Source organism: Amblyomma americanum, chromosome 4 (assembly GCF_052857255.1).
Source record: "Amblyomma americanum isolate KBUSLIRL-KWMA chromosome 4, ASM5285725v1, whole genome shotgun sequence".
NCBI classification, from domain to species: domain Eukaryota; kingdom Metazoa; phylum Arthropoda; class Arachnida; order Ixodida; family Ixodidae; genus Amblyomma; species Amblyomma americanum.
The window spans coordinates 64,824,841-64,896,929 of NC_135500.1; the positions used below are offsets into that span (position 1 = coordinate 64,824,841).

At 46.5% G+C, this 72,089-nt stretch overlaps 2 protein-coding genes across 2 annotated transcripts; one reads left to right on the forward strand and one right to left on the reverse strand.

Moving 5' to 3' along the window:
• The first annotated feature begins 25,246 nt into the window (after nt 1-25,246).
• Nucleotides 25,247-29,482, forward strand: LOC144129538 (uncharacterized). Its single transcript, XM_077663688.1, has 2 exons — nt 25,247-25,537; nt 27,445-29,482. Exons 1-2 carry the CDS (start codon nt 25,349-25,351, stop codon nt 27,637-27,639), a joined length of 384 nt encoding a protein of 127 aa, XP_077519814.1. The 5' UTR covers nt 25,247-25,348; the 3' UTR covers nt 27,640-29,482.
• A 6,003-nt stretch (nt 29,483-35,485) lies between these two features.
• LOC144130145 (solute carrier family 22 member 4-like) lies at nt 35,486-58,643 on the reverse strand. The gene is made up of 11 exons (XM_077664156.1): nt 57,849-58,643; nt 57,538-57,641; nt 55,618-55,772; nt 53,500-53,668; nt 49,363-49,510; nt 48,066-48,151; nt 46,660-46,874; nt 44,427-44,608; nt 42,546-42,685; nt 38,164-38,278; nt 35,486-36,020 (listed from the first exon to the last, which is right to left on the reverse strand). Exons 1-10 carry the CDS (start codon nt 58,209-58,211, stop codon nt 38,206-38,208), a joined length of 1,635 nt encoding a protein of 544 aa, XP_077520282.1. The 5' UTR covers nt 58,212-58,643; the 3' UTR covers nt 35,486-36,020; nt 38,164-38,205.
• Between the last annotated feature and the right edge of the window lie 13,446 nt (nt 58,644-72,089).

Consider the following 72,089-nt stretch of genomic DNA (forward strand, 5'->3'; position numbering starts at 1 on the left):
AGCAGCAAGGCCGAAGCTACAATCCGGCAGGCCTACAAGGCGGCCCTTGGGCTCCAGCACAGTACGTCCACGGAAATGTTGCTGGCCCTTAGGGTTCACAACACACTCTCGGAGCTGTGCGAGGCGCACACCATTTCCCAGCTCGTACGTCTCACTCGCACGAGCGCGGGAAGGGCCATCCTATACAGACTGAAGATGTGCGAACAGCTCCCAGAGAGGGACGCTAAAACGCAGTTACCCACGCACATCAGGAACGCTCTTTTGATTAACCCCCCCCCCCCCCAAAGAACATGCACCCCGCGCACCACGCAAGCCGACGCACGGCGAGGGCTCGCACACACTAAATACGGCCGAAACGACAATGTGGCGTACGTAGACGCAGCGGAATACCGACAAACCCCGAGAAAAGCGTTTGCACTGGTCGCGGTGAACGGGAAAGGCGCCCCGTTGGCGGCCGCGTCGATAGAAACCACGTCGATAGAAGCGGCAATAGCCTTAGCTACAGCAAACACGCTTGCTGATATTATATTCAGCGACTCCAAAACAGCCATTCGCAATTTCGCTAGGGGTCGTATCACATCTACCTCACTTCGCATCCTTCAAAACACCCCTCCTCCGATTAGAGAAGTTGAACTGATCTGGATCCCGGCCCACTCGCCCAATCCAGGGAACGAGGCGGCTCACGCGCAAGCCCGGGGTTTCGTCGACCGGGCAGTGAGCGCGCCCTCCGACCTGAATTTCATGAGGGACAGGTTGATCTCATTTCATCACATCACCCATTACTTTAGGCTGGAGAGGCCCGCACATCCCCCTCCCACAAATCGTTAACAAAAGCGCAGGAAGTTACCTGGCGCCGACTGAAAACACGCTCCCTTCTGAATCCGGCAGCGCTTACCCTCATGTGATATGACCCATGTGACCCTGAATGTGACCCAAACTGCCGTAAATGTGATGAAAAGGCCACATACGACCACACTGTGTGGAACTGCGCAAATGATCCGCCTCCGGCGTAGTTGATACAGCTCCCTTCTCCCGAGCGGTGGGAGGCCGTGCTGGTCAGCTCGGACCTTAAGATTCAAGTATGGGGAAATCAAGCTGGCCAATGAGGTCACCGCCAGCCATAGGCTAGCGGCCATCCAGTATGTGTCTCCTGCAACCTGCTTTCGACGCAATAAATGTTTTACAATCCAATCCGTCGATGCCTCTCTGTCTGGCTATATTGCTTATAGCAGTCGCATAGAGCGCATTCGCATCGACTGCTCCTCGTCCAGAGCCACCTAGAATTCCTCAGACGCATGTCTCGCCGACTCTCATCCTCAAGGCCCCTCTTGTGCTGCACTTTTCATACGAAGAGACCTACAGCACTGCCTCATAGATACAGACTACATTCCCCACGGAAACAACGAGGGCGTCGTTGTGAAAGTCCGCATGTGCGCAGTACACACCTGTGCGTCTTTTATTTACATTCGGCTCATCGCCTCTTGACAGCCCGATATTCTAGCCAAACTGGTCAGCCCTATTGGGAAAAAACCTCCTACATTCTGGAGACATCAGTTCCTACCATACCACATGGGGATGTCGCAACATTTTTCCAAGGGGCAGAGGGCTTCTATAGACACAATCTCTACACATGATCTTCACCTTTTAAACACCTACGATGCGCTCACCCGCCAATGTAGCTCAGTGGTTACGGGGCTTGGCTACTGAGCCGGTATACCCGGGTTCGAACGCGACCGCGGTGGCCGCGTTTCGATGAAGGCGGAACGCAAAAATTAGGAGGACGATTAAGCATCGCCTTTCTTTCGCATTTCTCACCGTATACAAATCTACAATCACATTATGGATCACGGCCATCGATAACGACCACAATTAACGGCCACATTACCAGCTACTAACCACAGTTATCGATTACCAATCACCAGTCACTACTTAGGTTAGACTGCACAATATACTCTGCGCCACTACATACTCAACACGCCATGCATTTGTTTCGGTACATTGAAGCACCATAACACCGTTTTTCCATTCCGCCTTTCCAACTTCTGGCGCCTAATTAGCATAGTTTAGTTAGTTTAATTTCTTTAATTACTACAAGTTACTACACGTTACTAGGTCATACCCACCACCGCGCGTTCACTATAGGTTCCCTTCTAACATGCCAGAACCAACGACCAATCATGGCCTATGCGTTGCTTGCCCGCCTGGCATGCAGAGAGTCTGGGTTCGAACTCCAATGCTGGCTATTTTCTGATTTCAGGGGTTCTGTGATTTTTTCCAGCTCACTCCGGACGACGGAGACGCCGGGTTTTTCGGCACAACGAGCTCCTTGCGCTATCGCGTAATGACGCGCGGGTGCTGAGCGATGTAAGAGCACGTTTAAAGATCTCCATGCATGCGTTAAAGATCTGCAGGCATGGTAAGCATGTAGTATTTCTTAAATAAATAAATGACAGCTATGTTAAGAAACAAGCGAGCAGAGCGGTTGAGGGAATGAAGAGGGTGGTGCGGAGAACAGACCTCGGATGTTCCCTAAGGGTAATGGAGTGGATTACAAGACAGACAGACAGACAGACAGACAGACAGACAGACAGACAGACAGACAGACAGACAGACAGACAGACAGACAGACAGACAGACAGACAGACAGACAGATAGATAGATAGATAGATAGATAGATAGATAGACAGATAGACAGATAGATAGATAGATAGATAGATAGATAGATAGATAGATAGATAGATAGATAGATAGATAGATAGATAGATAGATAGATAGATAGATAGATAGATAGATAGATAGATAGATAGATAGATAGATAGATAGATAGATAGATAGATAGATAGATAGATAGATAGATAGATAGATAGATAGATAGATAGATAGATAGATAGATAGATAGATAGATAGATAGATAGATAGATAGATAGATAGATAGATAGATAGATAGATAGATAGATAGATAGATAGATAGATAGATAGATAGATAGATAGATAGATAGATAGATAGATAGATAGATAGATAGATAGATAGATAGATAGATAGATAGATAGATAGATAGATAGATAGATAGATAGATAGATAGATAGATAGATAGATAGATAGATAGATAGATAGATAGATAGATAGATAGATAGATAGATAGATAGATAGATAGATAGATAGATAGATAGATAGATAGATAGATAGATAGATAGATAGATAGATAGATAGATAGATAGATAGATAGATAGATAGATAGATAGATAGATAGATAGATAGATAGATAGATAGATAGATAGATAGATAGATAGATAGATAGATAGATAGATAGATAGATAGATAGATAGATAGATAGATAGATAGATACATAGATAGATAGATAGATAGATAGATAGATAGATAGATAGATAGATAGATAGATAGATAGATAGATAGATAGATAGATAGATAGATAGATAGATAGATAGATAGATAGATAGATAGATAGATAGATAGATAGATAGATAGATAGATAGATAGATAGATAGATAGATAGATAGATAGATAGATAGATAGATAGATAGATAGATAGATAGATAGATAGATAGATAGATAGATAGATAGATAGATAGATAGATAGATAGATAGATAGATAGATAGATAGATAGATAGATAGATAGATAGATAGATAGATAGATAGATAGATAGATAGATAGATAGATAGATAGATAGATAGATAGATAGATAGATAGATAGATAGATAGATAGATAGATAGATAGATAGATAGATAGATAGATAGATAGATAGATAGATAGATAGATAGATAGATAGATAGATAGATAGATAGATAGATAGATAGATAGATAGATAGATAGATAGATAGATAGATAGATAGATAGATAGATAGATAGATATGTTTATTTGAGTGTGCCTCAACAGCCAAGTGGCCTAAACGAGCGCACACTAGGTCAGATACATCAAAAACACCACTTGAAAAGATTTAAAAGCAGGCACGAAAACAACAATGAGGCAAATATGTCCATGTCATTAAACGTTTTGTTATATAAGATTTGTAAACGAGTCATTGGACAGATGGCGTGCAAATCGGGATAAAATGTGTCGAAACATTTTGCAGCTTTTGCATGCGGCGCACGAAAATTCAGCGACATCAGTAAGGTCCCACAGTTAATGTAACCGCGCACGACGTTTTGCAGAAACTGCATGTCACGTATGCGTCGCCTGTCGCCAAGGGTAGACATATTGAGGTCTGCCAAGAGAGAATCATAGTCGTAGAAACGACGGCGACCAATATATCTATCATAATAGATGCGTATGAACTTACGCTGGACATTTTCAATTTTCGTGCAATAGGCGACAGATACGCTATTCCAGGCTACTGACGCGAACTCAAAACGCGGTCTCACAAGGGCACAGTATAGAGTGCGTAGACATTCGTGCCGTCGAAATTTTTTTGTTAATCTAGAGATAAGACCAATATGCCTCAATGCGCGTAACACAATTGAATTTACATGCAGTCTAAAATCAAGCTTTGAATCAACAACAACACCAAGGTCTCGTACATGGGCCACGCGAGAAATCTCACCCGCCAAAAGTGTGTAATCAAACGTAACTGTGTCGCGTTTTCTAGTTAGAGACAGGACGGAAGTCTTCTTAATATTCAGTTTTAAGCGATTCATCAAACACCAATTCTCAACGTTGTTAATGTCAGCTTGCATTTGGCGGCAGTCCTCAATATCTCCAATATTACGGAATAATTTGAAATCATCTGCGAAGAGAAAAATTCTCGCGTTCTTGACAAGTAACGGCAAATCATTAATAAACACTAAAAACAACAGCGGTCCTAAGTTGGAGCCCTGAGGCACTCCCGAAGATGACAGAAATTCGTTGGACACACAGCCGGAAAAACGTACCATGTTACGGCGGCTGCCAAGGTAGCTTTTGAGCCACCTGCAGTATATGGGGCGAAGTCCGTATCTTTCCATCTTCATCAGAAGTACCTCATGGGAAACCATATCGAAAGCTTTGGTCATGTCAAAGTAGACTGCATCTACCTGACCACGATTAAATACATATGGCCCAGTATAATCAAGAAAGCTGCATAAATTCGTTTCCACAGAGCGACCTTTCAAAAAACCGTGCTGCAGAATCGAGATCTTCTGTTTGAAGTATGAGCCCATGCGTTCGCACATAATCATTTCAAAAACTTTCGCAAAAGAACAAATTAGCGACACAGGACGAAAGTTGTTTACATCACAAGCATCGCCAGACTTGAATACAGGAACAACTACTGACAACTTCCAATGACGAGGGAAAACACCAGTTCGCAACGATAAGTTGAACAAATGCGCCAAAACAGGGCCGAAAATGTCAGCGCATCCTTTGATTATGAAGCTGGGAATTTCATCAATTCCTGTTGAAAGTTTTGGCTTAAGTTTCTGAATCGCCGAAAGAACCTCATGCTCGGTGACAATATCATAAGCTAAACAGTCAGCGCTGTCTTCAAGAGTGATAACAGCAGTTGTGTTATCATGGCGCACAAAACAAGAGCTGAAGTGATCAGCAAAAGCTTGGCACACATCTTGATGTTTAAAACAGATGCCATCGCGCGTCTTTATCACAGCAGCACTAACCTTATCATTTCTTTGCTTGCGCACAAAATCCCAAAAACTGCTTGGTTCCTTTTTAAAGTTCTGTTCGAGAAGTCTGTGGTAGTCGGCTTCATCACGTGCAATCAGATTTTTCACAATTTTTCTGCACAATGAATATCTTTGGTACCAATATTCACTTTCTGATTTCACGTAGAGTTTGTGATACTTCTGTTTTTTCTTCAAGTAATGTCTCAAATCGTGCGAAAACCAGCATGGAAATCTACACTTCTTCGATTTACGGTGAGGTATACATTTTTTCATTATACCTTGTACAGTTGATGTAAGTAGCTCAACGCCTGTGTTTACATCCCCAGTCTCAAGCAATTCTGACCAGTCGTAGGCCAGAAGATCATTGTACAGCCTAAGGTAATTGCCATACGCGTATCTAAATTTTTCTGGCACCATCTCACGCACTGCACGAAACGACAAGAAGAACGACAAGGTAAACGGGCAATGATATTTGTCTACTAGAACAAGAGGATCGCGCACCGCTTGCACGCCAAAAAGAGGCACATTAGATAAAATTAGGTCTAAAATGTTTCCAGCACAATTCTTCATTGCATTAAACTGATATAAACCATGAAAATTACTAAAATCAATTAAACATTCGGCTTTTTCTCGAGTTGCTGTGCAGTCACTAGTGACCAAACTAGTGGACCAATCGACCTTAGGAAGATTAAAGTCCCCGTAGATGTGAACCTTGTACTTCAAAAAATCAATTTTTTCCCCAATATCCAAAAAATGATCGGTAAAAACGTTAGGAGCAGAATTTGGTGGAAAGTAGTAACAGCCGACTAGATAGTGCGATTTGTCACACGTTGGAATTTCCAACCACACACATTCTTCGTATGTCTCTAGGTCTGGTCTCCTAAATGCATTTAGCACAGAACGGCAGGCTATCAGAACTCCGCCCCTGTATTTAATCTTGTCAGAGTACACCCTATCGGCCCTGAAAACAGTGTATTCATCTGAGAAATAACACGCACTTGAACATGATGAGTTTAGCCACGTTTCCGTCAGGCACATAATGTAATACTCACATTCGTATGCATTCGCGAAGAGAGCTTCCCTTTTAGTTCGCAGCCCTCTCGTGTTTTGGTAATACAGCTTAATTTCCTGAGCCATTTTCGGATGTAGTTAGAGCACCATTAGGGTCATCAAAGTGCCGTGAAGACCACAGCTTTCCATAAAAAGGGCGAAATACGCAACCATCAGGCCACACTTCCGGTTTGCTCACAAGTTCAAATAAATGCTCATCCATAGAAACCTGAAAGGAGCAATATGTATCGTACTTAGTTTTCAGTTTTGTGCAAGTAACAACCTTGTCACCTACTGTGTCCGCCAAAAGTTCCTGTATGTCCGACGGCGTTGTTGTCGGGTCCAGACGAGAAACAAATAAGCTTTTCTTCGCCGGTAGTCTGGGCGCTACTTTAAGCATGGACTGCTTAGCTGTGCCAAACGTTGCTCGAGGCCGAGGTGGTTGGCTCACCGCTTTCGACGGGCGTTGCAGATGAGTACTCTGGTCCTGAGCAGGAGGCTTCGATGGAGGGGCCGACATTCCAGCAGGCGGATTTGCCGCCACGGCTGAAGCGTTGCTGGGAGATTCCGAGCAGTCAAAATGCGAGCACTCACTCTGGCTGACGGTACGAACAGACGCACTCAGGCCATTCAAAGCCTCACGCAGGAGCGCGTTTTCCGCACGGAGCTGTCGCACCTCATCAGTTAACGCATCCATTCGACTAGCCATTTCTTGTAGCATTAAAACAACACTCGGGGAAGCACTGATGGAATCTGAGTCTTGAAAATCCAGGGAAGAGCGCTGCACTTCGGGGGGCGTTTCCATGTCGCCGGCTCCGCCGATAAGCTCTGCCGCCGAAGGATCACGCCGCTTCACGCAATGAACACATTTGTACTTGCTGGCACCGGATTCCATGAGGATGTTGTATTCCTCGGCCTGTATGTTGATGCATTTGCAGTGAAAACGCTGACTGCAAGACGCGCACGGCAAAAACTGCTGCCTACCACGAATGGGCTCGGAGCAGCGCGCACATGCGTCCGCATCGGGCGCCATGGGGCGCATCGTTCAATGAAAATCGGATCAATAAAAAACGTCGAGTATATTTCAAGAACATTGCGATACCGGCTTGAACGCGATACAAGGGAGGGTATCCGGGTCCAGCAGGATGTCAGCTGTGCGAATTAGATTAGGAAACCGAGGGGATATAAGGTAGCCGCAGCTGGACAGGACAGGGCTGGTTGGAGGGAGGGAGGAGGCACTGTTGGCTGAGGCTGACGAAACTTTATTGACCACAGGGATAGGAAATTGAAGCAAGTTAGCGCGCCGCAGGCCATGGAGGCCTTTGGCGACGGCGGCACATTCGATGGCCTTCGACTAAACGTTCAGGTCATCGCTGAACCTTAGCTTACCCCAAACTTCTTTAGAGGGATCAGGCAAAAGTTATGGAGGAGGCTCATGGACTTCGCGTGCCAAGATCATATGGTCGCAGTTATCTTTTTGATCACAATAGCGGCCGAAGGGACTGATGCCCTCATTTATGAACTTAGATATGTAGTTTGGGCTGAGGAGGGGGGCAAGAACACTTCTATAACCCCATAGGACACTGACCAGAAAGAAACAGACACCGTTGGAGATATACGGGCGAATTACTTTTGTCCTGATGGTGCTGATGATGATGACACTGAAGCCGCGCTCTTAGACAGCTCAGCCAGCTCTCCCTCGTAACGGCTGGCGTGATGTGTTTCTGGTTGCTTGCTTGAGTCAACACGCGGCGTCATATTCACATTGAGATACCCGCACTATCGTACTAAATCCTTTAGGGGCAGGGTAGCAGAAATGATCCACTAATGACACAGTTAACGCATCAATCTCTCTCCATGTGCAATGGCCCTTTCCTGGCATAACCGCAGCTTTCTTTGGTTCAGCATGGTCTATTAGTTGTATTTTTTTCTTTACATCGTTTTATATTTTTCTGCTGCCCCCTAACTTTTTACTCCTTTCTCTTCCCGGCATGTCTCAGTATACACTGATCCCTCGCTACAAACGGGACGCTCCAAGGTTGTAAGGAATGCACAGCACATGGCTTGACCTGCGACACCAAAGCATTTCTATACATACATTCCTGTGAAGCGATGGCCATGGACCTCAAGCACGTCGAAAGCTCCTTCAAGACCATTCGAAGGCAATCTTCAAAGAGCGCATATACAACCGATAAACACCGTCCCTTCAGGCCAGGACGTACTTAAAAGTGCCTTACATGCTCAAACTTACTTCTCCTTCACCGACCGTTATCAGAACTACCTAGAATGCCACTGCCCACTGTTCAACAACGAGAACAATACTGACAACCACCCCCTCGTTGAAAATACACAGAGGGATATCCTCGATCTAGCTATGCCTACACAAACCATTATATATTCAACAAGGCCAACCCCCCCCCCCCTTTTTTTAGTGAACATACAGAGGATATCCGCCATAGAACTATACCTACACAAACCATTCACCGGGCCAAATGCCAGCTTGAAACCGCCCTACTTCGATGGCCGAGCTGGGTCATTCAATTTTCTCCGCACTTAATCTGAATTTATGGTTACGCACGTGTAACTTCTCCTTTATTCTTAGGACTTGGTGTTGCAACAAACACGTTATCTGTTTTTAATTCGGACAGTAACTACCGTGATTACAGGGATTAATTAAATTCCTGCGGTAATCTGCTTTCGAGAGCTCAAAAGCGGTAACAGAATTCACCGTCTTTCACTTCATAAGTAGGGAATAAAAGTGACCAGCGCTTGGCCTCCCAAGAAACACTCTCGGCTGTGGTCATGATGAGTCTTTTGCAGCGGAGCGATACTGTTTGTGGCAGAAAAGAAAAAAAAAGGGGGGGGGGAGGCTGAGGTGATAGAGGATAAGTGGTCGTAGCCTTCACTTTATTCGTACTGGCGTCCTCCAGCACACAACCCCGTGCTGTTCCGGCAGAAATAGGAGTACCGATTCTGAGTGCAATACTGAAATAGCGTGGCTCAAGAGGAGCATGCGACAGTACGCGACCGACCTTACTATACTCCAGCGTCCTTCCATTGGTCTCTGGTTGAGATATGGGCGGGAAAATAGTAACTCGGCCAGATGGGAAGCATAATAGTACTCACGTTTGAGCCAGTAGTCAAAATAGATAAGCGTGTACTGCCGCGCAAGATATGCACATGGGATTTGTCAGGATCAATACACGTGCGTTTCCAAATGTCACGGTTTTACATCCCGTGGCAGGACATATGCGCTCTGAGGTCGTCCCAGCTTGAGGCCACGAATGGACACTCAAAACAACGATAGCCCCCTTCCCTAATATGGCTCTGCCTGTGACGGCGTACTTTAAATCGGTTGGTAGCAGCATAAAAGCAAAAGTCGCACTTGAACGGTCTCTCGCCGGTGTGCGTAAACTTGTGTTCATTTAGAGGGCCGGACCGAGAAGACGCAAAAGAGCACAAGTCGCACTTATACGGTCGCTCTCCGGTGTGGCAGCGCGTATGCGTTATAAGGTGGGAGTTGGTCTTAAACGCCGCTGGGCAGTAGGCGCACGGGAAAGGCCTCTCTCCCGTGTGAGATCGGACATGCCTCGTAACTTTAGAGCACGTGTTCGAAGTGTACGAGCAGTAGGGGCAGCTGTAGCGTGGTCCTTGCTCCTGAAGTCCGCCCTGTTTGTCTTGAGAAGAGGAACAGAGGACTTCGCTGACGGCACTCGCTCCTCTTCCAGCCTCGTCATCGTCCAACTCGGAGCCGGAAGCCGAACTCATGAAGCTGACATCAGGATTGTACACTGCTCCTCCTGCGATTGCAGTCAAGAGTGGGAACGTTAAACAAATCACCGGCTCTTTCTTTGAGACTTAACAGAGCTTCTCCTCTTGCAAAATTTCAATGCAGTTGTTGAAGATTCCCAGATTCAGTTTGGAAGCATTGATCTAGAGCCCAGATCTAGATTGGCGTTGCTTTTAAACACTAGGAAAAGGCCAGTGCTCGAGCACACGTCAAGGTACTGCGCAATATATCAAGCCGTGTATTTAATGGAAAGTTATTCTTCATTGCGTGCGTTTACATCAACCTTTGTTTTCCCGGCAATCTATCCGTTTGTGTGTAAAAGAAGAGGCACTGAAAGGCGGACATTACCACGGTTGATCGTGACAACGTGCAGGAATCAAATATACATACTACAGACAACGAAGAATTCCGAAGTCCCTATACTTCGGTCATTACGTCATACGCCTGAAGGCTGCTGTCACAAAAACCGCTTTCGGAAGACAGTTTTCAGGGACTCCGTGTTGTAAGGTGGAACTGCCCATACGTTCCCAGCACTCAGTTCTTATTGTTGAAGCACATTTCGCGTTTTGGAAGAAACCTTCAAACTCAGAATTGAGGTAAATCGATCGCTGCACAATAACCTTTGTTATAACCTATGCAATTGTATTTGTTCAGGGCACAACACACAACTGCTCCGAAGGTAGCTACAATAATGCCCCAAATTAGTACAAAGTGAGACGAAAGTCAAACTTTGTACCATAACACTAAATGTAGGCAAACCGAAATACACAGTATACCGTAACGCTAAAAGTAGGCAAACCGAAATACACAGTATACCATAACACTAAAAGTAGGCAAACCGAAATACACAGTATACCATAACACTAAAAGTAGGCAAACCGAAATATACAGTATACCACAACACTAAAAGTAGGCAAACCGAAATACACAGTATACCAGAACACTAAAGGTAGGCAAACCGAAATACACAGTATACCATAACACTAAAAGTAGGCAAACCGAAATACACAGCATACCAACACAGGTAACAAGAAGAAGATACACTGACGGACAGTTATTGGGTAAAGATGAACGCAAAACTGTAACACAGACAAATAAAATGTAGTTCGTCAAGAACACAGCTTGATTAACCATAGCTCTAAAGATACAAGCAGTCCAATAAACTTTGAATCAGAAGCAGCAAATATACTGAAATGCTAAACGCAAGTTGGACTGGGTCTTTATTGCTACAGTTGCTTAAAAGGTAGTGAAGAGCATACAAGAAAAAAGCGTAGATTAGAATATTGCAGGTTTTTCTGTCAAGCTAAATTACAAATAAGTGGTGGTAAACAAAGGTTCGCAATAGCTTCAACTTAGCGGTGGGAATGTGCACTCCATGGGTCTTGATCTGAAAGGTTCACGTCATCAGGAGATGAAGCATTTCGCCGTGGCAGAACTCACGCGAGAAGTTACTACCGTCTGACACAACATATTATTTAGAATGCGGAAGACGCATCTAAGGAATGAAATTCGGCGGGACCAAAATCCGCTATATTCCGTCCCGTTCGGGTGGTGGATCAGGCATGAGGAAAGTCGTCGTAGAATCCTGAAAAAAAAAAGATGTTCCTTCATTTCACCTATGAGAGCATTAAATTCTAGAAAGTCTAGATATTCATAACAGTTGTGCTCGTTATTGGCTGCTCGCTTGGGCAAAAGTCATGCTTAACCCAATGTGCCAAAAGTGAAAGCACTGAATTAACAGAATGTCCCAACCGAAACGGGGCAATATTTTTTGTTAAATCCGCGTTCTTCTGCTCTGAAATCAAGTGAATTTTCTTAGGAGTTATGTAAAGTATCGGCTGCTATTTCTCTCCTTCCTCCTACTTTAGTAGGTAACTGAAATTAACCGATTAACATTATAATTATGGCTTTAAATGCTGAGCTGTGAATTCGGAGGTTGTTAGGCGCCATGAAAGTGGTCCGAAACAGGTGTTCCCGACGGAGTAGCCATAGCGTATAGCCCATTCCATTCGTCAAAATGAAAGCCCACGAAATTCACCGCTATTTCAGCGTTCTCATCAGCGGCTTGGTAAAGCGCTGCCAACGCTGCCTTTCTGCATTGCCCATGCACGACAGAGCTTATAGCGTTGGGCTGATTCCGAAATAAGCAGCTGCCGCTGCTGAAAGCGCGCGTTATCAGCTGCTGGCGAAATCTTCGAACCAGCAGCAACGCGAAGCTCTGTCGTGAGCAGTGCACAAGACGAGAAGTTGGCAGCGCTTTACCAAATCGTGGATGATGAGAGCTGTCACGTAGTATTTTCAGATTTCGCAGCCTCATTTATGCGGAATAAAAAGAGCTGCGCTAAGGCTAGCTTGTCGTAAGCACCTGGGCCGGACCATTTTCATAGCGCTTGAAACTTTCCGATTCACACCTGAGCGTTGAAAGCTATATTTAGGAAGTTAATTATTCAATGTAAATTAACGTTTAAAGAGCACGAAAGAGACATTGGCCGCTATTTTATATAACTCCCAACAACATTCGTTCGATTTCGGTTAGGAAGAACGCTTTGTTTTTGTTTTCAAATTTCTACCCTCTTAGCAGGGAAGACGTTATAGGGAACGAGACGGATAGTTGCATAGATTGCACAACATCTGCTATATATAAGTTTGGCTTACGGCGAGTCATATAGTAAGTTGTTTAACCAAAACGGCTTAAGCTGCCACTAGAACAGAGTTGCCAAACTACTTTCTAGAGGAGGCATATTGCATTTTTGCGGATCATGGCGACCTCTCACAGCAAAAAAAAAAAGGACATCACTCATCAAGATAAAAAACGAAGCAGCAACAATGAAACTCGGAAAAATTGTTAAATACATACTGTACATACTGCTGTACTCAACTGTATTACTACACAAAACAGTACTGTACTGTACTGCCGCACTTACTATTACTAACAGTAAACCCGCCGCGGCGGATCTGTCGCTTTAGTAATTCGGCTGCTTATCTTAAGGTCATCCGTTCGGTTCCGGCCGCGGCGGCCGTAATTTAATGGAGGTGAAATAAAAGCACCTGGGTGCTATGTTATGCTATATTAGTGCACGTTAAAGAACCCGAAGTGATTTAAATTAATGCGGAGCCTTCCATTAAATCGTCTCTTATAGCACACGTGTCGCTTAAGGACGTTAAACTCCGCGAATCACAATTAACAATTCATTGCGCATAACATACTAAAATACATACTACCCTGTACCTACTAATTATACTTGCTATACCTACACACCATAACAACTATACCACACATTCACCGTCATCTCTTTATTTTCCTAGAGGAATATCCTTATTACAAAAAAAAAACATTGCATGGCCGAAGAAGTACCACCGATAGTACTGCCGTTTCCTCACTAACAGAAAAACTCGCCGACTGCGAGCCTCAAGCACGTCGTTCTTACGTCAGCCGCAGAAACTCACGAATACCTTCCGTAGTGTGCCCATGTTTTGCCTTACGTGGGAGCTCATATTATCATAAAACAGGTAAGCGAGGTGTGAGCATGGCATGATCTTAAACCAAACTGTAATTCTCTATTCAATAATTACCCCGCATTGCCCGAAGGCGTTACAGCAGGGGGGTGACTAATTTGCAGGAAAAAAACATCTTCATTAACAGAGCACACTTGCACTTCCGATAACTGCTTCCATTGTTGCACAGTCTTGAAAAAAAAATTAATTGGCAAGCAAGTTTGTCCTGGCACGGTACTCTCGAATTTTGCAAGAATGATCATGTCGTTTTGAAACGTAAAAGGGCTGTTTAAAATAAATTTCCCGATTTATGCCGGTTCTATTGTGAAATATTGAGTAGAATAATTTTAGCCTTAACTTCCTTCTACGAGAAGCTAGGGATTCCCATTGCAAATAGTTTTTCATTTCCGTACAGCTATCTCTTCGCGCGTACCTTCCCAAGACAAACCTTGCTTCCCTGTTGTGGACCCTCTCCAGCTTGTCAATCAAGGATTGCTGTGCAGGGTCCCATACAACACAGGCATATTCCATTATAGGTCGCACACACGACATGAAAGCCGTTTTCTTGAGGTTTTGTTTCGAACACTTTAAATTACGTTGAAGGAAATCCAGCGCACTACCAGCTTTGCTAACCACATGATCCACATGCACACTCCATGAACAGTCATCCGATATTATAACTCCTAAGTATTTATATGTGCATTGCTGACTAACTATTGCATTATTTATGTGATACTGAGATAGAATTTTGTTTTTTTTTCTTGAAAAGCAAAGGTGGGCAGGAAATCCAGCTTTTCTAACCACATGATCGACATGTACACTCCATGAACAGTCATCCGATATTATAACTCCTAAGTATTTATATGTGCATTGCTGACTAACTTTTGCATTATTTATGTGATACTGGGAGAGAATTTTGTTCTTTTTTCTTGAAAAGCAAAGGTGGGAACAATTTGCTGTATTCAAATACATTTTCCATTTCAAACACCAAGCCTGCATTAGCGTTAAATCAGTTTGGAGTTGAAGAGCATCACTTGCAGTCTTAATTTTTCTATATAAAACACAGTCATCTGCAAACAGACGTACACTTGATGAAATATTAAGTGAGATATCATTTACGTGCATCAAGAACAGGAGCGGCCCAAAGACCGATACTTGAGGGACACCTGATATCACTTCAACACAATCTTAGGCCTTGCCATTCAGAACTACACGTTGGCGGCGGTTAGACAAATAATTTTCAATCCACGTTACTACAGCCGTGTTTAAGATTAACATTATTAATTTATATATAAGTAGTGGGTTTGACACAATGTCAAACGCCTTCCGAAAATTCAAAAATATACAGTTTATCTGCCCCCCGTCGTCAACTTCAGATGCAAGTTCATGATAAAATTCTACAAGTTGTGTAGTACCAGACAGACCTTTGCGGAACCCATGTTCTTTTATTAATAAGTCGTTTTTTACCAAGTGATTCATTACAGCTGTGTATAAGATATGTTCGAAGATTTTGCATGAAATTGATGCTAGAGAAATAGGTCTAATTCGAGACGTCCTTTCTTGATCCGCCTTTATGAAGTGGGACAACATGAGCTATCTTCCAGTCATCAGGTAAGATAGTCTGTATCCAAAGATTTTGAATAAATTAGATATAGATATTCTGAAATAGGATGCGCACAGCTCTTCAGTAAACGGGGTGATATGCCGTCCGGACCGCATGCCTTTGTTTCGTCTATATGTTGTAGGAGCGCTAATATTCCTCTTACACTTATTTCAACTGGTTGCATTAACGGTGCATAACTTGTGCACTGTCGCTGACTACTCTTATCCTTAGGCGAGAAAACAGATTGAAAGTAGTTATTAAAACAAGTTGCTTTTTCTGTGTCATCTGATATGATCTGATTATTAAAAGTGATTTCACATATTCCAGCTGAGTCTGACCCACACTCCCTTATGTGGTGCCAAAAAGTTTAGGATTTTTCTTCATTTTAAAATCTACGCGCGCCTAGGTTTTCTTATCATCCTGACAATACTGGACGTCACTCATGGCTTTTTACGCTTTTTCAGCCTAGATGAGTCTATACTTGGCACGTGTGCATCCCTAAGTTCGAAAAGTTTCATCACAAATAAACGCCATAATTCGTGCGCTTCACACTCATCAAAAAAGCCCTCGATAACGGGCAAGTGATCTAGTAGTTTGTCGGAAATTTTAGTGAAGTCACCTTTGTCGTAAAAGAAGACACGCCTAGATTCACATTTGTTTTCTCTTATATGCTCAGCTTTTATATATGCAATGACGGCATGATCACTGATGCCCGGAACAATATGGACAGCATTAACTCAATCCAGAGAGTTCGAAAAGAAAAGATCTAAAACATTTTTATCCCTAGTTGGTTCCTGAACATACTGTAACAAGCCAAAAGTATCTATGATGTTCTTCATTTCAGTATTGATGGCAGTACCTGTAGAGCTTACACAAATGCCAGCACACCAATGCAAATCCGGCAAATTGAAATCACCCGTGGGCAATATTGTTTAGAGACCTTGGAAATAATTTCATAAAGTGATTGCAACGTCCTCAGATCCGAAGTGGGTGGGCGGTAAAATGACCCCATAGCGTATGATGAGCTATCATCTAGCGTGAGTGTACACCATATTGATTCAGTATTGTCGGAATCGATGTCTAGTAACGATGATCTTAAAGAGCAGCAGCAGAAAGACAGTATCAGCAGAAAGACACCCCTGCCAAAGCGGGACCTGTCTTTGCGATAAGCAATGAATTCTTTGGGGAAGACCTCACTATCACGAATTGATGCATCTATCCATGATTCCGTACCAAAAACTATGTCTGCATTTACTGGCTCAAGTAGACTGGCAAACTCATCAACTTTATTTACTATGCTTCTGCAGTTAATCACTACGGTAACTAAGTCCAGTCGGAGGCTTTTATCACACTGGGTCGTCATCGTCCCACGGCGGGAACAACTACCTGTTCCCACCTGAAAGCCTTTCCGTCAATGGTAAGTTTATCGTAGTTTAATTTAATCTTACTTTTTTCTGCTCCTTAAAATTTTGCGTATTCCCACAATCGCTTCCGCAGATTTCGCGTCTCAGGTGAGTCATCTTAATCCACGCTATAGGACGAACCCTTAAACTTTTTCGCTCTGCCCAAAACTTCCTGCTTTTCTTTAAAGGAAGCGAAATTTACAGTTATAGGTCGCCTAGTTTCACCACTGTAACGACCGACACGGTGCGCCCTTTGCACAGTTGGCCGTTCAATTCCTAGCTCTGACTGACAGATGCTTTTGACTAGATTCTCAGATTCTTCAAGTGTTTCTAATTGTTCGTCGTCTTCAACACCATAAAACACAATATTTTGCCGGCGACTTCGATTTTAAACGTTAGTATTCCTGTTTTGCAAATGTTTAACTTGTTGTTTTAGGTGTTTAATTCCATTTCCCTGTTCTATGACCAATTTATCAAGCGCTTCAATCTGTCCACTAGCTTTATCCAGTTTACTGCTTATATCACCTGTAATGGCGTCATGCTTCCCGGTCCTTGTATAAATCGTATCCAACTTAGCCATGATAGCTGCCTGACCGCTTTGTAAACTCTTGAGCAGTTCCATCTCGCTTGTAGTGAGAGGACCAGGATTAAGCTCAATATCTCCGGAAAGTAGTAGTATCAATACCAGATACAGCACCCGATTCAATATCAAGCGAAAACGCTTGAGACGTACAGAGGCATGTACATGTTTACTACAACAAACAACAGCACTTGGCGTGGGTGGAGCCGGCAACACGTGCAAAGGTTTACGTATAATAATAGGATAGGCAGAACTAACCTGCATGTACAAGAGAAGCGTAAGGTACATGTCGGCCAGCGTGCCGGCTCCAAATCCCACGTAGCCAAAGCGCCGCGGGTTTAAGTAGATTTCCACGTGGTCACATGACTCCCGTTGCTCGAAGATTGGTGACCCACTGTCGATGAAATCAGTGTCCGGCTCAAGCTTGCAAACGTTGAATACAGGTGACCTACTTTTGTCGACGCTGATCGTCGCGTTCCATCCATGTGCGGCCGGTGAAAATGGCTCGACGAAGTAAGGGAACGCCGCCCCCTGACCGAGCACAGCCGATGTTCCGAGCGTAAAAAAAGACCTGCATGTGCAACAGAAGCGTAAGGTGCATGTCGGCCAGCGTGCCGGCTCCAATTCCCACGTAGCCAAACCGCCGCGGGTTTAGGTAGATTTCCACGTGGTCACATGACGCCCGTTGCTCGAAGATTGATGGCCCAATGTCGATGAAATCAGTGTCCGGCTCAAGCTTGCAAACGTTGATTACAGGTGATCCACTTTTGTCGACGCTGGTCGTCGCGTTCCATCCATGTGTGACCGGTGAAAATGGCTCGACGAAGTAAGGGAACGCCGCCCCCTGACCGAGCACAGCCGATGCTCCGAGCGTAAAAAAGACCTGCATGTGCAAGAGAAGCGTAAGGTGCATGTCGGCCAGCGTGCCGGCTCCAATTCCCACGTAGCCAAAGCGCCGCGGGTTTAAGTAGATTTCCACGTGGTCACATGACTCCCGTTGCTCGAAGATTGGTGGCCCACTGTCGATGAAATCAGTGTCCGGCTCAAGCTTGGAAACGTTGATTACAGGTGATCCACTTTTGTCGACGCTGGTCGTCGCGTTCCATCCATGTGCGGCCGGTGAAAATGGCTCGACGAAGTAAGGGAACGCCGCCCCTGATAGAGCACAGCCGACGTTCTGAGCGTAAAAAAAGACCTGCATGTGCAACAGAAGCGTAATGTGCATGTCGGCCAGCGTGCCGGCTCCAAATCCCAATGCATGGCATGTTGATCTCCAGATGTAACAATGGAAACCGTTATGGAGATGGGACATATGGAAGGTACGCAATCAAACAGAGCCGAGTACACGTGACTGCTCGAGCTCTGCTGACACATTGAAGCAAATTAGTCCCCAGCAGGAGATTTTCGGTGCTAAATAGGTACGTCCCGTGATGAAGGCATGAAAAAAAGAAGAAAAGTTATTAGAGACAAAAACACTCAAGCAAAAACACTCCCCCAGTATCAAGTTATTTCTGATTTCTTTTCCTTCTAAAATACACGCAAATATTCCCACTCGTAACAACCGCTGTCATAGAGTAAAGTGCCTTTTGTGCAAAAAATATCCAGGCACTAGCCCTCATTGAGCTTTACTTACGCTAAGTCTGTGCAGGAACTTCAGAACGGCAGCTCTGCCAGCGCAAAGCTTTCAGGCAGCAGCTATATCATAGCACGTTACTTACGTACCGCTTCTCCAAGAGCTTCAAAGTACGAGCTACCATAGCAAGTCATTTACAGGCCGCCTGTGCAAAACAATCCAGGTACCAGTTCTCGCAGCAAGTTGCTTGCGTACCTTCTCGGCAACAGATTCAAGGCATGGGTTCTCTCACCACCTTACACACGCCATGTCTGCGCAAAAGTACGGAGGCATCTGCTTTTAGAGCGAAAGCACTCATACGCTCGCCAACACCGACCAGGAATCTTACGCACGTACGAACGACCTTGTGCCGTTACCTAGAAACCCCAGTTACTACCTGAGCTACTAGGGTACTTATTTCTTTCCATAAACATCAACTGAACAGAATTTTCTAAACAATGGCCGTTATTCAAAATTATCGGGTCGACTTTCGTTTGCAGCATTGTTTAAAAATGTGCTGCTTATGCTTTTTACCATAGTGTTCAAGCTGCCTTAACCCGGTTCATTTTTGTGTTCCCTGCCTTTCTTTAACGTGGTGCTTACTTATGTTTATTGTACCCCAACCTGCTAAAATCCCCAGCACAGACTGCGCTATTCGTAAATAAACGTCCCGTACTTGACACATAGGGATGCCGTATAAGAGCGTAGTTGATGACTCCAGGTTAATTTAGACCATCTGGGGTTCTTTACTGTGCACTCGCACAGCGCACGGGGATTTCCGCATTCCGCCTGCGTCGAAATGCGGCCGCTGCAGTGGACAGCTCCGAATTAAGTTCGGCCTCTTGGCATTCTTTAAAGTGGAATGGCATCGCAGACTGCGTTGCCGGTGTGGCTTTGACCTATACCGAAATATGGCCGCTGCGACCGGCATTCGTTCGCGTATCCATGCAATGAGAAGCCGAACGATGTATACACTGAAGAACCGCGACGTGTCTTGTGCATGTTGGGCTTAGGCACCAGACTCCCAGCACCAGACGATAGCACAAGCTCCTCCTTCTGGTATCTTCTTCGCGAAAAGTAACCGAACATTCACGTTTGTCTTCAAGTCGTATTCTGCAGCCCTTAAGGCACTCTTACGGTCCAAAAGGTCCGGAACGAAGAGGAGAAGGCTTCCGTTTAACTTGCACAGATATAGATCTTAAGGGTTGCCATGAATGAACTGCTACAGGGCTAATAAGCAAAGCAAGTTGATCGGTTACTTTTGGCAAAGACCTTCGGTCGTGTATCACGCAGTTTCCGCTTATCCGGCATGCAGTACCAACTGTCAGGCAACATTCCTGTCTGAAGGATGTGTCCCTAATCAAAGCAACGTCGCGCAGTTAAAGACATCCCTAAAGGGGTCGAAAGGCTTAAGCCCCAACCGCCTCCAAGCGTCTCGAAATCATCTCATGCATGGGGATCATGCCGAAGCTCGGAGAGAGATGGAGGCAAGGTGAAAACTTCAACACGAGACGCTAAGGAGCCATTTGTGTCTATCATATGTGATGCAGTGAGTCTATATGGTAATTATAAGAACCTAAACTTAACCGGAGCCATTCGCTATCGTATCTATCACGGCTCATATGCAGCTTTGGACCGTTTAAACCCATTTACGATAGCCTAGTATGCCATGCCATTGACGCAACTCCGCTGAAATTTACTGTAGATTTGGATGGCCATAAATTGAAAGGAAGGCTTTTTCAACCGTTAGAAGCGAAGCTCTTTGTATCTCGAGGCTTGCTTGGTTGTCAGGATGAAAATTTGCCTGAAGAAATCTGTCGCAAAGACGAGACTTTCCTTTACGGAAGCTTGGGCACCCGTACAACTTATTCACTGTAAAGCCACCCGGAGTAGATATGTTAATGTCTATAAAGTTTGAAGTCTCACAAAAAAAAAAACGAAGATTCTTACTGTTTTATTTCAGAAAAATAAGAAACTGGGAAAAATCTAGAACGCACACTTTAATTGAGCAGGTTTATTACCTGAGAAATATGTAACGTATGATAAGGGGTGCTCCAACGAAGACTACACTATTTTCAAAAATAGACTGTCGGCGTTAAAAGAGTTCTTTTTTCAACACAGCATTGAAAGCGGTGTAGAACATCAGAATACAGCTAAGACGTGCTAACTAGCAACTTGATTAACTAATATTGAATAGTTAACTTTTTAACTGTTACTGTTAGGCTCCTGAATTACTGAGAGGCGTGTATAGCTCACCGTAAGTATTATCCGTATCTATTTATATAATTTCGAAAATGCGGCTACTCTTGGCGCTGTGGTCAAACAAATTTTCGCTATTTCTACGAGTTACGTGCACTCGAGAGGTTGCTTTGCCTGCAAGTTTCTCGAAAGCGCATGCGTTTTAGCGCAAGCCTAACATTTGTTAGGTTGGGGCAACCTAAAAGGAATGAAAAATAATAAGCCCCTGCCTGCACCACTAACGTACAACACTTGCATGTATTTGAAAACCTTTTCATGTTTTGACATACCTTTCGTGCCGGATTCCGTGGGTCCAGCTTGATGATATATAACCAGGCCAGCCTCCACTCAGGCATCGAAACTCACGGGCGCAGCTGGCCCTCACAGTCGTTTGGGAGTCGCTGCCACTCCCATGGGGTTTTGCATCCACAGAGGATGGGCCCTGGCCAACCCATCCCCACCGCTGGCGTTGCACCGGAACAAAGCCTGTACACATGCAAAGGTCACCTGATACATTGACATTCACAAGTAGACATGACGCTAAGCATGTAACGCGAGCCAATTAAAGAGGTACCGTAAGCACCTCTGTGCAACTAACAGGAAGTTCTCGTGGGCGATGTATAACGGGATAGCATACCTATTCACAGAAGAGTAAAACGGCAATAATTTCACACAGAAAAAAAAGGAAGACCTTAGCGCCAGTTTGGCCTAAGAGTCAGAACAAGACAATTGTTGCTAACAGAAATGAATGGGTTGTTGCAAAGACCTAGCCCACCACGTGGAAGGCTCTGGATAATAGAAAACACTCAAACGCCGCATGTAACGCAGCGGTGGCGAAGTGGTTGAGCATCCGCCTCGCATGCTGGAGGTGAGGGGTTCGATCCCCAGTGCAGTCGGGTACCCACCGGTGATACAATGGGTGCAAGCTTTCCCCTGGTCTGGTGCTCGGCTTCTTTAGGGTGAAATGCTTGGAAAATGGGCCTTTGACCCCACCTTGAGAAGTCGAAAAATACTTTGTGCCATGGCGCTCTTTGACCACAGATGGCGTTGCGCCATAAAAATGCATAATCATAATCAGACGGCCCATGTAGGCCACATTCTGCAGCGCGTAGGGAGGCGGTAGTTTGCAGAAAAATTGGTTTAAAAATTTGGATTTTTTTCTAATTGTGGACAACTAACAAAAACTAAAAAATTATTTTTGCGAATTAATTGTTTTAGGTGTTATTTTTTATGCACTCGTGTTTGTGGCGTAGACTTCAATACAGAAAACAACCAAAGATATTTATGATGCTGTTGAGTTTGAAGACATCCAGATTTCAGCCAATTTCAGGGATATGAAAAATAGGGCACTTTAGAGCATTTGCGAAAAGCAGCGGTGGAGCATATACAGTAGGCAAGAATAGTATAATAGGTACAGTGCAGGCGAAAATACTCAGCGCCATTAATTTAACGCGCTCGACTTCGACGGCATCAGCGCAATGTACGGCGCGCGAGAAACGTGGTCTTCTTGCCCCGAGAGTGACTCCCGGACGCCGGATGGAGCGCGCTGCGTGTACAGTTGCTCACATCAGGCAATCGCGTAACTTCCTGGGCGCGTCCATTATACTACGCAGAGGGGGGGGGGGGGGGGGGGCGCATCTGAGTGTGTGGGTCTTGCTCAGCTCTATGCGCTGCTTGGGGGGCTCTTGCCTGCGAAGTGGAGTAGGACGCCCGCTAACCATAACTGTGAGTCCTCAGACCCGTGCATTCTTGATTTTACTGCCTAGCTCTGCAATAAAAAAAACTCGCTCTCTGTTTTTATTCGCGCGTAAAATTTCTAGAGTCCATGTTAGTGCCTGCTTAAGTGTATCCAGAGGATTACGGACCAGGCCAGGCCGTGAACCTGTCACGAAGGTGTCGACCGCGCGTGCAACGGCGCACGCGCAAAACCGTACATCGGTTGTGCTGGCCGAGAACTGTGCTAGACGTGTTTCTTTTTTTGTCCGCTTCGTTTTATTATTTTTTAGAGTGAAAACACTTCTTCAGAAGACCTAACCGCCTCACCGAGTTTTTATGAAGCCTGACCTTGAAGCTGACCTTGGCAAAACCTGTCATAGCAACAGTCCGTGGGGAATAATATAAATATATCCGCGACTGGATTTCAAACTCGCGGAGGCGCGACCAGATCAGCTTCGCTGGCCTGCAGAGGTGTTGCGTTTCCTTTTAACTTGCTCGGCTACTGGCTGAATATTATGTAAATATTGTATATAGCTTTTTCCTGCATATAAACGAGTGTAATAAATACCGTGCTGGAAAAAAAGAGCACTAGGCTATCGCCGCATCCGATCACGCCTCGTGTCAAACTCCTAACCGCTCGCGTGCTGTGCATTGCACATCGTCGTCTTCATCAAATTCCATCTGCGGCGCGAACAGATCAAGTGAGCTCAACCTCGATCAGAGATTAAGCTCAGTCCGATACAGTCGCCAGACGTGCCGACGACGCAGCAAAGCAAAACCATATATGAGCTAACCAGGCTAAACACATGCTCTTATGCATGAAACATGAATGAGATCGGAAGCGGGCAGAATGGGTGAGGGAACAAACGCGGGTAATGACATCCTAGTGGAAATCAAGACGTAGAAATGGGCTTGGGCAGGGCATGTAATAAGAAGGCAAGATAACCGCTGGTCCTTAAGCGTGACGGAGTGGATTCGACGAGAAGGCAAGCGTAGCAGGAGGCAGAGTAAAGTTAGGTGGGCGGATGAGACTAAGAAGTTCGCTCGCAGGCATAGGGTGGGCACAGCTGGCAAAGGACGGGGTTAATTGGAGAGACATGGGAGAGGCCTTTGCCCTGAAGTGGGTGTAGTCAGGCTGATGATGATGATGATGATGATGTCTTTTTGAAAAACCGGGGCCATACATGCCGCTTACCATGCTGCTGCGATCGGCATGCGCGAGATGGAGGCTTCAGCGCCGCGGTGCAGCCCACTCGGGGGGCAGTGTTCATAGTCCCCATACATGGATGGCATCAGAGGCTGGACGACCCGGCAGGGCCCAGGCAGGTTCACCAAACGCGGCCTTTATGGCAGAGCTCGGAGCCTATGCCTCATACGTAGCTCTCGCCCGTTTCATGCACTAGAGATGTGGCGGTAGTTTATTATCTGGCGTTATAAACAGTAAAGGGTACTTTTCCGACTCGCATAACATGATAATAATAATAAAGTTAACACACTGAATTTGTATTGCCACGCCCCAAATGGAGATCAGTGTCCGGTCTTTTAACAGGCCCAGCTAACACCACGAAAGCAGCCCTTCACTGTTTCTCACCTTTTATCTTGAATATTCGTTCTAGTACCGAATGTGCGCAAAAATATTCGATTCGTATCCGACTCGCTTTTTAGCTTAATTATTCGCATTCGATTCGGTAGCGAAGCTGCAGTATTTGTTTTCGATGTGGTTCGGAAAAAAGTCTTATTCACCCACCAGTACTTGTGCGGCTTGTGGCGAATAAAAAAATATAGTTAAAAAGAAAATTAAGTAATAGACTAATTTAAAATAAAACGAAAAATAAAGTGATATGCAAAGAGGACAGCAGGCAGCTGAAGGGGAACATTAGCACAGTCTCTGGTTAACGCTAAAGGCGGAGCTTAAGTGCGCGTCCAATTTTTTTTCATTGAATTTATTTGAACGGCAAAGCTCTTTACAATAACGGCTCGCTTGACACCTAAGCCTACCGACCGCCTACTGATAGCGCAGCCGGTGTCGTTGACGAGAAGAACAACGATTATCTTTGAATTGTCTAGTATAGCCGACTGCGGAGGGACAGTAGCTCAAGCGCGGGAAACAGGCCCGTGATATCTTACCGTAACCGCAGCAACGGACGACGGCGCGGTGTTCGCCTGTAGGAGTTATGGTCGAGCAGCGGTAAGCGAACGCTATTGTTCTGCGAGAGTGCAGGAGTGGAGGCCGCGAGCACCGCCATGCCAGATCAGGGGCCCAGGGTGCTGTACCGACTGCGCGACCACATCGCTGGCGTCAACTGGCAGCCGACGCGGTTCGCCGAGACCGTGCCACACATCCGCATCTGCGGCCTCTGCCGCATGATTCCCATGAGGACGGTGGCTCTCCCCTGCGCGCATACCCTCTGCGAGTGCTGCCACAGAGCCTGCACATAAGATGGTGGTGGTGTTTGTCCGCTGGATGGCGATGCCTACGCTGATGATGAGTGCGGCTGGAATCCTCTTTCCGAGAGGAAAGCGAAGGACTTGAAGGTAAGTGTTTTGACACCTTAAGTTTAGCAATGTAGGCAGACAGTCCTGCAAGGCGTCAGAGAATAGATTTCTGCTTGATTTTCAGTCGAAATAGTTTATACTGTAATAAGTAGCACATATAAAACCGCGCTCTTTTTCCCCACGTGCATAAAAACATTGCTTATTGAAGAAAAGTGCTTTTGTTAATGAGCCTCTGTCACACGCCGTCGGCCAGGATGCCCAATAAGGGCACGTGATCTACCAGCGATTCGTAAATGCGCACTGGCGATGCACAGTACACGAGCATGTTGCGCAACGCCTCCTTCGAAGCGCGACCGACGGTCAATCCGCAGATCAAGTGGAGGCAGTGTCGTAGATAGGGGCGGGAGTTGAATCGCGTCGTGGTCGATTGGCGCCAAACGTTCACCGTTGACCGGAAAGCTTGACCACTGCCTCTTTTTAGTACAGCGCCTGCAGCGTCAGTGTAGCGCCTGTTTCCAAACTATTTTGATTGTCCGTCTTACTCAACCTCGTAATTTTATTATTTTGGCATTGGTATTAGGAGCCGTCATCAGAACAAGATTTGGCCACCCCGGTGTAGTACTTTGCCGTAACCTCCTATATGAACAAACCAATTAATCGTCGGACCCCAGTCCCCAGTGGCTGCGGAGCAACTGACCAATGCAGCATCCGGAAAAGGCGTCATAGGAAACTGAACCTGGCAGCGTTTAACGCTAGAACACTATCCAGTGGGGTTACTCTGGCAGTCCTGTTAGAGGAACTAGCCGGTATTAAATGTAATGCCATAGGGCTTAGTGATGTTAGGAGGACAGATGAAGTGTATACAGTGTTAAAGGGCGGGCACGTACTATGCTATCGTGGATTAACGGACAGACGAGAACTGGGTGTGATTACTCATCAGTCAGGATATAGTAGGCGACATAGAGCATTCTATACTAGTAACGAGAGGGTGGGAGATATTGTAATTAAGCTCAATAATAAACTGAAGGTGGTACAGGCCTACGCGCCTACATCCAGCCATGATGACCAAATCGTGAGAAAGCTTCCTTGAGGATGGGGGATCGGCAATGACTGAAGCGCGCAATACATTTTACTGATCGATAACCTCAGTGCCAAGGTAGGGAAGAAGCAGGCTAAGCAGTAGTCGACTATGGCATAGGCTCTAGGAATAGCAGGGGGAGCTTTTAGGGAGTTCGCCGAGACAAATAATTTAGGGATCATAAATACCTTCTTCCGAAAACATTAAAACAGGAAATCGACGCGGAAAAGACCCGGTGGTAAGACTACAAATGAAATAGACTATGTTATGCGCTCACCCTGGCATCGTGCAGAATGCCGCCGAGCCATAGGCGGGGTAGCAAAGTGGACTAAAAGAATACTTCGCTGGTTATATTTTCTCACTGATGCGTTTCACCAGAGCAGTTGTTAGTTTTTTCCTTATTTGTGCTTTTGCTATTTGCGATGAAACAAAGTTACTCCACCAACACCTTTGCGTAGCGCGCTAGGGCAGCTTTTCGCTGTCGGCGACGCCACCGTGACGTCACAACAATGGGCCGAGATCATGTCGGGGATTTCAGAGTTGCCAATGCCACGCGATGGTGAAGCCTTTGCCAAGTGACGTCACGGTCACGTGTTGTGGAATGCCAACGAAGGCGATGCCACTCACGCGGCAAGTGAGCTGCTAACAGCCTCGCTGCAAAGCTTGTGTGTTTCGTAAAATAATGCATGTTTTTGGTTTTGCTCCTATTCATCCTGTTATGTGGAAGTGATTTACCATTGACACGTTCTATTTTTTTTTTTGCAAGGCTCACTGCTGGAACGAAGCGCATGGCTGCGAGTTTGTGGGCACCATGGACATCATGCTCCGACACTATGAGACCGAATGCCAATTCCACACCGTGGAGTGTCCGCGGTGCGGAGACGCAGTGTTACACAATAACCTTGCGCTCACAACGTGGCTGGATGCAGAGGATGCGCTTCCTCAACCGCTGGAGATCTAGACAGCAGGCTTACTGTGCATGATGTCAAAGCAGCCGTGGACGAATTGAAAGCCATGGTGAGAAATCCGCTTCAAGACCATCTGCCCGCTCTCCAGAGTCAAATGAACACACTCATCGAGCAGTCGAGGAATGACACCGCGAATTTGCTGGAAATCATTCGTTCGCTCACTCACTCTGCAGACACCATAAAGGCCGAAGTGACGCAAATCGCCGGCAACCTGGCCACGACGCTGGCGGAGGTTCAGCGATATCGGGAAGGTTCAGAAGAAGCCACAGGCGGCATTTCTGGAGCTTCTGATTCTGGAGAGTTCATATCGTGGCACACAGAGCAGAAACTCATTCTTCGTAGGCTTGAAATGTTAGGAGAACATTCACTAATTGGTATTGAACAGCTACGTGAGAGCACTGCGGCGGACGCACGGCTGGTACTGAGAAGTGGAACCTTGTTCCAGCCTCCTACCACTACTCTGAGTGGCATTAAACAGCTCTCATCGGCTACTTCCTTAAGCGAGAAAGTGTACACACTGGGCTTCAAGACTGCTGGACGTGTATGGCGGATAACTTCGCCGCTAACTACCTTCGCGGATGGAGCCACAATGGTTATAAGATATTCTAGGGACAGGTCTATGACGGTTGCTGTTACTGTAGAAAAACATTTCCCTCTTTGTTATCTTAGTGTGCGTTTGGAGTCTTTCTGCCTTATTCCACACTGTCGCTTGCCGTCAGTTCGACATACTGTGAGAGTGCTGAATGAGGACCCCCAGAAGAATCGCGACTTGAATTTCTATACTACTGAAACTCGCCCCTCATATAGTTTTTACTCTTCCCCTTTGAATGTCTTTGGACATACCGAAATTGAAGGCTTCCTCCACGACGGTGAATTGCGCTTAGAATTGACGGTGTCTTAATCGACTGACGCGCACTATCGCCTAGTCTCGGGTCGTCAGAAATGTAGACCTCGCTTTGCTGGTTCATCCATATATATTTTATAAGTGAAATTTCTGTCCCATTATCACGTCAGCTTTTTTATCGATTATTGTTTTCAGCCAGCAAAACAACACTGTACGCACTCGTGCCCGGTTGCATCACCCTCGACTTTCTCGCACAGTGAATTCCCCCCCAAAGAAAGTTGGACAGTGCAATTGCGAAGAACGCATTCGGGCTGCCTCAGTGAGCTTTGTTTGTTCCTGCCCGCTGTTGATAAATGATTAGCGGAAGATTCTTGGGTGGTTGCTCATCTCAATTTAAGTTGAAATATGCACACGTTTTTTTTTATTAGCTCTCCTCGTTTAGATTTTAAAACTACTTTGTATTAGACCATTGCGGATAAAGGTAAAAAACTAATCTGTCTGTTTTCTCCTGAAATCAACCGGCCGCGTGTGATCGAGATTTTAAATTATGCGGAAAATGAGTATCTCGGAGATATTAACTATGAAAAACATAGGCCTTAACAGAACATTTCACAAAATTCGATATTTCAGTGATTTTCAGCAGTGGTCCCAGCAGACTGTTTTTTTTTTCATCATATGTAAAGAAGCATTTCCACAAGTTCAGCCCAAAATCCATCCGCTCATCACAACGCTTACAGTTTTGTAAGAATGGCACAGAAAACTTGGCTAATGCGCGATTTCTAACTACATTCAACCGCCTTCCCGGAAAACAGTAAAATCAGTTTGTAAATAATTGGTGGCAACGTGGTCGTGACCGTTGAACTAATTTTACTGTGATTTGAAACTCGACTATTTCTTGATCGCATTTCTATCAAACTCTTTTCATTCTGTTATTAAAAAACTATTCGAGTGCGATCTTGTTCTGATTCGCGAGTACTGAATTATGTGCTTGTTTTGTGGACAATAAAGGTTGAGTGTCATGATGTTCGTTTTACTGCTAGGAGTAATGAGTGCTCCGATAAAGCAAAACACGAATTTCATTTTTGGTTCGCCTTAAACAAGAAAGCGACAACTTTTACGGTATGTCGCGTAAGGCTCTAAATCCAGCAAGAACTGGACTGCACGCTTGCACTGTGGAGACCACTTTCTTTGTGACTTCGCGTGATATCTGCTGCAAGCACTCTGCACACGCACAACACCCACAAGAGAGCTCTCGAGCCCTACGCACCGTGGCGGCGTCCTGTATCGTTCTTTCGTTCATGCCCTGAGGTGAAAGAACTGCCTTATATGCCGGGTCGCTCCTACACCCGTGTCCTGCCATTATGCTACACATACTACACCCACACGCTTGCCGTTCACTGCTACAGGTGATCGCGATCCGAACGCCAAATCAGGTAAGGCTCCACAACCCCTCCCTCTCCTCTAAGCTTTCATTGTGTTTTTCCTCACCCTCTCCTTACTTGGAGAACTGCCATTGCAGAGCTGACAGAGTTGCCATCCTCTAAGCATCTGCGGTGGCGCTGTGGTTTTGGCGAGCAGCTGTTGAGTAAAGTGCGGACCGAACCCTTGCGTGAAGGCCGCATTCGGATGGAGGCGGATTGCAGAAAACGCCTGTGTGCTGTGCGTTGTCAGCTGCTTATGAAAGCCACGTGGTCTAAACTAATCACGACTCCTCCACTTCCGCGTCTCTCATTGGCCGCGTGCTGCTTTGGGCCATTGAATCCCACACGATACACCTCAGCAGGTCGCCTCATACCCCGGCTTCCGCGTTTACCCTCATCGCATGACAGAACTAGATTTTATCGGTGGCGTGAGGTTTCCCTTCCCGGCTATCGTTCTGTGAACTAACCAAGTGTTATCCATGGCATCTCGTATGGTTAATGATAGCGAGAGGTTAAGCAATCCACCCGCAATCGTCCTTTATTGCGGCCACGAAATTTCTGGTGGCTAAATATGCTCTCAGAAGGCTATTGCTCTTAGCGCTCAACGCGTTCTTCCAACGTGGTGACGCTGAAGAAACAATTCACGCCGTCTTCCGCAGGACCACTGTGGAGATTGGTGAAACGACACTGATTTTTCTGAGCGTTTATGTGTGCATATGTTTATTGTGCACGCCTGTTCGGCCTGAGCTGTGGATGTTTTGCAGTCGCTAAACCAGAGCGCGATGGTCCTGTACCGTGCGAGTGTAGGGTCCACACAAAAATGGAACCAAAGAACGTGCGCCCTTGCCATTCCATCCCCGCATCCTACCTGCAGCTCTTCTTAAGACTGGATGCGCGGACATTACTGCATGAAGGCGCACGTAGTTTGGGCAACGAGGCTGGGGATGGCACCTCAAAGACGAACGGTCTCTCCGCTCGCGATGGCGTGGAGAGCACTGCCTCATGGCTCCGTCCAACTGTGCGTCATCCACACCCTCTTGGTTCCGCTGGTAAAAATGTGCAGCCACATTCACTTAAATAATACCTTCAGCGCTAGGTAATGGTATTGAAAACGATAAAGCGGCATATTGATGTGTATGACACCAGTATCATGTATCATTTTAAGTGAACCGGGCTCGTAGTGCGTATTTTGTGCTTGCGAGAGCTTCAATAAAATACATGGGATGCTTTGTGGGTTGAAGCACTTTCCTAACACGGCCCTATGTCTTATGGGAAACTGCGTATGATGTCTGCCCAGTAGCCATTTTGCGCACGTGCTCGCAAGCTTTCAGCGTTGCGAGGAGGCGGTGTACCTATGAGCAAAAGAAACCCGCGTTAGTTGTCGCCCCAAGTGGTTAACTGCGCAAGCACTCGCTGTCTTACTAGCGAAAAAACACTCCTGCCAGCAGATGAAGCAAGCTGCGGCCAATAAGAGGACGCTCAGGTGAGCTCGGGTGGGAGTCGCGTCACCTGCAACAAACTGGATGAGGGCGAAAGATGCGAAAAGGATGAACAAGGTGGAGGCGAAGCGTGAAGTCGTCAGTGTTGTTGTTGTTTTACTCTGTTGGAGTGGCACATACCCACAGTGGGAGATTGGTCAGGGTGCCTTGTACAGTCAAACAATTGTGAAACATTGACTCATTTAAGGGGGTCGAAGTTGAACTTCGGGCTAAAAAAATAGTGAATTACAACTAAAAAAGGTGTCTCCCTGACGCAGAGATGAAAATATGGAGGTAATCGCACACTGTTTTTAGGGCATATCCGCTGGCTCTTGCCCCAAAGGAGAGAAGAACTAGACTAGAAAGAGGAGGCCCTAATCGAGCGAGGGGAATCAGCAGATAAGCTTTTCGTAGAGAAGTCAACCTCCGACAGGAGAGGAAAAAGTGATAAAGTGTTTCGATTTCACCACATGCTGCACAATGGTTAGGCAGAGAGGACCCCGATCGGAACAAATATAGATTTGGTCGTGGAATTCTGCACCGAAAGAGGGTCATGGCCATCTCGCATTGGGGAATGCGAAGTGTTGAAACTCCGCTGCAGCAAGGAGAGGCCCATGACTTAAGGAATGCGGTTACAGGAACCGTTGGAAGCGAGCTGTTGTAAATTGCACAGCGTTTGGAGTAACTGGTACTTCAGGCACGCAAAGGGTAGACTGTGGTAAAAAATCAGCCATCACATTAGCATCAATGACGAAATGTCCAGGTACCCAGAGAAAGCACTCTTCTTTAACATGTGGTGGAATAGAATATCTTAAGGGACGGCCCAGAAGTGCGTGCCTCGATCTTTCGAGTGAAGTCAGGACAGAAAGGCTGTCAGCAAGTATAATGACCTCACTAACGTTACAAGGAACCTTATGTAAGGCCAACTGAATCGCTAGATATTCAGCGGCGAATACAGACGTATAATTAGGAGCCCGAAAGGCATATCTTCAATCGAGAGCCCTGGAATAAATGCCAGTAGCTGCATTTTCCTTTTGCTGACAGGCATCTGTGAAAATTGCAGTAGGTGTTGGAAATCTTTCCAGATGCTTTTCTGTAAGCCCACTTAAAACATTTACAGACAAATTCTTTGTATTTCTTGCGAGGGTTATTGTCAAAGTGAATACCAGCATCTGTCCGCAGGTTGTGAATCTTTACTGCAGAACTGGTTGTGACTGAAATTTTTTATAACAGAGAATTGGCGAACAGAGGATGAAGTCGCTGCAGTTGTATGTGCAATGATGCAAACGGTAAACCAGGTCATAAGCCTCTAGCACGACTGACTCCGAAGCCGAAAGACATGCCCGGCAAGCTGAGTAGAAACGCCAAGAGAGCGACCGCCAGCCTGGGTCGAACGACCCAGAGGATCCAGATAGGCGGCTAGCCCAAGTGTACAACATTGCTAAACGGGATGCGGAAACAGATGAATAGCGACAGACGAGAGAAATACCGCAAAAGTAGAGGTGAATGGTGAAGTCGCCGAAGTAACGTGCAGTCAAGAGGTGTGTACAAGTGGCTTCAATTACTGCCCAACAGAGGAAATGAGGACTCGAATCGCCTCGAGCAGTTCTGGAAGCTTATCGCAAAAATAGAGCCGAGGAACGACTTCAAGAACATTTGTTGCGATTCGAAATTTCAAGCTTATGAATAGCCAAAAAAAGCTAAACAGAGGCAGATGTGCTAAAGTACTGAAGTGGAATTTAGCTTAATCAGGTAAACGGTGGTAATTTTATTTGTTTCTAGTTTGGCCGCCTGCACTCCGTTTGTGCCTCCATTGCAGTGAAGGTGGCTGCTTGAAGGACGGAGCTTTGGGCGCGAGACAACGCAGCCCGCGCAAGCCTCTGTCCCTCTTTTCTTTAAAAAAAAGCTTTATGAGGCACGTGATTGGTGAGCTAGTGTACGGCGATGCGATGGGATTGTCCTTCGGGCTCTCCTTAAACAGTCGAGTTGTAAAAAGGAGGTCCCAATAGCGCGAGGGACAGCGCTTCCACAAGACATAGGTGACCACACGGCAACGAAGGAATCGTTTGGTTTATGGTTTATGAAGGTCTAACGTCCCAAAGCGACTCATGTTATGAGGGACGCCGTAGTGGAGGGCGCCGGATATTTCGACCACCTGGGGTTCTTTGACGTGCACTGACACCGCGCAGTACACGGGCCTCCAGAATTTCGCCTCCATCGAAAATCGAACGCCGCGGCCGAGATTGAACCCGCGTCTTTCGGGTCAGCAGCCGAGCGCCACAACCATTCAGCCATCTCGGCGGCAACCAAGACAAAAATCGTCACGCTCCGTTCTCGTATGAGCGGCTAAGCCAACGAAGTGCAGAGATGACAGCGCATGCTTCTTTTCTGAAGATAACGAGTAGCCGGACGACTTGCATGCAGCGGCATACACTCTAGCGCTCCCTCTCATATTTGACCATACCATACTATACTTTCGCACCTTTTCTATTGGGCGTATTGCACTATCTTAGGCAAGAGAGGCTGTGCTTGTGCTGTCGTTTTTTAGAGGCATTGTCGAACGGTCGGTGGCGTGCTTATAATTGTGATACGAGGGCATGTAATGCGAAGGTAAGATAACCAATGGTCGTTAAAGGGACACTGAGGAGAAATTGAAGTTGGCTTGTATCGAGAGAATAGCAGCTCCTGATCCCAAAAACGCCACTCTTACTGAAAACAATCCTCTTGTAATGTAGAAAATAGCAAGAACCAAAATACAGGTGTCGCCGCCACAGGCCAATCTCGCAAGTACAAGCGTGATGACTTCCTAGGACAAGAGGCGCCACCTTGGAGGAATTTTCCTTACTTCATGGAAACCACGAATCTCTGAGGCTGGCAAAGGAAGGTTGCGCACCGCACCGCTAGCTGTCAGAAATCACGGAGTCTGCGTTTACGTCACGTATCACGTCACTCCGCTCTGAGACGTCATAAGAGTTGCCGTGGCGTCATAAGAGTTCCCTGAGTTTGAATCCGAGCGGCGGGAAAAACTTTTTCATCTTCGAATCTAAATTTCTTTGAAATAAATGCATCTTTCGCGCCCGTACAAGCGGCAACAAAGCCATGAAATGCCGAACTATTAGATTTTGCTAACAAAAAAAAAAATGATATAGTTCTCCTCAGTGTCCCTTTAAGGGTAACGAAGTGGATTACAAGCCAAGGCGGGCGTAGCAGGGGGCGGCATAAAGTGAGATGGGCAGATAAGATTAAGAATATTTGCGAGGCTAAGGTGGCCGCGGCACAGGACAGGGTTAACTGAAGATATCGAAAGGGTTGTTTTTCCTCCAGTAGGCGTAGTCGGGCTGATAGTGATGGCATTGTAAACAAGCACGAATATCACTTACACCTTAAATACACAAAAACGCAATAACTAATGTCAGTGCGACCGATGCACACCCAGATCATCTTCAAATTTATTTGGATCAAAAATTACTTTCAGGAGCCCTCAGTGGTTCCCGGAGAAAAGCTAGGCTTCAGCGCGTTAGTTGTTGAAGAGCCAGAATGAATTGCAGTGTTAATTGTCTTCTTATCTGCGAACATGAGCATCCGCTTGCGAGAACATTCTGTCTTTTTCGGTTCTGCATGAAAATATCCCTTATTTGAAAGTCAGCCCTCGACCATTTTATTTGCCTGTCTGTGCCTTTCACGCTTTTTACTGCAAATAGATTTTGGCGGCACGAATTGTGCTATTTAATCACTATATGTGAATCTTACAGTCGCCAGTTCGTGTTCAATCCACAGACAACGTTCTGATTCGATTGCGGCCTGATAGTGCATGCACTGAAGTCTCAGTTGTGGTAAATCAGAACGTGACTATAGTTCGTAAGGTAAAGGCTTAGAGTGATAGAGAGAGGACGAAATAAGTAGAGGGACATAGCCTTTGTCTTGTCTCTATCGCGCTGTGCCTTTGCCTGATGAAGATGTACCGACTAGCCCAAGAAATTGCCCATTTGTGATTACAGTGCGCGCCGTTACTGGTACATTTGACTGTTTTAATATCTCTGTGAGAAATAGCTTTATTGATCTCAGAGGAACCAGTGCAAAAAGGACAGCGGTTAAGAAAGGCGCTCGTTCTTCTGAGATCATGGCTTGCCAACTAGACCAACAACAAGTATAGCTTTATTGAGCATATTACCTCTTGCTGGCGGAGGAATGAGCACGAAATGGGTGAAATTTGTTGAGTGGAGGATACGAATTCTAAGACAGAGCTCCGAGCGAAACTTCTGTGGGTATTTGATAACAGTCTGTAGTTGGACTTGTTGATGAATAGCGATATAGAGGAAAAAGGCGCGTAGATGCAGCAAGAAAGAGAGGGCACACACACACACATAGCCACTTGCGCATTACAGTTGTCGTCCAATGCTTGCTGTTTATGTGGACCGGTTATTCTTGCGGTTAACCTCGAGGCATTTCCTCTTGCTCCTCCTCCTCCTCACCATCCCGTCCTACGCCTGTGGGTGCGCCTATAGACGCATCTTCACCCACTGACTTAAGTGTGCTTCAAACGTTGAACTCTGTCGTCCAGCGCTGGTGTTCGTGATAAGGTATATAGCGAAACCTGCCGCCTATCCATCAGAGCTTTCGGCGTGGTTCCCCTGCAAAAGAGTGCAAAAGCAGCATGAGACGCTAACCTGAGCGCTTATTTCGAGTGCATTCTTCGTGCCGTCCCCTTCTTTCTTTTAACTAAACTGGCTACCCTCTATCCTAAAAACGCATACTTCTTTGCTACAAAGAATAAGTGACCGTCTCGGTATCCCAACGAAACGCATTAGCCTCGAGCGAGAGTCACAGAAAGTGGGAGGAGGATAGTTTCATGTTCTGCGACCAATCCTCGGTGATCCATGCCCTGTGTCTACAGTTCTCTTACCCGCATGTTATGGACTTGCTGGATTAGGAGCTTTGAGAGAAAATAAACGCACTAAAGCGCAACCGTGGCGTCCTTTGACAGGCCTTGGCAAGCCAAGCCCTTTTAACGCCCTTTCCTCCATGCTCCCTCCAAGGCAGCCACATTCGTTTTTTTTTGTTATTTGAGGAAAGGAAACGGCGCAGTATCTATCTCAAATCTCCGTGGACACGTGAACCGCGCCTTAAGGGAAGGGATAAAGAAGGGAGCGAAAGAAGATGATGCCCATGCCACTCGATGCCGGTACAGTGGTCCTGTGCATCAGAACCTCCTCCCCCCTCGGTGCTCAAATAGAATCTTACCGCTCGGCCGCACTGCAACTGCACCCCCTTCCGCACTATAGACGCCACTCGACGTTCTCCAATTAAGGGACATTACACTAGCGCTAACGAAAACGAACAGAAGAAAGGTAAACGACGAGACAGAGCGCTTAAGTTGAAAGATTGAATTGCCTGTGTTTTACGCCTGCTCTGGTAAAGTTTATTTCTGCTAGGGGCCAAAGGAAAAAGTGCGCATGAATGTGTGTTGTGAGAGTAGGGGAGAAGGGCAAGAGAGACCAGGAAAGCGGTGAGCGCGTGATGTTATAGCTTGGTACTAGTGACACGCGTCGAATGCACTCCAGCGTCGTCTAGTCGGCACTCCTTTCCTGTGGCATGTCGTGCGGCTTCACGCGGCCTTCACGGACCTAGAAATTGGCGCTCTCATGAATGCATGTGATGAGGGCCAGGGGTGAGTAATACAGATATTACGCGACAGCGTATACAGACAGCTCGGTCGAAAAGCCGTCGGCGTAGTCGGCACCACGTGTCTGAAATAATCGGGGGCTGCGTAAAAAAAATCATATCATGCCAACCCTTTGCCGCAGAATGTTCCGAATGATGTCGTACGAGTCAGCGTTTCGCGAAGCATAGACTTACTAGTAAGTTAAAACCTAGCTTGTGGCAGGGATTCGAGCCGGTGACCTATAGTCGGGAGCTGCTTAATAGTACTCGGCACAGTGTGTCGGAAATAATCGAGGGCTGCGTAAAAAAAATCGTATCAAGGCAACCATTTGCAGAAGAATGTTCCCAATGCTGTCATATGATTCAGCGTTTTTCACAGCACAAATCTACTAGTTAAGTTAGAGCCTAGCTCACGGCAGGGATTTTGAGAAGCCTCCTAGAGACTCCAAGTGATTTGTCCAATGGGCAAGGCGTCACGCTGAACGGGCGATGGCGTTCCGTGGATTTCCTGGCAGAGCTGCAACACGCTCTCGCGTTCTACTCTTAAAGCCAAAGCTTAAGCATGCTCCAATTTTTTTCCTTGTCAACTGCCTGCCGTACAATACTCTGTCGTGAAGTGAGATGAAAAATAAACCATTCATTTTGCGACATTTTATAGTGCTCGTGACAATGCACACGGATTCGTTGATTATTGTGCATGTTTAGTTGCATGACAGGGAAATAAACACCCTCACGTTATTCACCTTATTTATTATACCGCATTACGGCAGATCTAGCACTCTGAATACTTATAAATGCACTCGGGGGAACAACGTTCAGAAGCCCCCATGTTCACCCCTCCTGCACATCACTGATTAGTCTTGTCTCATTGATGCTTGCATCGCAAGTCTTATGTATCCTGGAGATTCACGAATGCTTCCTCAGCGCTTTTTCTGCGCTGTTCGTGTGCAACTGGTGAGTTTCTTCCAAAGTACTGTAGTTTTTATAATACAGGTATGTGCACATTCTCTGTAAGAAGTAAAGCTAGCGATTTCCTAATCCTACTCGACAATTTTTCCGCAAATATATCGCACACAATAGTCGTTAGTTGATAAACATGTAGATTTTGCATACCTTCGAGCTTACCCTTTGCTTGACTGCTTTTGATGCCACCTGCTAGGATAGTTCTTTTGGTGACGTTCTTTGCGGTGTAGCTCCGTAGCTGCGGCGTGGAGACGCGAGGTGCCCACTGTAATGAAAGCGTGTGAAATTCCATGTAGCCTTCAAGAATTTTATTAAGGGCACAGGGTGAGGTAAAATTAGAAAAAAATCGTTTTTTTTCTTTTGGAATTTTAGAAGTTCAATTCTTTCTACACATGTTCCATGATCGCACTTTCCTCAGAAAGCCATATTTACGGCTGAAAAACGCTTTTTCCGAAACCAAGTAGTGAGCGGCCACGCCCCCTTTCAGGATTAACGTCAATTTTTTCAACCAAAAAGTCCACCACCTGATTTCAAAACTTGTCTAAAATCAGCTACATATAAAAAATTGTCTGGAAACTATTGTACAGCTCCTCTTTTTTAGCCAAGACAATCCTGAGACGCTTTGCACGTTTTTTCCACGTTTCTGCAACCTTCATGCAGCTGCGTCCGAGTGCTATCCCTTTCGATCAGTATTGTAAATTGTGCCGGTGTTGGTTGCTGCTGATAAGTTGAGATGCCCAGGGCAAAGAAGGCCTTCGTCAGGCGTGAATTTCACGGCAACCGCTACGCTCATCGTGAAAAAGCAAAAGGATGTCCACGACCGAATGAGATCCCGAACGCCGAACGCGCCAGCTCCTCGGCATCGAAGCTTTCAAGATTTTCTCTGTGCTTCCAGGAAGAGGATGTGCCACAGAGCAGCAGCCAATATGCCTTAATGGACATGGACGGCATTTGTGCCGCAATTACACAGATTTGTGTGTGCAGAGAGTGCGGTGGAAGTGTTGAGCTCATCGAAATTGTGACAAAACGGGTAGGGGTTGCAAGCGCTTACAGTTTGAACTGTGAAGTGTGTAGTGCCGCACAACGATTTGAGACGTCGAAGAAAACTACTCCTGGCCTCTATGAAGCCAACCTCAGGTTAGTGTATGCCTTGAGGTCCATTGGTAAGGGAATGGCTGCAGGAAATATACTCTGTGCTATGCTAAACCTTCCTAAGCCGCCGACAAAGTTTGCGAAATACAATCAAGAGCTTCTAGGTCACATCGAAGCTGCTGCTCAGGAGTCGATGAAAAGGGCAGCTGACGAAGCTGTGCAGCTGAATGAGGGGGATAAAGACATCGCAGTTGCTCTTGATGGAAGCTGGCAGAAGCGAGGCCATACTTCCAATAACGGCATAGTCTCTGCGACCAGTGTAGACTCTGGGAAAGTGCTGGATGTGGAGGTTTTGTCTAAACGTTGTCCAAAGTGCAGCATCAAGGGTACAAACAGTGACCCCCTTCATAGAGAGGTGTGCCAAAGCAACTACCAAGGCACCAGCGGTGGAATGGAAGTCGCAGGAGCACTGAAAATTTTCGGCAGGAGTGAGGAGCTTCACGGCGTTCGATACGTCAAATATCTTGGGGATGGTGACAGCAAGGCTTTTATGGCTGTGAAGGCACAAATTCCATATGGTGATTCCGTTGAAATATCCAAGGTTGAGTGCATAGGGCACGTGCAAAAAAGGATGGGCACAAGGTTACGAAGGCTAAAAAAAGAAAACAAAGCAGGAAAACTCTCTGATGGAAAGAGCCTCTCGGGCCGAGGCCGACTGACTGATGCAGTAATAGACAAGCTCCAGACGTACTATGGTTTGGCCATCAGAAGAAATGTAGGAAACCTGGATGAAATGCGAAAGGCCGTTTGGGCAACCTTCTTCCACTTATCGGCCACAGACGATGACCCATGCCATGGACTTTGCCCAAAGGGACCTGATACGTGGTGTGCCTTCAACAGAAGTCAGTCAGAGGGCAAGCCATTTTTCCACAAGGAGAGTTTGCCTGCATCTGTCTTGGAGGCTATCAAACCCATTTATAGGGAGCTATCGAAGGCTGAGCTCCTAGAGAAGTGCCTGCATGGGCGAACTCAAAATGCAAATGAGTCGTTCAACCATGCTGTTTGGGAACGCGCGCCAAAGAATGTGTTTGTTAGGCTTCGGACCCTACGGATGGCAACACTGGATGCTGTTCTTTCATTTAATGATGGTAGCATCGCACGGGCCAACGTTTTGAAGGCGTGTGGATTGAACCCAGGGAGCAACACCATCAAGTGGCTGAGGGAAGCTGACCATAAGCGCATGTACTTTGCGGACCGAGCAACACGACAGCTTACAAAAGAGGCCCGACAGTCAAAACGACAAGCCGAAAAGCGAAAAAATGACGGCGACAGTGACTACGAAGCAGGGGGCTATTAAACCAATTACTATGGAGGCGTTTCTGCGAATAAAAAATGGTTTTTCACATCTTTTTTCTCTTTACGCTCTATTATCTCAAAACAGTGTTTTTTTCTTACAAAGGTACCATTATTTCCAGTGCCTTTCAAGACAGACGGCTGATTTTTTTTTGCAATCATCTACATAAGTGTTGCCAACTACTGAACTAGAATTAAGCAATTTCACTGAGCAGTTATTCTGTTATGAATTTTGAAATGCGCAAAGAAAGGCCAGATTTGTGTACTACCGGAAAAATTTTTATTAAAAATCGAATTTTCAACACATTTCAAATATTCTAGTTCAGTAAAAAGAGCACAAAATTTGGCAAACAATGATATATGTATTATTAGGCGACTGTTATTAGTGAGAAACATGTACCTCAACATGGCCTAAAATGCATGGGGCTTACCCTGTGCCCTTAAATAGGTTTTGAACAGAAAGCTCAGTTAGTATAGCACAGTGCTCAAGGAGGACTCCTTCCGGCTCGTTTTCGAGACCTCAGAAATATCTCTCCTTTGTAGCAAAAATTACTGCTCTATGGCGGCATTGTCACCACTCATTAGTGCATTCTACGATCACATGCGAACGTGACCCTTTCGCGTAAGTCTTTCGGCCAGCCTACTCCAGGCCTGATCACCGCAGTCATTGCGCGAGCAATGGTTTTTACAGTTGAATGCAGCGCAGGAAAAATGCGGGACTGCAGCTGCGTCCGTAGAGAGTGCATGCGCACGGGTTTGATCCTAGAGGTGAACGCTGCACCTAGCTTCACCCCCGAGTCAGGGCAGTTCCGTCATAGCGATGGTGCTCTGCCTGTGCTGGAAATCTGGCCTGGGGGTTTCGCAACTAACTCGGGGAATGGCAGTGCGCTTCACGTTGACACACACTGCTTAAAGTAGCTCTTTTGTCCGAGAGTACGAAGCCGCCAGCGCTGCCAAGTTTCTTGAAAGCGGAATAAGTCCAAGAACTCTCACGAGTACGATGAAGTGCCTTTCCCATCTTAGGGTCAATTCTGGGAGATCATTGCCTGCCGTTCTGCCTGCACACCCTCACGATGCTTTAGAAAGGCGCTTTGTCATCGGAATTACATTCGCGTTTCTTGTACAAAGTGTCGTTTCGCGTGCCACAATGTTAGATAATACTATGCTTGTTTTCGTTTATATTTTACCCGTTAAACAGGTTGCAACAACTTAGCTGGCGGTTCGACTCCACTTGTTATTGTTACTATAGAATAACGCTATATATTGCTCCCAGCTCCACCATGTTTTGCTTACTTTGCTTAAATTGCTGAAAAATCGGGTTGTCAGATGCATTTACTCCCTTTTCGCCCTACGGTCATAAGGGCCTTAGGAAGGCTTTTACCCATTGGAAAAGCGGTGAAAGCCTGGCGGCCTTGGGGATAAAAGTCAGTGCCTTCCAGAACTGAGACAGATACTGAAATTACGATAGTCAGTTACAACTCAAGAGCTCAGTGGCTTTTCTCCGTCTATGAACCCCCTTCAAGCCAATGGCATCGGCCGATTCCCATAGCTCTGCTAGCGTGACAATGCAGGGAGTGGCGCCACAATGAAGAGATGGGTCTACCCCCGATTATACACTTACAGAAATGGTCTATAGAGAGCCTATAGACTTCTTATAGACTCTATTGCCTCCCTAGAGATGTTTGTTCCAGTCTATTCATGCTCTATAGACTATCTACAAAATTCTACTAAGACTGTGTGGCCATAAACTATAGATTCTCTATAGGATTTATATGGCCTATATATTGTTCTCTAGGGTTTGTCTATAGAGAGTCTATAGACTTTTAGACAGAAGTCAATCGACAGGCTATAGACTGTCTACAAATTTTTTTAAGGCCAGCGGGAATGGACCATCCCTTTCATCTACCACTCCTTGCTCCGTCACACTATCAGGTTCATAACAATCGGCCCACGCCATTATTGGCTGGAAGTGGGTCCTTTGACGGGAAAAACCGCTGCGTCCTTAAGTTGTATCCGACTATAGACAACCGCTGCAGTTTTCACAGCGAGCAGAAAGGGATGCAGGCTCACTCGCGAACCCTTCTCACTTTGTAGCGCCGCCCTGCGTAGCGAAGCTGTCATCGAGCTCCTTCTCGTAGCTCTCCGGTAGGAGCAGGGAGGATCCGGCGCCTGCCGCACAGAGCCCTGCCGCCATTGCATTCGGCACCCACGCCTGCGTCGCGTGGCCCTGCATTTATAGAAGACGCGGTATCACCCCAGTTATCGTCAAAGGCATTGCGGGAACAAGGCTGCAGTGTGGCGAGACATGGTGAGGTCACCGAAGCGCGCGACAAACAGTGATCTTGGTCTTGCGCTATGTGCGACATTTGCTTCTTGCAGAGCTATGTGTAGCTCTATAAGCCTATATACACCTCATGTTATGTCAGGTCAAAAGAAATTATTTTTGTGTTAAGGCCTAACTGATTGATTAATGAGGTAACACGCGTATTGTCTGACGTCGATTGGAGTGAGTGGTCAGTGGGCGTTGGAATGCCCTGCACATTGCAAATTAGATGGCTTGTAACTTCCCTCGTTTTATTTATCTCGGTCACGTTGTAAGTGCCTGTGCAGAACAGAATAAATATAGTACGTTATGATGGTTGCGAGTCCAAAAAATAAGCGAAATTATGTTAGCTTGCGTCGCGGTCTCGTTTCGACAGTTTTGTCTCACTCGCGCTAACTAATTCCAGTAGCAGCCATGGCCTATGGCACCGTTTGCCGCCGCACACATTTCACCTCTCTCTTGCCCGAATTATACCTTATCGGCTAAGTTATGAGCCTGGGTTAGCGTTCGTGCTTGACCGTGAATTTTCTCCCACCAGCAGAGGGTTAAGCTATATACATTACTGCGTCTTCATCCTATCAGGGGCCAAACTAGAAGTGTCTCAAGTCAAGTCATCGTACAGCACCTCGCTTTCCTTACGCAATTCTAATGGCATCTCCAGCGGCTTCGACATGCTCATCCTTAGACATACTTGTATGCACCTGCGCCTGTCCCCTATACCCAAGGCGCAAAGAAGCGCCAGTTTACGGAAGCACCAACATTGCCACACCAAAAACGAGCACAAGGAACGAGTGGTTTAACTTAAGCAGTAATGGTGACCATGGCACACATGACATCTTGCAACAATTGTCAGGATGCCTGTGTACTTATGTGCTCTTCATACTCTCCCTAATGTACGGCTTTTGTGAAAAGTATGCAGTCCGCACTTTTTTTCTCCTCGGCCCTGAGCCAATCTGAGCGGCTGAGTTTTTGTATATCGCCAGCTGTCTTCAAGTTGGAAGAAGGTATTGTCTTCACCTCTCCGACACTTAGGGCACCAAGATGTGTTAGTGAGATTGACTACATGACTTTTGCGCTAACTCTTGGGGCGAAACAATAGAGCACCCACTCTGTGACTGCCCTCGACTTGAGTGTGAGCTTGACCTCCTGGGTGCAACTCTCCGCCGCTTAAATCCTCGTCCACTTAGAGAAAAGAAGATTCTGGGTGCTTGGACTAAACCTAATCCATCGCGGAGGACAGCTGTGAGGGCACTTTTTAAGTTGCTGAAGGACACAGGACTGAGTTCAAGGTTATAAACTTTCAGTGTGTGCTCTGTGCGCCATGTTAGTATTGACCCAAGGACACATGGAAAAGTGATCTCCTTTCCTCTCTCCTTTTTCTTCTCTCCCTCTGTTCTCCTTCCCACGAGTAGGGTAGCATACTGGGCGTCGCCTAGTTAACCTCCCTGCTTTTCCGATCATCTCTGTCTGTCCCTTTCGCTCTCTTGGGATGTATATTTTCGACATAGTCCCTGCGAGCATCGATCCCCTCAGCAATCGAAAATGAATGTCTTCCTGGATTCAGTTGCAGCATACACGAAGATATACAGCCTCCAAGTCCTGCATGTAGTACTACGACGTCGCCGTATAGGAGTAAGAACCGTACCAGGTCGTCGAAGAAAGGTGCCACGACTGAGCCGAGCCATCCCACGGTGTTGCAGAAACCCATGGCGACGGAACGCACCACGGTCGGGTACAACTCGCTCTGCTGGACTCGCAGAACGGTGCCGCTCACCGACGTGCCCACCTTTCCCGCCATCAGCAGGCCCAGGCGCACCCACGAGTATTCTGCGAACCGAAAGTTTAGCCCTTCTTCGGTTTGGTTTGGTTTATGAGGGCTTAAGTTCCCAAAGCGACTCACGCTATGAGGGCCGCCGTAGTGAAGGGCTCCGGAAATTTCGGCCACCGGGGGTTCTTTAACCTGTACTGACATCGCACAGTACATGGCCTCTGGAATTTTGCCTTCATCAAAATGTGGTCGCCGCGGCTGGGATCGAACTCTCGCCTTTCGCGTCAGCAGCCGAGCGCCATAACCACTGAGCCACCGCGATCGGGCGGATTTCTTTCGGCGATGCTTGTGCGTTCAAATTAATCGTGAGCGGGAATCAATTCTGTTCATCAGGCGCAGCTTCGCTACGTGCCTTTCTGTTTGACGCAAAATTCTGGCTTAACCACATTACGCTCTTCATAAAAGTATATACTTAATTTCTTGGGACACTATGCTTTGATCTCAGTTAGCGAGATCTCAAGAGATCTCCTTTTTGCCTACACCGATATGTAGCAGCCTCAGCTGGGAAAAAAAAGTGTTAACTTAGAGAGCAGCACCAAACTACTCTGGCCGCTCAGCCGCGTGCCATTTATTAAGCAATGTAAGTTAGCTACCCGTTTTCTGAGTTAGAAAAGCTCAGTTACGTAACACTTAACTCGATCGGCTGATCAGAAGCGAAGGTAACATTAACAGATTCACTTTTCCGGGTTCCTGTATGGTGTCATAAGCTCTTAGTACTCTACATTGTCTCGCTGCGCCCCTGGGGACATGCACAGCCAGAAGCACACACCAGGCACAGCAAAGGTTCGCTTGTGTCAGATCGAACTATCATTATCTTTTTCTAACTATCAAACTTCCGCACATATTGGCTCACTATGCCGCGTGCTCGAACACCCACAAAAGTTAATATATTTGGTAGCTTAGCAGAAGAACTCACAAGAAAATGGTTTATGATTTATGGTTTACGGCGGTTTAACGTCCCAAAGCGAGTCAGGCTATGAGGAGCGCCGTAGTGAAGGGCTCCGGAAATTTCGACGATCTGGGGTTTTTTAACAAGCATTGATATCGCACAGTACACGGGCCTCTAGAATTTCGCCTCCACCGAAATTCGACCGCCGTGGTCGGGATCGTATTGCGCGTCTCTCGTGTCAGCACCGAGTGCGATTACAGCTGAGCCACAGCGGCGGCACATAAGAGAATGAGGACAAGTAGTTAAGAGTGACAGTGGGTCCTGGACTCACGTTATGCCAGTGGCCTGCGACAAGTTCAGGTTCGTGGAGTGAGATCAATAAGAAGCAGATCTCGCATTCTCTGTGCGACAAAGCAATGCTGCCTGCGAAGCGTATGCGCCGGTACGGGGACGAGTGTGTGGAGGTGTTACACCGTGAAAAACGTGCTATGTCATGCTGACAGTTTGCTGAAGTTGCTCATCTAACTCTTAAAGGCCGCCGCGGTGGCTGAGTGGTTATGTTATGGCGCTTGGCTGCTGGCCCGAAAGACGCGGGTTCGATCCTGGCCGCGGTGGTCGAATTTCGATGCAGGCGAAATTCTAGAGGCCCGTGTGCTGTGCGATGTCAGTGCACGTTAAAGAACCCCAGGTGGTCGAAACTTCCGGAGCCCATCACTGCGGCGTCTCTCATAGCCCGAGTCGCTTTGGGACGTTAAACCCCCATAAACCATAAACCAAACCATCTTAAAGCTACGGCATTACAAGAGTGTGTCAAAACATTTAGAATGGCGGTGATTCTTTTATTACTCCCCCCCCCCCCCGAAAAAAAAAGTTTTCCCAAGCATTTCACCGCAAAAGAAGAAAAAACGAGCACAAGGCCAGAGGTGGGTATTACCCATTAGACGACCTCTAATCAGCCGGAGGCACAAGAGGTATTTTGTGAGCTTGCCAGGTTGCTAGGTCCATTTAATATATTTCAGCATAGACTCTCTATTGAAATCCGTAGTTTCAAACTTCAAAGCTTTGTATGTTCTCAGTGCTGACCGCCTGCGGATGTCATGACTTACCTGCCATAGTTATGAGAGTGCGAGCATCTTTCACTAGACGTGAAGTGCAGCTCACCAGGGGGCACGAGCCAGAGGGCGACCAAGACAAGCGCCGAGAAACAGAAGCTGCCGCAGATGGTGCAGCGTCGGTGGCAGTACTTGACAAGCGCCGCGTTGAAGACCCGCACCGGGTACTCGGACGAGGCGCCGATAGTGAAGCTCACGTACGGGTCGCCGCCCACGACAGCCGTTGACACGGTCATGTGGTACCACGCCAAGTTGTAGACTATCCTGTCGGTGGACAGGCGAAAGTCACTATGGACAATCTGCCACGCCGCCAGGCAGCCACGGGATTCGCTATATAGAAGGTTTACTGTTAAAATTGGAGCTGAAACACTGGGTACTCAAGTTAGCAACACGGGTACAGCATGACCTCCGATGCAAAATTCCACAGGACTTATACGAGGGGAACAGGAACAATAGGTCAGGCAGGAAACGGCAAGTATTATCCTACTTCGGGAATTTTAAGTCCTTCCCGTCCCCACTCTTGCCCTAAGCGCACGCGTGTCATTCTTTCTTTATTAAATTCATTACTTTTTTTATTCCCTCTTAGGCTATCTCTCCCATTCCGGTGTCGCTAGCACTTCGAGAAGCACTCTGTGGTACCGGAAAAGCATGCACTTATCCGCTAATGCTGTTGCGATTTGAAGACTCCCACAAAAGATGATATTTCATTCTCTCGTGCAAGGCGTTGGCTTGTTGTGCGTAGAAAAACACAGTGTTGACATCTTTCGCACCGAGTAAGCGGTTGTGCGGCAGTTCACAACGGTGTTGAACAAATAGTTTTATGTGCGCCTAGAAAGCCCCCAGATATATGTGTGCGGATGGCAGAAAAAATCAGCCTTTACTCCGTTCTGTTTCAGAGTCCATCATCTTGACGGCAAAAAAAAAAAAACAAAGCACATCGCCGTGAGCGGCGCGCACGTATCAACATGCAGAAATCTCAGTGAAGGACTCTGCTAAGGCGAGCACTGCCTATGGGTAGCCCATAGCTTCTTCATTAGCTCATATGGCCATTAAAAACATCTCGTCTTATAGTTATGTCGACAAAACGTATGCTTGCTAAGTTAATGCAGGTTTACTGCTCACACATAGATGTCCTACTAGACTTGAAGCGTAGGACACATCAGTGCCTGAGCCCGTTCTGCTATTGCATGGTTGCATTGCATTACCGCTATTGCATTACCGCTATTGCTGCTATTGCATTACCGAGCAAGTACTGAAGTTCGAGCGTCCAGACAGAAATCGCTAGGTGACACTTATTACCAGTGCCGAACACACAGGGAAAGCGCGCTCTTCTCAAAGACGTAGATACAGTGCCTAACCGTAAAAACTATAGTACATTCTTAAATCAAAAATCTGAAGGAAAAAAAAAGAACGGCCTTCTGGACTTTTGTTCCTGTGCGAAAGGGGAAACCTCACTGCTGGAAGCTGAACAAAGCCGTCAGTGCAGCCCAGGCTTTAGTAGAGAAGAGGTCAGCGACGCTTGCTCTGTGCACGTCTTGAGCCTGAAAAACAGTTCAAGCCAAAAGCACAAAATTGAGCATCGAGCGTCACTTTGACCCTCTGCAACAACCGTACGACGGAGGTGAAGAGATAAAATTCCGGTCATATATGCATTCTTTTCGCAGCCTCCTTCCTGTCCACCAGATATGATCGACATGCAGTGCGGAACATTGGGGGTATTTTGCACACTCGCGTGCGGACATTTATACAGGAACCACCGGCACCACCGAAAGCAAATGACAGGTTCATGGCGAATAACGTTTCAGATCATCAAGAGCAGAAAACAGTGCCTCGGGGCAAGAGAGTTAAGGGGCCGGGCTTTGAATAATCGCACTTAAACATTCGAGCGTTTCAGAGGGGAGTCATTTTCACATCTTTGAATACAGGTGCTAGAAAGAACTATAATGCGCCATTTTGACGTAGGTACAGTGTGATGCGGGAAGCTAGGGCGTATAGAGTAGAATCGATCCCCATTGCCATCGCACGAGGCACTGCCTTAGCACAAGCGAGCAGCCGGCTCCAATTGGCTCTTGCGTACTGAATTCAATGACGTACTACTCGGGACAAAACTTTCAGGGGCGTGAGTTCTAGAAAAAACGTTTAATGTAGCTCCACCTCGCCACCCAGTCGCCTGTTATTGTGAAGAGAGGAAGGAGCATTTAGGCCTTTAATGCCTTCATACAATATCAGGTGACTGGGTAGCGAGGTGGAGTTACAATAAACGTTTTTCCTCTAACTCGCGTCCCAGAAACCATAGTGCCCAGTGATAAGTTCTCTTGTATGTCATTGCTCTTCATCATCTCGGCATGTGTACCATTTCTGAAACATACACAGACCAAGAGGTTTGCTTCTGAGTCGTGCACTGGATTAGGATTCAGTGAGGTCAGGACTACTGATCATCTTGCGCGTTCAATAAGGCTTAAATGCTGGCGATGCGAAATGCACCGCATCGAATAGCAAAATAACAAACACTGTGACCTGCACGTGTTTGGAGATGATCGTACCTTTCGGGAGAGGCGAAACGACCTAATTATCAGGAGGAGTCATACATGGCCCGTGTTGTACTTTCTAAATAAGCTGCATCAGATAGATGCGCCCATTGCTTTCTTTGAATAATTATTATGATCGCTATAAGGAACACTATTTGAAGACAGTAAAACAATCAATTATATCGTTACAATTATTCGCATGGGTTCGGTGGCTAGGCACTCACCGCAGCTTTCCTCGTCTTCGCCTCTTCAATGATTTCGTCAACAAGGTCCACCGAACCGCGGCCATTCTTTGCAAACCTGGTGACCACTTTCTTGGCCTCCTGAAACCGGCCCGTGGCCATCAGCCATCTGGGAGACTCTGGCAAAAAACTGAGCAGAAGGGTTAACGCTTAATCCCCGCCACGTTCGCAGTCTTCCCGGTTGCTTACAGTACTAAGATTATGACTTTGCAATGCCTGTTGCACGCGTAGTACATGTTCCACAAAATGAGGCGTCTTAGTACTTCTTCAAAATGGAACTCGGGAATAGGCTTGGGCAGGTCGGTAATTCATTGTAACTCGGGAAGCATAACGCGGGAAGAGCGAAAGACGATGACGAGACGGGACAAGCGTTAACTGGTGTTTGAAAGTTAGCGCTTGTCCCGTCTCGTCATCGTCTTTCGGTCTACCCGCGCTATGCTTCTATAGTTCAAATGGAACCAATCAATGTTAATTGTACAGGACGTCCCGAATAACTTGTGCTTGAAGAAGAATTGAAAAAATGCGATCGGAGACGCAATGCAGCCGTACTTTTCGCGGTCGGTACTGCAATGCGAGTCTGACAACTAGTTTTGAGTAGGACCTTAGTGCTGCTGCGATTACGACCTAATTGTACAATATGTCTTTGCAGACTGCTATATATTCTTATGGCATTGCTTATTGTGTATGGCTCACGTACGGTGTTATTTCTACGATATGTTGTGATTCTGATTGCTCACTCTTGTGAGTTTCTTTTTCATTCACAATGTTAAAATTACGGGCATGTTTAGCTCTGAAGTGTACTCTGTGTGGCAGTTGTCTTTTGTTGAGCATTATGTATTCAGTTCTAGAGTGATTTCTTACGCTATGCTTAAAGAGTACCCGGCATCACAATTCGCAATAAGGTACCAACCGTTCATACCATCTCCATGCTGTAGCATAGACATTGACATGTGTGCAAAACTGTACGTAGCACATGGCGTTATTTATTTAATAACTACACAACGTTAAAACTAATAGAGAAGCACGGACAAATTCGGATAGAACGTTATAAAACATGAAAATATGGTACCACAAATAGCGAGATTTTCGTCTTTTCAAGACAACGAAAGGGAAAGAAGGCAGAAATCTATTCAACGAACAACAGAAATTTACCAGCTTTCCGAAAACAAAGGGAATGATACACAGATTTGAGCAAAAGGAGATTGCTTATTCGTGCTATGCCGGATTGCAGCGGACACATTTTATGTGCTCGCAGAAGGAGGTTCTAAAATTTGCCAAGCTAGTCAGTGTCTTCCTGGTAGGGCAAATAAACGTTTTTTTCAAAGCGCACCTTCGTTGAGCAGAATAAGCAGTTAAAAGTACTTATGTACATTATACTGTGAGTGCAATATGCGCAAGTGACCTCTATTTTAAACTGATTAGGTGTTTTCTATCGAAATAGCGCTAAACATTTCAACAGTTTCATATGCGCCACAATTTTCGGAGTGTCGAATGATGACCTTAAGCGGCACCGAGGGCAGTTATAAAATGTGGCATTGGGAGTCAATAGGTGATGAAGATTTTCTAGGTTAATAAGGGGGCGGTTGAAAGCCCTTAAATTTAGGTGTGGATTGTTTGAATTTAGGTGCCCGAGCTAATGCGACTGTAAACTCTAGACGTGGCATCTTTTTTCATTCGGTTACGTATTCACCATTCGGAAGACTCTTATCTGTTGAATAGTATTTCCCGTAAGTGTGTTGCTCAAAACCTTTGCCGGCTTGTCTTCCATCTTTTCCTTTCACAAAATATAACATGTTGAATCCCATAAGAATAACCGGCTGTACTCGGCAACGTTGGCCAAATTTTGGTTATATAACATATCACTGCAGACTGGTTCGAAGTTAGACGTTCTGAATGTATTAGAAAAGGCTAAGTTGCTGGGCTTGCATGTTTTTAGATATGGCATAAGCACTCCTTGCAGAAGAGGACGACTTCTGTCTCATTTTACCTTCACTGTCCTCGTCTGCAGGAGCTGCTTATCCCATTATGTATTAGATATTTCTTGTAAAGCTCACTAAGAGTAGAGCAGTGCAACTTGCCATGTGTTTCCCTGCCTCAGTATTGCAAACTTGCGAATGTTCTAGTCTATGTCAGAGACTGTGGGTATAGAGCGAGGTACGTGGTCAACCCGCCATGCGGGCAGGTGAAGAGCTACTCCTATCATTTGGCTCCTCATAAACTTAATTGTCACATGCAAAGCCCGCCCGACTTTTGCTAAGGCCTGTTTCCTTCATCTCGTACACAAATCCCTGCGCAAGACTCACTTATTTCTCCTTCCTGCCTTAAACACAGCGAACACATATTACACTGTTTGGGAGTAAAGAGTCCTCCTATCGAATTCTTCATAGATGCACGATGTGTTTTGGAAGCCATGAGGTAGATTTGTGCCCCTGGAAAACGAGAAGATCTCCGTACGTTACGAGACGGAAATCTGCTCCCATCGGAAAAAGCTAGTATCCAGTACTTTAGACTAAGGTGAAACATTTCTGCGTTCCAGGCGGAACTTATTACGTATGGAGTGCGCTAAAAGCACAGTTTACTTTCAAATAAAGCGTTTGCTGTCTAGCTTTTCCATCGCCGAGACTCACATGCTCCCTCTTGTTTCTGTCGCCGTCACCGCAACATTGATCGCCTTCTTATTGGCTAACTGCTAGACCCACCCTGACACCTGAACCAGGAGAAACTTTTTCGAATTTTTTTCATGTTTTTTTTTAATTATTATACTTTCCCTTCTGTTTCAGCAGACTACCTTGTTTATCGTTCAGGCGTACGCCTCTTCACACCGAACAATTCTGGGCAAAAGCATTTTTGAACGAAAAACTATTTATGAATGTATTTTTTCTCATGTGAAGTAAGATTTCACTATAACAATCAACATATCTGCAGATCACCCGACGGCAGTCTTGAATTTTTTTTTTCGTTGTTAACGTTTTTGCTATCGTGACAAGCGTTCCCCATTGGTTTTCTATGGGAGTCCTAACTGTTCGATGCGACTGATGGCAACACTTTAAAGGAAAGGTTTCTCTGAATATCAGAAAAGTGAACCATTACCTTCAATATTAACGTAAAAGTATCTCACAATTTTTCAATTTTCAAAATTTTTGTCCGATATTGCTTGACATGACTGTGGACTGCATTTCGTTATGCGGCGACAAGCTTAAGAGCAAGACGGCGTGAGCGATGTGATGAGACGTTTTATTACCTTCAAGACTGGTACCTCCATCTCCCGCTAGTTCCCACTTCGTTACCTTCCGGAACGAAGCGTGAGCTAGTAATTCGCATTCCGTAGTAATATTCTCTCGGTCAGTCTTACGCTAACCTAAACTGCTATGGGCCGTTTATTGTGACATTACGTTTTCTTTGATTTTGATCCTCTGACACTGGTATCAACCGCCACGGCCTACGTTACTGGGAGGCCACGACCGATGACCACGAAGCAAAAAAAAATTGGCAGTGGCTTAGCTCGCTATGCCAGGATATACGTAGCGAAAGCTAAGGCATAGCTTGGTTAGCCTTGGTTAATCTTGATTACAAGTCCAGGTTAGTCTGGTTGTCTGGCTAGTTGTTGTCACGTGGTTCGTCACGTGGTTGGTCACGTGACCAGTCACGTGGTTGGTCACGTCGTGTGGTGCGACCACGGTGGGAATGCGAGCACGGTGGAACGCGAGTTCGTGGCCAATGTAGCTTTCGCCACAAAAGTAAAAGCAAACAAGGATTGCAAAATACGACCCAAGAACAACCTGTACGAGCAAAGAAAACAGTCTCCCCATTCGATGTATAATAATAATAATAATAATAATAATAATAATAATAATAATAATAATAATAATAATAATAATAATAATAATATTAATAATAATAATAATAATAATAATAATTGGTTTTTGGGGAAAGGAAATGCGCAGCATCTGTCTCATATATCGTTGGACACCTGAACCGCGCCGTAAGGGAAGGGATAAAGAAGGGAGTGAAAGAAGAAGGGAAGAGAGAGGTGCCGTAGTGGAGGGCTCCGGAATAATTTCGACCACCTGGGGATCTTTAACAAGGTATGGAAAAGTGAAGTTCTGTGCAAACACCCACCAGCTGAGAGCCAACAGCGGAGCGAGCGGCAACGCAGTGTAGAGCTGGGTGGTGCGCCACTCCCTGGTCAGGTAGTGGAGCCACGGAAGCAGCAGCATGCCCGTCGTCCAGCCCGTGTCTATTGTCATGGTTGGCATGTACCGGTATCGAGGGGACACCGTCTCAATCGCTGGCGTGACCGGGAGAGAGTGCAGACGCCATTCAGTCACTTCTCGGCCTTTTTGACGCGTTTACCGGCAGCGTCATGGTTGAAAAAAGCCTAATCGACGGAGTCGTGACATCACAACCACGTGACCTCGCGCGGGTAATTCAAACACCTCAGTTCGATCGCACTCTCGCTTCCCGTATATTTATGCTGCTCCGTCAACGCGTGCAATCGGGGCATTGAAGGACAGATTGATGCTGGCGTGCTTGCTTGCAAAGAACTCCGAATGGTCTAAATACATAGAAAAAAATTCATTAAGGTGTCGACGTAGCATATATGGAACCTCGGAAGATTAAGCCCCATGTACTACATTCCGCATCATCAAACCTTGTCGCCATTTTTTTTCTTTTCTGCAACTCAGCTTTGAACAGAGTTCAAATACAGTGAATTTTCCACAAAGGACGCATGCCTAAAGAGCAACGTCTGATTAATACGACTAAGTCGATTAATAGAACCAAGAAAACATCACTTGTCCAGTAGTGACCTGACCTGGGTTCTTCTAAACAAGCTCGGTTTAGAAGAATAGAATCATAAATTCAGGCCCGGTAGGTTCACAGTAATAACAAAAATAGAAAACTTTATGTCGATTAAGAAAATGTGGTGGTCTATTACTGCGCTCTGTTTCTTGGCAGTTTTTGTTTTTATTTTCGCCGTCCGTTATGTTCATTCTGTACGCGTCCAGCCTTCATTACCGCAGCCTGTGTTTTGGCTCTGCTTGCTAGAGATAGTCCCTCAAAGCTGCTGCATTATAGAGGGGTGAAAGAAAGAATAGAAGCACTAGAAAGAATAGGCAGAAGAACATGAATAGGAAATAACGCAGAATACAGCGCCTATTCATTGTATTGTGCTTTCCGTAGTACAGGGAAGGTGAAAGGAAAAAACCTTCGCCGGGGCTCCACTTCCCTTTGAGCACCCAGTGAACGTATGGAAGGAAAGACTAAATTTTTAGGGCCTGTTTGAGCATCTTTATCGGGAACTCTGAGGACACGGGGAAAGAGACTAAGGAGCACAAGGAGAGGAACAAGCCTGTCTTTATTTGTTATCTGTTTGTTATCTAAATGTTCTGTGGTTTGCGTGCTCTTTTTGATCACCTCAGCACGGCTATGAAAAGTCGCACTTTTACCGACGCACTGCACTTTAGCCAGCGAAGAAATGGCGACTTTTATTTCGTTGCATAGCTACGAACGCTGTACGCAACAGAGAGCGTGCGAGCGGTGGGACCTGGGAACCCTTCATCGCTGCTTCTAGGGACTCGTCGAATTTCGGCATAAATTGGAGTAGGGCCTTTTACGTTGAGAGAATTCCTTGGCTAGCCCACCCTTAGTCATCGTGCGCCTAAAACCCGTTGTAGTCTCTTGCACCGCTCCAAGTAGGTCGACGTCGAGCGAAAGGCAAGCAGAGATGAAAGAGAGGAAAGATAAAAAATGGGGAAAAAAATGATGTTGAAGCAAGACGCGCTGAAGAACAGAGGAAACAAAGAACAAGAATGAAGAGAAAATGGAGGGATGCCGTCGGGGAGAGGCCAATGTAAAGAAGAAAAAAACTACTGTGTAAACAAGGTGCGGGCTTGCTAAAACCTGAAGGCTCTTGCCGAACGTTTCCATTAGACGGCAGCCTTGCTTAAGCAGAGTTCTTTTTTTTCCTTCTCTATACTTTTTACAGGATGGTTCGAAAATGTCTGGGCCATTGTGACTGCTTTTGAGCAATGCAGAGCGATATGCCCTCGAAAGTCGAAATCCCTGTAAGAGGTGGCTGTAATAATATTCTCACAGCTGAGAACCTTGGCAGCGTAACAAACATCTTCAGTGCCGAAGCATACTGCTCAAAAGCAGACCGCGTTAATTGGCAACTTCTGACGCTCGCCGGACCTAACGGACATCTGCAGTTTGACTGGTAACATTCGGGGCCCTCACTGAATGTGTAAATGACGTCCGCGAATCCGGATATTCCCAGGGCCAAGAGGAAGCGCGATGCATAGTACATGGCGGCCGAAGTAGAGAAGGCGGTCATGGCACTGGCGCCGACTGACAAGAGGAGGCCACCCACCATTGTCCACTTGCGGCCAAACCTGCGTGAAAAGTTTAGTGATCGTGCATTGGCCAAAGATGCAAGGATTCTTGGGAATGTAACGTAAAATACGTTGCTCTAGAAGGAAAGCACTCACAACGTCTTGCGTACTGAAAAATGACACACTGCCCTCACACAGCAGCAATCACCTCCCTTTTGTGATGTTCTCTGGCACTCGGTATTTGTGGAAAACATTTCTGACTAACATTTAGGCTGAAGCTGTACCGAAAGGCATGCTTAAGGAGAGAAGCGGCTTTCATCCAAAATTCTTAATGATAATAATTGGTTTTTGGGGAAAGGAAATGGCGCAGTATCTGTCTCATAATCGGCGGACACCTGAACCGCGCCGTAAGGGAAGTGATAAAGGAGGGAGTGAAAGAGGTGCCGTAGTGGAGGGCTCCGGAATAATTTCGACCACTTGGGGATCTTTCACGCGCACTGACATCGCACAGCACACGGGCGCATTAACGTTTCCATGAAATTCCATGAAATTTTTGAAATCATATTAGAAATAATTTTAAGCCTACTTTTGCGAAATTTCAGTGTCATATCTCTAGAAAGCAGTTTTTTATATATACATTTTTCGCGTAAATCTTCTGGAACAGCTGCACAGTTAAAAAGGTGTTGGACAAGGCTGGTTGAACACACACAGCGTTCCTGCAGGAGTCAAGAGATTCATAGTGTGTCTTCTTTTCGCAAAGCACAAAGTTTTGTTTCTAATTTTTATGATTTGGTATGCGTAAATTGACATATCTATAGTGAGGAAACATTTAGACAAAAAAATTCAACATTAGCAAATTTTTTAAAGCAAAACAAATTTGACCTGCACCATGGTCCCAGGAGTGTAATAAAACAAACAAGGTTAAAATAAATAAAAGAGTCATGAAGAAGTCTTACCCACAAGATAAACCGTAGCCGAGAAAAACGCCCATTGTTCGAGCGTTTCCGCGCAATACATAGTCGCCGCAGTTCACGAAAGATTTTTTTTAGTGCTTCTCTGTTTATTTTAGGGATGAAACGTTCGGGCACCACAACAAACTAAAAGAATACGAGACGTGCAAGCAAATGGAAAAATTTTCAAGAAGTAAATTTTTGGTCCTCCCTTAACCCTAGTACTCCTTGCTGCTTGTGAGCGTCGCATGGAGCACATTAATCAGTTTTACTCGGCTAAATATGTTTTATATATTGCTGTTTAACTAGAAAGTCATATTTTCTCTTCGTACAATATATTCCTAGATTGTACCCATTTCCCAACCACCTCTCTTGAAAATGAGAAGGAGCAAAGTATGAGGATTTAGTTATAGATTACAGCATAGTTATGACTGCCATGCACAGTTTTTTTCTTTCGTAACTACGTTTCCTTTTAGCGTATAATATTCAAGAGCCATTTTCTAATTTAGTAGAGCAACAACCAGAAAATTCGCGCTTTTGTGCAAACTTGTTTTTACTGTCCATATTGAAGACAGGAGTACGATTAGATTTAAGTAAAAGACAACAAAGGCTTTTTCTTGCTAACGTTCACAAAGAATTTGGAATCCAAAGCGGCATGCCTCAGTTTCAAATTCGAAACTGATTAAAGTCAGGTGCAGGTGACGCGCTGTTTTATGCGTTAGTAATTCACAGATACTGAACTTTCTTTCTTTGGAAGGCCATATATGCTTCCCTCTGTAACGCTTCCGTGGCCCCTTAGGGTATCTATAAATAAATAATCAAAACAAGGATCGAATCAAACGGAGTGAACATAAAAAGACGCGTCATGCACTCACCAGTCCGAAATTTGGGACGAGGCCACCGTTCCGACGACCATCCCAGCCAGATAGATACTTTGGACCAAAGAAATCATCCACCTCCTCCCGCACACCATGTTCCACTAAGAAAAATAAGACCATCAAAACTATAGTGGAGGAACCTTTCTAATTCAATTTACGTAAAAGGCCACTAAAATTTCTAGCGCGGACACAAGTACGTCCCTTGCCAATCCTTGGAAAGCATATATTGAGTCACAGAATCATTTGGTTATACGAGTCAGCTAAGATGCCATGTTGCAATTTTGCATCGAAGTATGGAGGCTGCATACCTCTTCTGTAACAGTTTTGCCGTAAATGCTGTGGTCATAGACCCAAGACGTGCAGGGTTCCAAAATGGTAACGTTGACTTGCAGGCCGTTTTCAATGGTGGTAGGGTGGGAACATTCTTCCGTGTCATTGCCTGCAGTGCTGAGGCTATAGTTCACGCTCACTTGGCTCGCGGGGGAAGGGTCCCAGTTGGAAGCCGTCTCCAGGTCGTCAGCGCAGCGGAAATTGATGGCTGATGGTGCAACGAACACAGGCATCATCAGGTTCCACGTTGCAGGCATGCCCCGTAAGAACGCGAACACGAAGATGACGGCGTGAGTGGAGGACAACTTGTCCAGCACTGCATCCACGTTAGTCGAAGCCATGTCCCAGAGTCTTTCGAGAAAGCAGGTCGGGGTAAACGACGTGCCTTTACCCGTCACAAGAAAACTACTGGGTTGAACGCTTGAGGAAGCACTAAGTTTAAGAGCCTAAACAAGTCCAACACTCATTGTAACGTCCTGGTTAAGGTCACTTATATAAGCGGCCTATCTCGGCGGGCACCTAAGATCCTTGCTTAGAAGCGGCTCCAATTTCAAAATTTTCGAATCGACCCCGCCCCTCCTGTAAGCGGCCGTTCCGTCAATGTGCTATGATTACCTTCCGCGAAAGGACGCCACATTGTTCAATAGCACCTATAAGGACAAGACCTGCACATTTGCTCCTCTCCACATGACTGACGTAACAGCGACCATCGGCGTCTCCGCTGCGTTGTCTGCGCCCTAAACGTAAGCCGAACTTGCAAACATTTGCTTCTGCGCACAGTTACCGTATCTCAGGACCTAAGATTAACGTCAGCCATTTTCTTCACCTCGACATGTAAAGGAAAGCAGGCCTTTACACTCGCGGATGCTTCTCGCAGCTTACAAGAAGAAAAAAATGAATCCACGCTTGTTTTCCGCTAGATGCGAAATAAAAAAGTGGTCGCTCCTTCGATGAAACTTCCGTGACTCTCGCCGACGAGCCGACGACAAAAAAATTTCCCCTGACACCCATTTCTTCCCGACACGCTGAACACCTCGAAGGAGCTGAGAATGGCAACGGAAAATGTCAAGCCACTGCTGTGTTCTTATCAGCCGAGTTACGCTGACGGATGCAAAGTGAAAACATTTTTGTGTGTGTGGTAAAACAAGGCAGCGGGACACGAGAAAAGGAGGAAAAACAAAGGATGAAACATGGCGTTCACTTATATATGACAGTTTCTTCGAATCACCACTTGTATAATAACCCGTCAATATCTTCTAAACAAAAAAGAAAAACTACGCAGCGGGTGGCTTTTTCAAAGCCGTGCAGGTGATGCATAATGTTTTGTCGATGATGCCAATATCAATGCGGAGTTTCCTGATGGTGAGAGCCTCGTCGTTGATCTCCTCCCTTGACGTCAAAAGGACGATGCATGGCACTTAAAATTTCAAGGAAAAGTGAGACCTTGCGACGCTGTCCAACCGTCGTTATTTTACCAGATAAAACTGCGCCTATTGCGAGGACCCTTCTATACTGTACGGTCAGGCTGGTGAGCGGATTTGTTTGTGGTGTTTTGGATTTTACTTTCAAGCACGAACTTGTGTTTGAAGGAGCGAAAACGCGTACATAGAAAACTGCCTCTTGGAGTCACAGACGACAGTGAAATTCGAACAATAGCAATTCTATTTTGAGGAAAATCGCGTTTAATTTTAGTGATCTGTCGTGACGGCCAGCTGTCGGTGCGACAGTGGGTCAGTTCATTGAAAGTGAAGAGCCTATAGAGGAACTGCGTGTTATTGCGTTTTCATTTTTACCAAACCAAAAAACAAGAAAGGCAGTTCTTTGTTATTTTTATAAGCAGATAAATGTGAGGTGCACCGTAAGTTTCATGCCTTTCGTTTAATGTCCTCGCACATTTACACTTTTACGACACGGCCTTCGTACACTGTAGGGCTGTTAGGATACGTCGCAAGCTTAACCTTGTTTCTCCGGTAGAGAATTTCGGAGCATGGGCATCGGGCATTAATAAGACCATACCTGTCATCATGCTGTGAGAGTAAGCTCATACTGGATAAACGTGTATTCAGTAACACTGGTCTACATGTTTCTCTGATGAGGAGAAGTTATTCAATCTGCATAAGTTTATGCTCCTGGCGTGTTCTGGTAATGCAAGCGAAGTATATTTTCTGATAATGCGCGTCCTTTTTTTAGCGGTTCAGCTAGGAAATATCTGCCATCAACAGACCTGTAAATTAGCCGCAGAGATCTACATTTTAGTCAAGATACCGCGCCTGGTCAGTGGGAATAATTCATAAGCGATATTATGTTTCGTGTGCGTTTTAGCTTTCACAGCTTTGCACTAGGAAGGACTTTCTCGGGTCATGTCCAAAATTCTCAGAGAAAAGTTCTGAAAATTGGTAAAATGTGAGATACAATTGCAAACATACTGCAGGCATTGGTCCGTTCTTGTGATACGCAGCAAAATATTTTTTTTAAATTGTTGCCATCGAGCGCATCGAATAGTTAAATCTGCCTTATAAAATCAGTTGGAGATGCTAATGACGATATCAAAAAATTTAATAAACAATTTAAGACTGCCATCGGGTGACCTGCGGATATATTTATTGTCGTAGTGAAATCATACATTAGATGAAAAAATTGCGTCCATACATGGTTCCCCGCTCAAAAATTCTTTTGCCCAGAATTGGTGGGTATGTTTAACGGCGTCATATTACGCCGACAGCGCGAACTCCGTCACTTACAGGCATCATGTCGGCATATTTTCATGTCGGACTGGTCATTAGTGACCACTGCATGGAGTGGCTGGCACTCTAGTATATATGCCACCTGTGTTCACATGGTAAACTTGGGTGCGTCGCAGTCATGAATACGGTGGCGGGATGCCGTAAAGCTGCTGTCGCGTATTGCACGTAAAGAAGGCGGACAAGCTGGAAGTTGTCTTTTCACGAGGTATTATTTTCACGAGGTATTCACAGGTTCCATGTGAACACAAATGATGCAACCGCGTGAGAAAAAAGTATGGTGCAATAGACACGCGTGGCCACCCAGTTTTTTAGTGTCAGTTGTGTTTTCATCAATTCAGCCTGCACTACACTGGCGACATAATTGTAACGATTAGTTTTTCTACTTGTCAGGTTGCAGAAATTGAAGCATCAAAGGTGCCTGATGTTCTTGGTGGGCAACAGCTACCACACCAAGCAAGAATACGCCTACATTTGAGTAAAAAGGGAGTGAACTGTTTTCTAGTGCAATATCTTTTATGAAAGTCAGTGCGCTATTGGACACCTGGCTACCTTAATTCTTTCTGTTTAAAGTGCTACAGATGGCACACGTGACTAACTTCTTGAGGCTGTTCAGCGGAGCAGTGAGCAGCTGACGACGTCGCAGTGGCCACTTATATTCCTACACAAAAACTGCTGTTCTTCCCATTACATGCAAGTGTTTTCACTGAATGAAGAAGCAAACACTGCACGAGTTGTCAAGTTTGTGCCTGTCTCAAGGGAACAAGCCGGCACATATTCGACTTAAAAACTAAAAATGTTACTATATTTGACAATCCTGTTGCATTTTATGTTTGTGTTTGTATAGCTGCGAGACATGCCAGTATTATTTCATTTACATGAAGAATGTTTCCATACCAACACGAAGCATGAACGTCAAGTGGTAGCCTTACAGACAGCATTAGATCGTGAATATTTCTTCACGGTTATGCTGTTCGGGCTATCGATGTGTGTTTACAATATCTGCATGAGGATTTGCTGCATTGTGTTGCTAATGTGCTTCTGAGCATCGCATGTTTTGAAGTCCAGATGCTCCAGAGTGTTTTTTTTTTATTGAAGTGCTCTGTCGTATTCCATGCAACAAGCTTCTAAGATATCCAGTTCACGTTTTGTCCTTTATTCTCCTTTTCATTCGTGTAACGTATTAATCGTTACTTCGTAGGCAGTAGATTTGATGTTTTGATAAAATTCCTTGATTCTTGTTTTGTTGCCTTTTTGGTTTTATGCTCATCACACAAGAGAAGCGTATTCTGTCTATCACCACCTTTTTCACAGGGGTCCCTTGAGTAAACAGTGACATCCCTTTAAACTGTCTTCATCATGAACTCGTGAATGCCTTTCCTGAACCCCACAATGCCGTTCGAATAATCACTAATGTACTTGCATTCATATACGTCTGTTCTAAATGCGACGGAATTAAAACTCTGACTTGAACTCTATGAAATGTTCTCCGAAATAGTGTACACCACCTCACAGCAGGGTTTGAAATCCAGATCCAGCATTAAAAAATTACAATATAACACGCATCATAGATGCGACAGCCATAATGTACAAATGTATGCCACCAGTACCAGTAAAGGTAGGCGTTTCGACTTTGCTGGGATTCCTGAACTAACCACAGACGACAGCATGCTAAGGTTTAAATATGTAACCAAGCCTTACGCGTGTAAATGACTCCTGTGTGGCATTGCGTTCATATAGTAGAAGGGACTGATTCGTTATGATGATAATGTCATCGAATACAATGTGTATATATAATTGTGATACTCAAGGCAAATAAAATGAACCAAAATGTCACAGCCAGGATATAGAGCTAAAGGTTATAAAGGATATAAAGTCAGGATATACGCACATCACAACGTGCATGCCATGCTTCATATGGTTGCTTTTGTGCATGTATGGTGTACTTGTTTATTAGCATAGTGGTTCCGTTACCTTAGCATGCTAAAAGCTGGGTAACATTCGTATGCTGGGTCCTGTATTTCATGTCATTCCTAGTTATGTTAATTTCTATGGACCTTTAAAGTAACAATAAGTTATGACCATGATCAAGCTGATCAGGTGCTAATCGTAATACACATTATTCCTTCACGATGAAAGCACGCCAGATAATTGCCAGTGATGGTCATAGTCTTCTACCTGAAGCCCTTTTCCGAACGATATAGAGCCGCAATGAGTCCATGGACATTCTGCAGCTGAAGAGGCTACCTTATAGTGCAACCAAGCTTTGCGACAAAAGACAAAAGTACTGAAGGACTCTGGTTACATTTAGGCTTATCGTTGTTCTTTTTAGGATCTGCATTGGCGGCTACAGAGTGGCAGACTTGAAGCAAACAACCAGTTGAGTCAGTCTGTTAAAACGTGCATGAAAAATCAGTTTGAGTTGCACGTCCCATATATATATATATATATATATATATATATATATATATATATATATATATATATATATTGATACGGGAATAAAAGAAGAGGCGGAGAGCGAGCGCGAGCGGCGAGCGCGCGGCTCTAGCACGAGGGATATAGAACGAGAAAGCTTGGCCGCCGCCGGTCGTGCTTCGCCGGCTCTCCTCCGTACTGCTGCTATATTTCTCTGGGCGGGCCCGTGGCCACCCCGTGGCATCCCACACCGTAACATTTTGGTGGCAGCGGTGGGATCATGCCGCTCACCCGCTCCCAGAATCAAGCACCCGACGTGCCAGACGACAGGAGTCCACCACCAGCCGATAGCGCCGACGACGCGGCGGCCGGCGCCGCTAGACCTAGGCGCTCGGAGAGGCTCGGCTCTTCGCAGCAGCCGGACGCCGGTGTTGAGCGCCTCCTGGATACAGTCACCCAACGGATGGACGCATGGGAGGCCCGTCTGACTGCCCAGGCTGGGGAGATGGAAGCTCTCCGGCGCGAACTCCGTCGCCTGGTGCCAGCCGAGCCGAGCACAGGTCAGGTGCCTTTGGGCGTCCCCGCCGCCGCTGTTTACGGCTCTGCCGTCGCTGGGCCTGCGGTCGTGGCCGCCAATGGCGTGCTCGGCGCGGGTGCGTCCTCGCCGCCGTGTTCGTTGGACGTTGTGGAATTGCCCACATTTGACGGCACCATCTCGTGGGATGCTTACCGCATCCAGCTGGACGGTATTGCGGCGGCGAGAGGCTGGGACGAGCAAATGAAGGCATGGATGCTCGTTGCAAAACTGAGGGGCCGCGCCACCGAGCTGCAGCAGAACGTGCCGCCCGACCAGCTGGGCTCTTACACTGTTCTGGCGGGCCTCCTCGCCGACCACTATGGTGCCTCAGGTCAACCCCGTGTGCAGTACCACCGCCTGCGAGCCCGCCGTCAAGAGCCCGGGGAGACGTACCAGGACCTCGCCGCCGCCATTGAGCGCCTGGCTCTGCAGTCGCTGCCGGGAGCGCCTCAGAACGCCGTGGCCCTGGTCGGCACCGAGGCGTTTGTCGACGCCATCCGACTCCCCGAGGTGCAGCGCTTGGTCCGCTCTGGCCGTCCTGATTCCGTCCGCGCCGCCATGGCGCTCGCCATCGAGGCGGAATTGACTTTGCTGGCCACGCGGGGGTCGCCACCGTCTGCCGAGCGCAGCGTCCGGGTGCAGGCTCCTCGGTCCGCAGCCCCAACTGCGGCCTCTATCCGACGCCTGCGTAACGACGTCCGCATGACCTGCTTCCGCTGCGGCCTGCGGGGACACTACGCGAGGGACTGTGCCGGCCCTCCAACGTCGGGAAACGATTTGGCGGAACTCCGGGGGCACCGTTCCGCCGAATAAAGTCCGTCCCCACACTCCTTCGTTCTCAGCGTCCCCTCCTTTCATCGGCTCCGATTACCACTGATGCTCCTTACGTGCTCGTCGACGTCGCCCTGCTTGACCGGCACGTAAAGGCCTTGGTTGACACTGGAGCGGCTGTCAATGTACTGCACAAATCGTTTGTTGCTAACGCGCCCCATCTGCTTCTGCCAGCCGCCAAAACCCGGCTCTTAGCTTTTAACGGCACCCCTGTGGAGCAAGTCGGACGTGTCGTCGTCAACCTGACAGCACTAGGAAATACCATCTCCACCGAGTTTGTTGTCGCAGACAGCCCTATTTGGCCAGTGGTCCTCGGGTGCGGGTGGTGCCAGCAAGCCGGAGTCGTCCTTAATTTTACTAGAACCAAACCACGGGCGAGCCGAACTCTCTGTGGGCCGGGCTGGCTTAGCCGGGTTTCCAGCCTCGGTGTCGCCCTGTGGCAGTCCCTGGTGTCGGCGACCAAGCGTGCCTCAGCATCTCTGCGTGACCTCGCGACGAAGTGGCCGTGTCGAGTCAAGCCGTTCGACGTCACTACCGTGACTGTGGCGTCCGCCGTGACCCTGCCACCGGGTGCGGCAACGTGGGTGTATGCCAAGCTTGACAGTCCGGTCACAGCAGACGTGCTGTTCGAACCCATCCGGTGTTCAGCTCCAGCCCGTCAGATGACCTCCCCTCGAAGCCTTCTGCCTGTGCTCAAAGGAGAGGCCCACGTATTTATACTCAACATCAGCAGCGTACCTCTCGCGCTGACTCCCGGCACGCAATTGGGTACAGCCTCAGTTTTAGACCCCGGGTCACCAGTGGCGTCTCTGCAACCTAAAGCCCCGCCTCGCCACCCTCCAGCGCAGGCGATCCTATCATGGGAAGAATTTAACTTTGGACCCAGCCTGACCTGCGCGGAGCTCGCCTCTCTGAAGACCTTGCTGCTCGAGCATCGCAGTTGCCTTGCTCTCAGCGCCGGTGAACTCGGGTGCACTTCCTGGGCTCAACACCGGATCAACACCGAAAACCGCGGGCCCGTTCATCACCAACCTCGCCGTGTAGCGCCAGCCGAACGGAGAGTCATCCAGCAGCACGTGTGCGACATGCTTGACCAGGGAATCATTGCCCCTTCTTGTAGCCCTTGGTCCTCCCCTGTCGTCCTTATGCGCAAGAAGGATGGAACACTCCGCTTCTGCGTTGACTATCGGAAGCTAAATGCTATTACTAATTGCGACGTGTACCCGCTGCCTCGCCTCGACGATGCGCTTGACCGCCTGAAGGGGGCCCGTTATTTTTCCACGCTAGATCTGCTCTCGGGCTACTGGCAGGTGCCTGTTCACCCCGATGATGCGGAAAAGACGGCTTTCGTGACTCCCGACGGCCTTTACCAGTTCAACCGTATGCCCTTCGGTCTCTCGAACGCTCCAGCCACCTTCCAGCGTCTCATGGACCGAGTCTTAGGCCATTTGAAGTGGACTATGGCGTTGGTCTACCTGGATGACGTAATTGTCTACGCGGCTACATTTGAAGAACACCAGAGACGCCTCAAACTCGTCCTCGAAGCCCTTACCTCTGCTGGGCTTCGCTTAAAACCAAAAAAATGTTTCTTCGGTTTCGCGGAGGTGACGTACTTGGGTCACGTTGTGAGCCGGCATGGCATCCGTCCCGACCCTGAAAAGCTAAAAGCGCTTACAGCTTACGAAGCTCCCACCACCGCCAAGGAGCTCAAAAGTTTCCTTGGATTTGCTTCGTATTTCCGTCGTTTCATTCCGGACTTTGCCAAGCGCAGCGCTCCATTGACCGCCCTGCTGAAGAAGAATGCACCGTGGAGTTTGACGCAGGCCCAACAGCTCGCGTTTCTTGACGTCAAGCACGCCCTCCTCGAGCCTCCTACATTGGCCCATTACGACGAATCGGCCCCCATCGTCCTCCACACGGATGCCAGCCGAGATGGGCTCGGCGCTGTCCTCCTGCAAGAAGACGAGTCTGGTGACCACAAAGTCCTAGCTTATGCCAGCCGCCAGCTTTCCGACGTTGAGCGCCGCCGCCACTCTTCAGAACTCGAGTGCCTCGCCGTTGTCTGGGCCGTCGAGAAGTTCCGTCCCTACCTGTACGGCCGTCACTTCACCATAGTCACGGACAATAGCGCTCTCACTTGGCTGCAGTCCGCCAAACATTTGAATGCCAAGATTGCACGCTGGTCCCTGCAACTTCAAGAGTACAATTTCACAATAGTGCATCGGCGCGGCTCTGCCCATCAAGATGCCGATTTCCTTTCTCGCCACCCTTGTTCCGTGACGGCTTTGACGGAACTGAGGACTGCACAAACGCAAGATCCCGCCATTGCTGCCATAATCCACTCCCTTGGCACCGCCGCCGGCGCAGGCCTCCGCCAACTACGCCGGGTCTATCGAATGAAGGACGACCTCTTGTGTCATGTGAAGCGGCTCCGTGGTCGACCACCCGTCTGGTTGCCAGTTGTGCCGGCAACACTGCGGTCGCAAATCTTGCGCGGCTTACACGACGCTCCCACGGCTGGTCACCTTGGTCGCGGCAAGACCTACGCACGAGTGTCGGAGCGGTTTTGGTGGCCTAATATGTCCAGAGATGTCAAGGAACACGTGGCGTCCTGCCAGACATGCCAGTACAGAAAATCGTCCACAGGTGTACCCAAGCCACCCCCGCAGGCTTTTTCGCCACCAAGTTCACCTTTCGAGCTGGTTGGACTGGATCATTTGGGCCCGTTTCCGAAGACGCGTGCCGGCAACCGGTATGTTCTGGTTGCAATAGACTACTTCTCCAAGTGGGTCGAAGCACTGCCCGTTCCAGACACGTCGTCCGCTCATGCCGTCGCGTTTGTGGAGCAGCATCTCGTTCTTTGGCACGGTGTTCCCCGGCGCCTCATCACGGACCGTGGGAGCTGCTTTATGTCCCATGAATTCGAGCGAGCCCTCCGCTCCTTCGGCATTGCGCATTCCACTACATCCGTCAATCATCCGCAGTGCAATGGCCTCGTGGAGCGTGTTAACCGTACCCTCACGGATATACTCGCATCCTACGTCGCTCCGTCCCACACAAACTGGGATCGTTTTGTTTCTGCTGCAGCTTTTGCAGTCAACACTGCAGCGCAAGAAACAACGCATGTGACGCCGTTCTCAGTCGTCTATGGCAGAACGCCCTCCATCCCTCTCGACGCGCAGTTGGGCCTTCCCCATCCTACTGCGTCACCAACTGAATCTGCTCAACGACTTCATTCCGCCCGCCTCGACGCCCAGCGCAACTTCCTCACGGCTCACGCGCGTGTGCAAGCGGCCAACGCGGCAGCACCACCACATCCCCCCTTCCGGCCCGGTGACTTGGTCCTCGTTCGCCGCACCATCCGTGCGACTGGCCGTGCCGCAAAGCTCTTGCCCCGATACCGCGGCCCTTACCGTGTCGTTGCCCGACTCGGCCCCGTGACATACCGCCTCGAAGACCTGCCAGAGCATCGACCATGCGGTGTGCACCACATTTTCCCAGAGCATGTTTCAAACATGAAGCGATATGTCTACGGCGCCTGCGGTGACTCCGACTTAGCTACCGGGTCCTCATCAGTGCCGTCGTCGCCTGCTGGCTCCATGCCTTCCCCACGCAATGCAGTACCATAAACGGATCGCCGCTCAATATGCATAAAACTCCCTGAAGTTAGCCTAACCGGTGTGGGACCTTCTTCGGCGACTGCAGACACCTTCGCCCAGCTCACACACTTCGAATTCAACGAAGAGTGTGACCGTTTCCTATCTGCGAGCCCACATTGCATCGCCCCAGGAAACCCTGCATCAAAGCACGGCCTGACTTCTCCGCCCCCCCCCCCCCCCCCCCCCCCCGGTGGAAAGGTGATACGGGAATAAAAGAAGAGGCGGAGAGCGAGCGGCGAGCGCGCGGCTCTATAGCACGAGGGATATAGAACGAGAAAGCTTGGCCGCCGCCGGTCGTGGTTCGCCGGCTCTCCTCCGTACTGCTGCTATATTTCTCTGGGCGGGCCCGTGGCCACCCCGTGGCATCCCACACCGTAACAATATATGCGCGCGTGTGTGTGGGTGTGTGTGTGTGTGGTGTGTGTGTTGCCCCATGCCCCTGCCGTTCGGTGCACCTAAGAATCCCGGCCGTAATCTCCTGACACCCTACGGCCCGAATGCTTCGTGGACCAGGACTCATTCGCCGATCGTCTCACCCACCGTGGCGGCAAGCCCTTCACCTCCTCCTGTATTCAACCATTCTTAACGAGTCACAACACACGCATTAAGAGCAGTAACAATATAATGACCCAGCAACTAGCCCACCAAAACTGCCTTGTTGCTTGAGTTAAGTATAGTTTTGGAGTGCCCAATGACCAAGGCACCTCTCAAAAACTCGCCTTTGAGACATATTGCTTCAAGCCAGTTTGACGATTAAAGGGGACACTTTGAACTTCATCGATGTTTTCGAAGTCTAAAAATAAAGTCACGCAGGTCTACCACTGTCGCTAAACAGTTCTCAAGGGAACGGTAATGAATACGACGAAATATTAATTATAAAAAAATGTGATTTGTAAACACTTTCTCTATTCAACCCTCCATTTGTGCTCCATGTAAGACAATTATTAACAATATAGCAGGGCAATTCATGCCTTTTCAAAGCAAAGCTGCAGTAGTAAACCAATTTTTCTCGAAGAGGAAATGTGATTATTCAGCTTTATTTTCAATAACCCCGATTGCGACTAAATTGGAAATGAAAAAATTTCGGCACAGGTTTACGGACCTAATTACTGGAAAAATAAAACTGAAGAATTAATGTCCTAAAGTATACCAATGAAAATGTAAGAGCACTAAGAAGAGGCACATTTTCACAGTTTCTAGAAATCGCAGGAAACACAACAATCGGTCAATCTTCTAACTAAATTGGTATCTCCATGTTCAATAATGCATACTACTCTTGAGTCTACCTTCGGAAAACATTTGGCAAATATAATTTGAAATAAAGTAATAACCCGACACAATATACCAATTGAGGGTTTGCTTCGCGTGCCTTTTTTGATTACCGTTCGGGTGTTCTAGTTTGCTTTTTTTATGCTATTTACGGAACACAAAACTACATCGTCTGGAGAAAGAACAGACTGAGTAGTTTCCTATTCGGAACGAAGCATTGAATTCCATGCCGTACCAAACAAATGCTGAGAGTATATCTTTACTTAATTTAACTACCTTCAGAACACTAGGCTGTCCTGGACAGGTCTTTGGATAATGATCACTTGTCTGGTATTGGAATTTAGAGCAAGGATTTGGGCATTCCTTGTTTAAGTACACTTCCGTTCAGGCTCTTCCCCCCAGCAATGGCGGCGCAAACGAGTTTATTCATTGTTTCATGGTTGGGCACGAGTGTTCACGCACTAGAATATCAGCCATGCACTGTGAGGCTGCGTTTCCTTTTTTTTTTTGTAGAAACTGCTTGCGTTGAGTCCTGCATGCAAATTGCAAAAAATATGCAGGGTGAGCCACTGGATTTATGATTTCTCTAATAAAATCGACGTGAACGACAAGACTTAGATTTTTTTTAAGCCTCGCTACCTCTAGCAATGTAGACCACGTTTAACGCCCGCTCTCGTCGTCTATACAAAACAGACAGAGTATGTAAAACGGCATCTCGCTCTTAAGCCGAGCAGAACAATGAAACACATAAGAGCCTAAGCTCAGAAATCAGTATTATTATGTAGAGTCTTATTATTATGAGACCACTATTACCTTACAGAATCAAGGTTCTTGTTTATAACACCCTATTTTTCTCTACACTTTATTACTGTCTGCTCGTGTGGGGTACCACATCACGTACGAATCTAGAAAAGATACATATACTTCAAAAAGTTTTTGCGAGTACTATTTAACATGCCTTACAATGCCCACACATCAGACTTATTTCCGAAAGCAAATATAATACCCGTGTTTAACCTTTATCATTACAAGTTAAGTCAAGCTTTCAATCGGGAGGTAAAAGAGAATTTACAGTTCCTTCATGAGTTATCTAATCTCACCAGGAACACACATTCTTACATCACAAGGTGTACGGAACAGTGGAAGGTAGTCACTCCGCGTGCCAATTATTCTACACAAAAGATATCATACACACTACCAACACTTTTAAATTTGTTTCTGAAATCAAGTTTTGATATTTATATAACTGATGTACGAGCTTTACGTCAACACTTTGTCACTCGATCTTTCTTAAATAATTGAAGAGCGTTTTTCAGGAAATTTGTGTTTTTGCGTTTATTTTTTGTGGAAATTTCTCATGTGGTCAATTGCTTATGTATATCTTCTGCTCAATCGCTGTTTGCCTTGTAAAGGAGGCTGCGGGCTCTAGTCAAGTCGCTTGCCTCTAAAGCGACTTTTACTCGCAGTCTCCTCCATCACTGATGGAAATAAAGAAGTTATTATTATTATTATTATTATTATTATTATTATTATTATTATTATTATTATTATTATTATTATTATTATTATTATTATTATTATTATTATTATTATTAAAAGGGCCTGTTTTCTTGTGAAAACATGTGCCTTCCTTTCTTCTCTAGTTCAAACCAATTAAATTCGTTTCCTTCGTTGTAGCGGCTGTAGCATTTCAGGGCCACGCCATAAGAAAACCAACCAGACCTCAAGATGAGCACTGCGTGCTTGCCTTTATTATTATCAGGTTCCGCTTCTTGTCAACATGATTCTACTTTGGCTCTTGCTGCCCACCGTGCTTGCATATATTCCCGACTCGTATTATGAATCCGATGACTCCTTGGAGAACAAGTGGCGAACCTTCAAGAAAGAATACAGTAAGTCGTGACATTTTGTTCGCGCGTTTCTTTATCACCAGTGCAACAAGCTTTCCAGCATGACAGGCGGTTCAGAGCTCGCACTTCCATATTGTGCGTAAAGGTCGATGATTTACATCAACGTGAGCAATGCAGCCGAAAATAGGATGTCCCAAAAAATAGCGGCTAAGCAAATATCATCTGTACCTAGCCTTTAGACAGTATTTCTTGTGGCATTATCAAGAATTTCAGAGAAGAACTCTCACGCAAATTCAAGGAACATTGCAAACTAGCTAGCTACACAAACACACATTTAATACGCACTAAACAAAAACAGACGCTAGAACACAGGACCTATGATCAAAACCCACAGAAACACTATGTTAAATTAACACTGCGTTAAATGCTAAAATAGACGCAGCTAAGTAAATCCTGAGCCTTCTAGAGGCCTTTCCATGTGCGAGGGTAAGTGCGATGACGACCTTGATTGTAGGTTGCAACATCTTTGAAGGTACAGACTGGATTAAAATCGAGTTCCTGATCGGGTGGGGAGGAGAAAACAGCCCGGTGAGAGAGCGCACGGGCGGCTGCGTCTGCTGCCTCGTTTCCTGCCAACGCTTGATGAGCAGGGGCCCATATAAGGTAACGTTGTGCGGGGTCCGTAGTAGAATGTGCCTTTACTACAACGCGACTGTTTTCCTGAAATGAATTTCATCCTTACGCCTATTCTCAGCCCAAAGAATCTACGCAGCTGTTTAGTCCGTTGGGGAGGAGCAAAGTTCAGGATGGGGGCAAGCTTGTCAGGCTGGGATTGAATGTCGTCTCGGCTGACGATGTGGCCCAGGACCCTGAT

Coding starts and splice junctions, on each gene's coding strand:
- LOC144129538 (XM_077663688.1), top strand. CDS start 25,349: ATGCCAGATCAGGGGCCCAGGGTGCTGTACCGACTGCGCGACCACATC. Junction 25,538..27,444: donor AGTGCTGCCACAGAGCCTGC/ACATAAGATGGT, acceptor TTTTTTTGCAAG/GCTCACTGCTGGAACGAAGC.
- LOC144130145 (XM_077664156.1), bottom strand. CDS start 58,211: ATGGCTTCGACTAACGTGGATGCAGTGCTGGACAAGTTGTCCTCCACT. Junction 55,773..57,537: donor TCGTCCCAAATTTCGGACTG/GTGAGTGCATGA, acceptor CTTTTCACGCAG/GTTTGGCCGCAAGTGGACAA. Junction 44,609..46,659: donor CCTCTGGCTCGTGCCCCCTG/GTGAGCTGCACT, acceptor TTCGGTTCGCAG/AATACTCGTGGGTGCGCCTG.